The 68233-nt window shown below is 31.7% G+C and overlaps 12 protein-coding genes and 4 non-coding genes across 19 annotated transcripts in view; 10 read left to right on the top strand and 6 right to left on the bottom strand.

Moving 5' to 3' along the window:
* Positions 1–8155: 8155 nt before the first annotated feature.
* LOC130496122 (peroxidase 30-like) lies at positions 8156–10173 on the top strand. Its single transcript, XM_056987925.1, has 4 exons — positions 8156–8448; positions 8695–8883; positions 8961–9123; positions 9546–10173. Exons 1-4 carry the CDS (start codon positions 8227–8229, stop codon positions 9959–9961), a joined length of 990 nt encoding a protein of 329 aa, XP_056843905.1. The 5' UTR covers positions 8156–8226; the 3' UTR covers positions 9962–10173.
* A 470-nt stretch (positions 10174–10643) lies between these two features.
* On the bottom strand, positions 10644–12474 carry LOC108811117 (UDP-glycosyltransferase 71B7-like). The gene has a single exon (XM_018583170.2). It carries the CDS (start codon positions 12333–12335, stop codon positions 10845–10847), a length of 1491 nt encoding a protein of 496 aa, XP_018438672.2. The 5' UTR covers positions 12336–12474; the 3' UTR covers positions 10644–10844.
* Positions 12475–16672: 4198 nt separating this feature from the next.
* Positions 16673–16775, top strand: LOC130497284 (small nucleolar RNA Z157/R69/R10). The gene has a single exon (XR_008936286.1). It is a non-coding gene; the product is annotated as a small nucleolar RNA Z157/R69/R10 (small nucleolar RNA).
* A 63-nt stretch (positions 16776–16838) lies between these two features.
* Positions 16839–16926, top strand: LOC130497292 (small nucleolar RNA R11/Z151). Its single transcript, XR_008936294.1, has one exon. It is a non-coding gene; the product is annotated as a small nucleolar RNA R11/Z151 (small nucleolar RNA).
* Positions 16927–16968: 42 nt separating this feature from the next.
* LOC130497293 (small nucleolar RNA Z152/R70/R12) lies at positions 16969–17079 on the top strand. Its single transcript, XR_008936295.1, has one exon. It is a non-coding gene; the product is annotated as a small nucleolar RNA Z152/R70/R12 (small nucleolar RNA).
* Positions 17080–17117: 38 nt separating this feature from the next.
* On the top strand, positions 17118–17249 carry LOC130497312 (small nucleolar RNA snoR80). The gene has a single exon (XR_008936311.1). It is a non-coding gene; the product is annotated as a small nucleolar RNA snoR80 (small nucleolar RNA).
* A 5745-nt stretch (positions 17250–22994) lies between these two features.
* On the top strand, positions 22995–26476 carry LOC108805665 (zinc finger CCCH domain-containing protein 40). Of its 3 annotated transcripts, none has more exons than XM_018577599.2 (12): positions 22995–23097; positions 23211–23427; positions 24375–24485; positions 24604–24637; positions 24727–24853; positions 24935–24991; positions 25072–25169; positions 25270–25341; positions 25432–25658; positions 25725–25921; positions 26024–26161; positions 26253–26476. In XM_018577599.2, exons 2-12 carry the CDS (start codon positions 23289–23291, stop codon positions 26316–26318), a joined length of 1266 nt encoding a protein of 421 aa, XP_018433101.1. In that variant the 5' UTR covers positions 22995–23097; positions 23211–23288; the 3' UTR covers positions 26319–26476. The 3 variants fall into 3 exon arrangements, with proteins under 3 accessions (XP_018433101.1, XP_018433102.1, XP_018433103.1); XM_018577600.2 differs by lacking the exon at positions 22995–23097 and adding an exon at positions 23628–24233 and having other exon boundaries at positions 23287–23427; XM_018577601.2 differs by lacking the exons at positions 22995–23097; positions 23211–23427 and adding an exon at positions 23437–24190.
* A 1796-nt stretch (positions 26477–28272) lies between these two features.
* On the bottom strand, positions 28273–30631 carry LOC108806318 (peroxisome biogenesis protein 22). Its single transcript, XM_018578398.2, has 8 exons — positions 30404–30631; positions 29970–30167; positions 29831–29878; positions 29604–29660; positions 29416–29517; positions 28996–29061; positions 28791–28892; positions 28273–28696 (listed from the first exon to the last, which is right to left on the bottom strand). Exons 1-8 carry the CDS (start codon positions 30512–30514, stop codon positions 28592–28594), a joined length of 789 nt encoding a protein of 262 aa, XP_018433900.2. The 5' UTR covers positions 30515–30631; the 3' UTR covers positions 28273–28591.
* A 2334-nt stretch (positions 30632–32965) lies between these two features.
* LOC108810610 (zinc finger protein CONSTANS-LIKE 12) lies at positions 32966–34673 on the top strand. The gene is made up of 4 exons (XM_056988324.1): positions 32966–33493; positions 33582–33806; positions 33890–34173; positions 34259–34673. The coding sequence occupies exons 1-4, from the start codon at positions 32972–32974 to the stop codon at positions 34386–34388; spliced, it is 1161 nt and encodes a 386-aa protein (XP_056844304.1). The 5' UTR covers positions 32966–32971; the 3' UTR covers positions 34389–34673.
* Positions 34674–35548: 875 nt separating this feature from the next.
* Positions 35549–36875, bottom strand: LOC108809476 (B-box domain protein 31). The gene has a single exon (XM_018581614.2). The coding sequence runs from the start codon at positions 36782–36784 to the stop codon at positions 36416–36418; it is 369 nt and encodes a 122-aa protein (XP_018437116.1). The 5' UTR covers positions 36785–36875; the 3' UTR covers positions 35549–36415.
* A 4900-nt stretch (positions 36876–41775) lies between these two features.
* LOC108810848 (cysteine-rich repeat secretory protein 18-like) lies at positions 41776–43044 on the top strand. The gene is made up of 2 exons (XM_018582924.2): positions 41776–42259; positions 42555–43044. Exons 1-2 carry the CDS (start codon positions 41912–41914, stop codon positions 43014–43016), a joined length of 810 nt encoding a protein of 269 aa, XP_018438426.1. The 5' UTR covers positions 41776–41911; the 3' UTR covers positions 43017–43044.
* A 1213-nt stretch (positions 43045–44257) lies between these two features.
* LOC108809888 (putative cysteine-rich repeat secretory protein 17) lies at positions 44258–45426 on the top strand. Its single transcript, XM_018582026.2, has 2 exons — positions 44258–44717; positions 44823–45426. The coding sequence occupies exons 1-2, from the start codon at positions 44376–44378 to the stop codon at positions 45282–45284; spliced, it is 804 nt and encodes a 267-aa protein (XP_018437528.1). The 5' UTR covers positions 44258–44375; the 3' UTR covers positions 45285–45426.
* A 12762-nt stretch (positions 45427–58188) lies between these two features.
* Positions 58189–59184, bottom strand: LOC108807340 (leucine-rich repeat extensin-like protein 5). Its single transcript, XM_018579617.2, has one exon. It carries the CDS (start codon positions 58985–58987, stop codon positions 58460–58462), a length of 528 nt encoding a protein of 175 aa, XP_018435119.1. The 5' UTR covers positions 58988–59184; the 3' UTR covers positions 58189–58459.
* Positions 59185–62099: 2915 nt separating this feature from the next.
* LOC108807730 (uncharacterized) lies at positions 62100–63428 on the bottom strand. 2 transcript variants are annotated; one of them, XM_056988397.1, is made up of 5 exons: positions 63392–63428; positions 63136–63285; positions 62709–62993; positions 62469–62635; positions 62100–62307 (listed from the first exon to the last, which is right to left on the bottom strand). In XM_056988397.1, the coding sequence occupies exons 3-5, from the start codon at positions 62765–62767 to the stop codon at positions 62150–62152; spliced, it is 384 nt and encodes a 127-aa protein (XP_056844377.1). In that variant the 5' UTR covers positions 62768–62993; positions 63136–63285; positions 63392–63428; the 3' UTR covers positions 62100–62149. The 2 variants fall into 2 exon arrangements, with proteins under 2 accessions (XP_056844377.1, XP_056844376.1); XM_056988396.1 differs by having other exon boundaries at positions 63136–63395.
* A 1528-nt stretch (positions 63429–64956) lies between these two features.
* LOC108813514 (BTB/POZ domain-containing protein At3g22104-like) lies at positions 64957–67711 on the top strand. The gene is made up of 3 exons (XM_018586091.2): positions 64957–65394; positions 66197–67291; positions 67359–67711. The coding sequence occupies exons 1-3, from the start codon at positions 65332–65334 to the stop codon at positions 67692–67694; spliced, it is 1494 nt and encodes a 497-aa protein (XP_018441593.2). The 5' UTR covers positions 64957–65331; the 3' UTR covers positions 67695–67711.
* Positions 67712–67742: 31 nt separating this feature from the next.
* LOC108813515 (proteasome subunit alpha type-4-A) overlaps positions 67743–68233 on the bottom strand; it is a 978-nt gene continuing 487 nt past the window's right edge. The window contains 1 exon segment of the mRNA XM_056990000.1: positions 67743–68233. This exon segment is cut by the window's right edge and continues 21 nt beyond it. Within this exon segment, the coding sequence (XP_056845980.1) occupies positions 67888–68233 (346 nt within the window). The 3' untranslated portion in view covers positions 67743–67887.

The raw sequence follows: 68233 nt of genomic DNA on the forward strand, positions 1-68233 counted from the left end.
ATATTATATATATATATATATTTAGTATGTAAGTTATTGTTATTGTTTTAAATTGAACAACAATTTTTTGTTTGTTTACATAGTTAGGTTAAATGTGAAATATTATTTTCTTAACTTGAGGTAGTTCAGTTCATCCTCTTATATTTGTACGTATATTTTGTAAAATTTTGTATATCTGATATATGTTGTTTCAGAAAATAAGAAAAATATATTAAATATAAGTTGTATTAATAAACATAACTTGTAATATTTTAAATATTAATGCACACTTATGAATATATAAAATAATTAAATCATAATAATTAGCTGATTTGATTCTACATATTTTGATTAGTTTGGTTATTCATATTTTGGTATATTGGATGAATACTTTTGAAATGAATTACAATTGTTTTATTAAAATTTGTGACTAAAATAAGAATAACCTTGTTAGTTAGATTTTTCTAAGTTTATTCTTAGATTGATTAGTTTATTTTGGAAGGTTGTGTATAATTTGATATATGTTACTTTTGTTAAAACTAAAAGATTGAAATGTTGAAAAATTAATCAGATAGTTACACCAAAAACTCTTAAGTTTTCTCCCCATCAATTTACATATATTCAGTTGATAATCAAGCAATATTAATAAGTTTAATTTTCATTCTCACATTATTTGAAGTGTTTATTTTGTTTTAAGTTATTATTTATATAACTTTATTAAAAATGATATTATAAGATCAATTTTGTTACTAAAAATTATAATCGTCAAAAATATTTTCATCGTAAAAATATTATTTTATCTTGTTTGTGAGCCTCAAGTTTTTAAATATGTATGTGGGTTGAAAATAGTCACAAACTATAATACTATTGTTTTATGAAGATGGATATTAATAATCAGTTTATGTTGACAAAAAATCAGTTTATGTTGTTTAAAATTATTCTTAATATTTTCAAGAAATATTTATAATAAACATAATATTTTGAATAAAGATATCTATATTATTTTATTTAATTAATTTATTTTGAAAAATTATATTTTAAAAATTTATATATATATATATATATTCCATTTTATGTTTTTAACTAAGATAAAAATAATTTATATGTAGAACCTATATGATTTTTTTACCTTTATTACTTATGTGTTTTGTAAAAAATAAATAATTATAAAAATCTAATTAATGTTTTATTAATAAAGAAATAACAATAATATATAATAAAATTAATATTTAAAGTAAGAATATTATTATCTTTTATAAAAAGATTTCTAAAAAAATATATATTTAATCTTTTGTGAAGCTGCGTTATATATACTAAAGTTTATATATTTTCCTTTTTTATTTATCTTGTTTTGGGAAAATTTAGAAAAATATTTAACATTATTTTATATATAAAATTGATATATTTATATTTTTAAAATATTTCCACTTTTATTTATGTGTTTTTGCAAGAAGAATAATTAAATTAAAAAATTTAACTAAGATTAATATTACTAATGCAATCATATAGAATATTTTGAATTCATTAAGGTTATCTATGTAATTAACAGTCATGAGAACATTATAGAAAGCTATAGTAATTTAACGTGAAAGTGACACAAAGTGACACATATTAAACTGATTTTTCAAATAACATTACTGAGAACTATAGTAATTCAATTGGCTAATGTCTGAAAAGTTATTTAAAAAGGTAGAAGTTCGAATCTTATAGACCTAGTTACCAAAAAAACAATTTGTTAAACTTATAAAGCTTCTAATTTTAATTATTCTAGTCGAAATGTTTTACAACTGGGTCTGGATATAAAAAATGAGTATGACATGTTTTAGAGTAAGCCTAATGAAACATTCGCCTCAAGTTTCCAATTTTTTTTAAAATATATATATATAAACATAAACCCCTAAATTTGTAAAAAAAAATATAGCTCTCCAAATTATTAAATTCGTAAAGACTCCAAAATTTCAGGACGAGCTCTGAAAACGAGTACCTATATTTACAAGTATTTTAAGACCTAACTAGATACTGACCCGCCCTAAGAGGGAGGGAGCCGGGAATATGTTTTGTTTTGTATGTTTTTTTAAATTTAATTTATAAATTTGTGTTTTGTTATTATATATGTATTTTTGTATCAGATCTGTGTTTTTATTTTTAATCTTACTTGTGTAATTTTTCTCAAAATGATTAGGCTTCTGATTTTGATAATTGTATTGAAATTATTATGTTACATAACTTTATGTTATTAATTTATTATTGAACAAAATTTTACAAAGAAATTGAAAAATCCCTAAAGATAAAATAATAGTTCAAATAAAAAGAGCATTATAAGCATCTTCAAAGGTAAGATACAAAATTCCATTAACAGTTCGTAAATCTGTGTAGCTGGTCGATATTTTTTTCTTGTTTAAAAAAAAAATGTAGATAAAATAATTCGCTCGTATTGGAGTTATTTTCCTGGTTACTCATTGTGTTCTCTTTGTTCTTACTATTAATTTTCATCCACTCTTGACATTGCGAAGTTTGATTTGTCTTCTTTGTTGAAACATTACCAAAATTATCATCTTTATGTGTAGCTTCTTTGTCACCTTTTTCATATTTTTTTCTCCATCTACAGCAAATATGATTAAAGAGCGGGTCGAAAGTGACCCGAAATACACGAACTGGAGTTGAAAACTCAAAAATACCTGAAAACTCAAAAATATCCAAAGAACCTATAAATACCCGAAAATTTATCCAAAATCAGACCCATAAACCGAGAAGGTAGCCATAATTCTATCTGAATATTACCAAATTATATTTTTGGAAAATTTATTTCCAGAAACCTGAAATACACCTGAAATCCGAATCCAAAACTTAAAAAAAAATATAATCGAAAATTAAAAAATTACCCAAATATACCTAATATATACAATAAGTTCGAGTACTTTGGGAATCTGATCGGATCTCAGGTAGGATCCGGATTTGAACCGAGACTTACGGGTCCAAAGAAAAAAGACCGAGTATGTACTTTAACATGGACCCGGACCCGAACCTGTATTTTTAGATTGGTTCGGGTTCGGGACTTGTTGTCCGGGTTAAATACCCAGACCTAATCTAGATCTTGATCCATGCTTGAAACACAGATATAGTGTGATTTGTATTTTTTTGTTTTTTAGGTATATATGTCTGAATTTGATTACTATTTTATTATTAACTTTCCAATCATAAATTTTTGAATACAAATTGAAAATTTATTTTAAAATATAAATATACTTAATTTTTTAGTTTGTCAAAAATATATTGCAATAGAAACTATAAATAATATATATATAAATATATATATACAGTTATGCTAAACTATACCACATACCATAAAACCCATGATAATTTATATAAGAATGGTTAATATCATGTTTTTAGTAAAGTAGTCTAAACGGCCCAACCATACAATCCCAATGGCCATAATTAAGTTGCTTTATATATATACGAATTATAAAAATGAAAATCCTCCACTTGCATTTTATTTTCGGTAAGTTACTTTATGGAATAAATGATTTTGTAATTTACATCTTAGCTAAATATTAGGACGTGCGAATCCGAGAATTAAGGGAAGAGGAGAGGTTACAACATATGGTTTATTTTTAGTTAGATAACATGAAAAATAATTATTGGATTCAACATGATATCAACGGATCATGCTGGAGAGTTAATAGAATAGATTTGGCGATGAGGTATATTCCATACGCCATACATTTATATTCGATTATTAGGAATTTGAAACTTATTTGTGTAAATCGAAGGGAAAAATGTGAGTGGGATTTGGTGATTATCGTCGGTATCTTTCCTTTTCATGGTTCCTTCTTTATTTGGCCAGTTGTATTCTTCCTTCAATCAAAGTGAAAAAGTGTCTTTTCTGGAAATTTATAATATCACACTGTTTGAAATGTTCCGATTTGATCGTTTTGCTTCTTACAGCTCACATATAACTTGGCAAGAGTAGTTTCACGGTTTGCAGAGAGAGAGAGAGAGAGAGAGAGAGAGAGAGAGAGAGAGAGAGAGAGAGAGAGAGAGAGAGAGAGAGAGAGAGAGAGAGAGAGAGAGAGAGAGAGAGAGATCTCGAATTTACCCCGGCGTAAGTGCATGGCCCATGGCAGCAAGAAAAATAAGGAAAAAAAAAAGAGAATTATAGAACAACAGAAGCAAATAGAGCATTTGCACATTTTTGATAATCTAAGAACATGATCTATATATAGACACATAGATCCATGGCAGCAAGAAAAAGCAATTTATAGTATCACATGATTAAGTTGTATTAGATTTTCTTGTCAAAATATATATTTTCAAAAATAAAAATTACAAAGAAAAAAATACCATAAAAGTGATTTTTTTTACTAAAAGAACAAACAAAGAAAAAAACTTCAAAAATATTTTCATTAAAGAGGTAGAAGACTTTCCACTCTTAATTTATAGATTTATAAATATAAATAACTAATAAAGATAAAAATAACTATTTTTGTTTTCGAAATTTTGTTTTTTAGTTCAAACTTTTTTGTTTTTTCAAAAAAATGATTTTCTGAATTTTATTTTGAAATCTTAAAAAAATATCAAACTATTTTTAAAATTATTAGTTTAATTTTTTTTTAAACCATACCTTTCAAATATAAAGGATAATTGATGAAATAACAAAAAAAATTCTAGAAAGAGAGTAGAGAGAGCTATGACATAAGATGCAATTACCCCAAATATAAATTCAAATCTAAATTAATTAATTTTAGTAAAACATTTCTTCTGTTGTTTTGATTTTTATGCACTATATTTATGATAAAAAATTTACTGCTATCTTAAAAATAATTTAAACTAAAAAATCATATATGTCATTTATGTCGTGGATAATTTGTTTCGTTTGTCAAAAAATTGTTTTGTTTGTCAGCATCGTGGATATTATCCAATTCTGTAAACTTTTACAAAAAAAAAAAAATCCAATTCTGTAATACAAAATGGACAGTTTGGGAATAAAAGTACTGGTCAGAATTGTTTTCATGCACATATCAGAGTACATATCGGTTATATGATTTTTAACGGAGTATACCATTTTAAAGAATTACTAGATCTTGACCCGTGCGACCGCACAGATTATTTATTTTATATTTTTAGTTTTCTGTTTGTATTAAATGATATATTTGTAATATTTAATCATAAATTTAGATCGAAAACTATTTTTTGCAGTTATAAAAAATTAAAATTAAAATTTTAATAAAATATTCTTATATAAATTCAATTATCATAATTAAAATAGTATAGGTGTGTATCATAATGCTTTCGAATTCCAAATGTTTGGAATTTCTATTAATATAAATTTGTTAAGAAAATAATCTCACTCTGTATTTAATTTTAAATTTTAATTTTTGTGTGTGCTAAATGTTATATTTGTAAATGTAATCATATTAAATTAAGTAATTTAATAATTTTGCGATTAACGTAAAATGTATCACCGACATTGGAAATCATCTAAACAAATCTAATATTTATATGTATGTGTAAGATATATAGCAAACAAAGTTTTTGAATTATAAGTATGATGCATTAGTTAAAAAATTTGTAAGAAAAAAATAATTTTTAGACTTTTAACAAATTTGTGACATATAAAAATTAAGATTAAAATTTGTAAGAAAATGAAATGTAATATAATATATATTTGATCTAACTGCTAATTATTATAAATAGGCTTACGTGTTCAATAATTTTCAGATTGAATTTTGACAATTAGTTTTATAATTACTGTAGACTGATGAGAAAGTCAATGGAAAATAATTTTTCGAAAATAAATAAGGTGATTCTGTTTCTATATCTTGTAGTAGGGGTAGGCGTTCGGATGTCCATTCGGGTTTGATTGAGGTCTCTTTGGGTTTTAGGTTTTCGAGGTGAAAAGTCTTAATCTCATTCGGATATTTATAATTTTGGTTCACGTTCTGGTTATGATAACTCATTTAAATTGTTAAAAAAACTAAAATTCTTAAAATATAAAGTAAAAATATATATATAAAAAATAAATTTGAATAATGTATGCCAAAAACTTAAACTTAGCATAAAAATTGGTTTGGTTCGAATATTAAAAGATAGTGATTGCACAATAATTTTCCTACCATATGCGATTTTTATTATCATTAAATGTGGTAAATTTAGAATTAGGAAATGTATTTATTAAAATGAAAAGACAGCAATTAATAAAACTATAAATAATTTCGAAATTGATTTAATAGAGAAGGAAAATTAAATTTTATATTTGGACAACACATTAACTCAACTGAAAAAGACAAACATTAAAATAGGTAACTTAATTTATATTTAGACATCACATTAATTCAACTGAAAAAGATAAACATTAAAATAGGTAACCTAATTTATATTAGGACATCACATTAACTCAACTGAAAAGATAAACATTAAAATAGGTAACTTATTTAATTTTAAGTGGTATAGTAGTGTAAATAACTTTGAAAACTTAGAGTTAATTTATATGGGTACTTTTCTTTTAATAATATAGATAATCAGTTTAATAAGTGGTGTAAAAAGGATCTATATAATTTTTAAAATTGTGCAATTTAAGGCGTTAAAAGGCTACAGCCTACATGTGATTAAAATAATTAAAGGCCTTGATATGTCTCAGTTCTATGATTACATTAATTTATAACTGAAAGTATGTTATTCGGTAATTAATACTGTTTACTAGTATTAATTTTTGCCAACAACTACTTACTAGTATTAAAACCCTGAATTTTTTTTTGAATGAAAAAAAACCCGAATTTAATTGTTGTAAGAAAAACCGAATTTAATTAAACAAGAGTTACTTATCAAAAGAAAAAAAATTAAACAAGAGTTTTATCCAGTCCGCTAGGGATTAATAATTTTTTTGTGCACAGGGATTGATAATTTAATTCAAATTAGTTGAGCTATTTAAAAAAAAAATATTGTGCAACCTTATTTGAATTGAAGGTCGTCGTGCAGAAACTGCTATTCGCCTATTCCTTTACTTCCTTAATTTACTCGCCAATGTTGGGATCTATCAACCACTATATTTTATTTCCAGCAAATTTTGGTGACAAAGAGTAAAAGTGTCTAAATTAGCAACTATGATTAAATCGTACCGAGATATATGACTAGAACCACCATAAATTAGCTTTGTTTTGTTTTACATTTGGGGTGGGGTGATTGGTTGAGTTGTATGACTAGAACCACCAAAAAAGTAACGCTACAGCAAAAAAAAATAAAAAAAATGGCTTTAAAAGTTTTGTTTTCTAAAGCTCTATTTTTTTAGCTGTAGCAAGTTTTAAAACTATATCTCTTAAAGCTAAATCAAAATAATATACAAACTAAAGTCTAAAGTAAATTTTTTACAGTTACAACTCAACCAATCACCCACATTATCATATGCGTTTGTAACTAATATTTTAAAATAATACGTGTAACATAAATTTATGTTTCTCCTATGCAGTTTAACTGAAATTCATTTGACTGACTTCTTTTATTTCTATATTAAGTCTAGATAGACAACTAAACATTCATAATATTTTTCTTTTGAAAGATGTAAACTACTTTAGCGTTCTCTTATAAAAGGGGACGGAACACATAACTATATGTATATGATACCTTGTTGCGTGCATCTAAAAAGTAATTAACGTCTTTTTATAAAGACATAGTTTCATAAGTAGTTTTATGTAATAGCCTTCTTTAAAATAAAAATGCTCTATTCAATTAATTATTTAAACCTGCTCTCTCTCTCTCTCCCAGCAAATTTTACCCTTTTGCTTTTCTCAAATACAAATAAACAATACATATCTATGGTTCTTTACTTCATTTAGTTGGTCTTAATAATTAACATTCAATTACAGCTAGTCATGGAACATTTAAGCGTATTACTACAACATAGGGGTTTTATTCGAGTGTCACTTTACGTTTTTGGTTTTATTTGTTTTTAATAAATAGTTAGTATAAATAGTTTTATTTAAAACTTATGTTTTATTCGTTTATTCTGTGTGTTTTACGTGATATGAGTTTATATTTATACAAGGGAATATAATATGTTTGTATTTAGTTTTTTCATAAATTCTTTTTGGTTAGTTCCGGTTTACTTGAATTATATGTTTACTTTTTACCATATTGATCACTCCTATTATAAATAGACCCACTCCATTATTGCTCTATGTCTTGTCCTCTCTTCAGTGAAACAAAACTAAAAAAAAGAAAATTGAGAAACAAGATCGAGGAAAGTATCTAATGAAGACGACGAATCGCTTCAATGTCATTGTTGCGGTTGCAGCGACTGTTCTTATGGGAATGTTTGAGTCATCCGATGCTCAGCTTCAAATGAATTTCTACGCCAAAAGCTGTCCAAACGCTGAGAAAATAATTTCAGATCATATTAAAAAGCATATCCATAATGGTCCTTCTCTTGCAGCTCCTCTCATCAGAATGCATTTCCATGATTGCTTCGTCAGGGTATTTTTAATATGTCTTCATTTATTTTAGATATGTTCGTACTTTATGTACATATATAAACTAATATCACACACACATCTACTTCAATAGCTTACCAATAATGATGAGATAACCTAGTAGATGTATTATATATTAAATAAATTAATTTGGTAATTAGATAGTGGTAAATTTCAGCTAGCTTAAAATATTCGATTATACTTAATTTTATGAACACTGACATTGATTTTGAACGAAACTATAATGAAGGGATGCGACGGATCAGTGTTGATAAATTCAACATCTGGAAACGCAGAGAGAGATGCACCACCAAATCTAACACTCAGAGGATTCGGTTTCGTGGAGAGGATTAAAAGTCTTCTTGAAGCAGAGTGTCCTAAGACTGTTTCATGCGCTGATATCATCGCTTTGACCGCTCGAGACTCAGTTGTTGCTACCGTAAGTAAACAAAGTGAAAAATGTCAGCTAACTTTGCAAAAAAAAAAATGAAATGTTCCTTTGAATACTTTCTACAGGGAGGTCCTTGGTGGAGAGTTCCAACCGGAAGAAGAGACGGTAGGATCTCAAATTTGGCTGAGGCTTCGAACAACATTCCCGGACCGACGAGTAACTTCACAACGTTACAACAACGTTTCGCTAACCAAGGACTTAATCTCAAAGACCTTGTTCTACTCTCGGGTAAGTTTCAATAACATGTAGCCCCGACACTTACCGTTATCAGTGTAATAAAAAATGTTCTAACCGGCTTTTTAGTCTAACTGAATGCTATTGCCTAAAAAAGTAGTATGATATTACAATAATAAATAATGGTATCTAATAATAAAATGATATTAATATATATTTAATAAATATATATATATATATATTTGAAATATTTGTTTTTTTAAAGAATGAAATATTTGTTATAACTATAGATACTTGTGCTATTTAGTTAAACGTTTTATCTAACAATTTAGACTTTTGATTAAAAGTTTAAGTGCTACGTTTGAATCAGCGTCCGTGCCTAGCACTTTTTTGAACATTGGTTATTATCGTCTTGATATCCAATATGGACATCCTTGAAATTGGTTTAAATTTTGGTTTATTGTTTTTGTTTTCAGGGGCTCACACGATTGGCGTCTCGCATTGTTCTTCCATGAGTGAACGTCTCTACAACTTCTCGACGACAGTGAAACAAGATCCATCTCTGGACAGCGAGTACGCAGCGAACATAAAGGCCAACAAATGTAAGAGCCTCACCGACAACACCACCATCCTTGAGATGGACCCCGGTAGCAGTAGAAGCTTCGATCTCAGTTACTACAGGCTTGTCTTGAAGAGGAGAGGTCTCTTTCAGTCTGATTCTGCTTTGACAAAGAACTCAGCCACGTTGAAGATGGTCAACGATTTGGTCAACGGTTCTGAAAAGAAGTTCTACAAGGCTTTCGCCAAGTCAATGGAGAAGATGGGGAGAGTTAAAGTGAAGACGGGCTCAGCCGGTGTGATCAGGACTCGTTGTTCCGTTGCCGGAAGTTAGTTAGCCTGATTGGAAAAATGATGTAATGTTCTGTTTTTTTTTTTAATTGTGCATTGTTGTGTTTTGAGTCTTGGGGGTAAAGCCGTAAAGGTGTTGTTAATTTGATTTTAATCTTATTCCATTTGCCATTTGGGTTTATGTACCCAAAAATATATGTTTGTGGTTCTATTAAAATATGAATCATAATAAGATTTACAATAATTGCAATTGAAGGTATATGTGTATCTCTTATGAGTTAGAAATTATATTCTTACGACTTAAAAGATTACATTTTAAATCTCGCATAAAATTTACATTGTTTTTCAATAGAATGCGAACTTTATCTAAACTCCAATCCTTTTACATAAGTGCGAACGTTTTAGAGTTTAAGTATTTTAGAAACATAGTAGGTTCATCTTTTTAAAAAATAGAGTGGAATGACAATTGTAAATTTGAATAGTATATTTGATCTCATCCGCTCGAGTGGACACGTATACATTGCAAAAATAAGTTTCACTATCATCTTTGGCTCTTTGCTATATAAAGATATAGTTGGTGAAGCTCCATGTCTTCTTTGATCTCGTTCCCTCCATATAATAAAATACCTCACTAGGAAGATAGTGAGTTTATCTTGCATAAGAAGATTATTTCCCAACCAATTTACTGGTACAACGGTTTTGTGTACAAAATCTTCTTAACACGGTGAACTTAAACTGTTTCACATAATAAGTAAAATAAGAGACTTCCAATGTGAAGGTTATCAGCAAAGATTATAGTTTCTTGTTACATCACTGACAACATCCCAATATATCTCCACTTCAAAGTAGTACGTACTAGTACGTACTGTTACGATCACATTGACAAATATTGTGATTTAACTTTATTATTTGAGCCTATATAAATTTTAAGAGAATGATAGTGCGACATTCTTCGCAACGTCTTGGATGAAGTTTTGCAGAGCAATACGCGACGATCCACCATCCATTAAAGCTGCATGACATTTCTCGCTCATCTCCTTCACTCTCTCCCTCACATCACTATCCTGCTCCATCAAACACCTCACTGCTCTCTCAATCTCCTCCGCCGTCACCAAGTCCACCGCCGCCACACCACCCAAATGATCGCCTCTCCAATACCTTTTAATCTCCACAGCCACTCCAAGCTCCTCCACCATCTCAAAAGCGTTGAACTTCTGCTCTGCGTATAACGGCCACGCAGCTGTCGGGACACCGAACCAAAGACTCTCTAGCAACGAGTTCCACCCGCAGTGAGTGACAAAACCTCCTATCGCTGGATTCGCGAGAATAGCCACCTGTGGAGCCCATCCTATCACTCTCCCTCTCTCTTGCGTCCGTTCCAAGAACCCTTTGGGGAGAACATCCTCAAGATTCTTGAACTCTTCAGGATGTTCATTTATTATATTGGGAGAAGAGCGACGTAGAGACCATAAGAAACCGTGCCCACTTCGTTCAAGTGCCGTTGCGATCTCTTTTACTTGTTCCTCACTGAAGCCTCCCATGCTCCCGAAGCATAGAAACACTACTGACCTAGCCGGTCGCTCGTCCAGCCACTGTATAATCTCCACTTGTGTCTCGTCCACTTGGTGGTCAAGATGCAAAAATGGTCCAACCGAATAAGTTTGAGGAATGATAGTATTAGTAATAGTATTAGTGTTACCAACGCTCCATAGATATTCCAACACGTGAGGTTCCAGCTCAGCGAAGGTATTTACGAGAATACCCTTCATCTCTTTGAATCTTCTTGAGTGGTTCAGAAAGATGGGGAGCCACAGTTCCGATGCAAGGGCGTGAGGAAGACATTTCACCGGATAAGGACGAGTCAAACCGGGGACGACTAACTCGGCTTCCGAGTCTTCGAAGTCACTTTCTTTAACATGGTAGTTATCACCATCGTATAGTTGCTGAACGTGAAACCCTAGCGCGAGTACCCCGGCGTTTGACGTGTAGAAAAGATAACTCGGGAGTTGAAACTCGTTCGCCACGTCGATCAACGAAGTACAGAACATGTCGAGGACGAAGCCAGCTATCTTTGGTGAGTTTGGTAGTGTCGAGTAGTGGTCGAAGAGCATGGAAACGGCGCGTCTCACAGTTGGGATGTGGTTCTCGATATGAATGTCAAGGGTCGTAGGCTCAGGCTCGGATGTTGGTTGGTCTTCTTCGGAGGAGATCACTTCGTAGCGGAGGCGGTCGTTGGATGCGGCGGAGAGAGCTTCCACGTAAGGGGAAGCAGCGGCTGCGCTTCCGGAGAGGAAAGGAAGGATGAGAACGGAGATAGTGAGGTGGTTTTCTTGCTCGACTAGTAGCTTCGCCATCTCCACTGTTGATCTGAGGTGGCTAATGCTAGGATACGGTATGAAGACAAGCTCGAACTTCATGTTTTTTTTTTTCTTCTTCTGCTCCTCTGTTTGTGTTTCTTTTTGTCTATGTGTTGTGTTCTATAGATTTACGAGATTTGATTAATAGGAAGCTTTACCAATCGCATCAAGTTTTTAGTTCTTTTTGAATTATTAACAAGCTCTGGTCAACCGATGTGTCCGTTTTCTAGCCTGTGTTTTTCTTTTGTTCTCGACAATAAAAACAAACTAAATTAATATCCTGACATGTTTGTTATCTTGGTGAAGACTTTTCGTATGGCATGTGCAACATTAATAACTATATCTGTTTAATCAAATAGTATTTGAAACAAATAATTTTATTTATAAATTAATGTATTTTGTAATGAATATTAAGTTGAAAGTAAATATAAATTATATTGGAATTTCAAAAGGAATTTTTCGAGACATATTTTAAGATACATACAATGGATCTCGGTTATACGATTCAAAGATTTTAAAACATACTAGATTATGACCCGCTCGACTGAGCGGGTATCATTTTTTTTATCTTTGTTTTTACTAAATGTTATACATGATCGCCAATGTGTATTAATATAAAATTTTGATAAATAACAATGTGTACTAATGTGTTTAAATAAGCAATGTGTTTAATTACTAAATTTGATTTTTAAATTTTATGATAACGTAAAGTAGATTTTTTATGTATTATTTAAAATATATAGTGCTATATATTTTGTATTTTTAACATTTATCATACAAAACTTACATTGGGGTATTATTTCTATGAAAATATGTGTAACATAATATATTTATATATTATATAAACATATGCACACCCGCACGGGTTTTATTTTTGAAATGTATTCTATATTGTTTAGTTTTATGTAATATCGAGTTTGTATAATTCAATTTTGTGTTTAAAGAACAATATCAAAACTGTCTTTCGTATGTAAAAATAACATTCTACAAGCGCGAGTTGTGTCTTTTTATTGTAACACAAAATTTTGTATAAAACTTATATTTTTTGTATATTACGAAATTTAATTTTTTAAAATAATTATTACGTAATTTCAAAGTGAATTTTATCTCTGAGATCTAATATATTTTGTGTGTAATGGTTCAAAGCATTTTCGATATATATTATATTTCAGTTTGGTTTGTTTTTAGTATTATTGTATAAGTATAATACTATACAATATTACTATATTCTATACAATATATGAAGCTATGTGTTATTTGTTTTAGAAAGTAGATTAGGCCTAACGTAGTTATAAGAATAGTCATATCTTTATGTATGTGTCTATGACTTATCTACCTAATGTTATTCGTACTAATAAAATTAATATGGCCAATGAAAATATACTGATCAATTTAAAATGAATTGTATAGGGTAATTATAGAACGATTAATATTTTTAGTATATATCTTATTTAAATCGACATGTAATAAATGTAAAAATCATATATGGAATATGGACAAAAAGAAAAAATGTATTTAAGGAAATACATCAATGCAAAGTTAAACTATGGTACGTATTATATATAAAGAATGAGACATTTAATTTAAATATATGAGGTCCACCTTTAAAAATCCACCTAGAAGAAGTTGTAATGTTCCTGTTTTAATAAGATAGATATGCGAAGAAAGTATACCAAATATGTAATAGAAGAATGTTTATTGTATCATCCTCTATATATTTATAGAGAAACATTTAAAAAGTTTTTTTTTTAATGTTGGATGATTATTATACTATTACAAATCGAAAAATATTACAAACGATTTTATAGTCGACAATTCTACATGAGACTTATGAAGATTCTCATCTGACTACATCATCTGAACCATCATATAGATCAAAGCTTGACCGGTATTCTTTGCGCCATACTGTAGATCTTTTGTAAGTATTTTCTCTCTTCATTTGCATAATTCCGCTTTCTCGGTGACTCGAAACCTAGACATTCTGGTGTAGAAACATTAGAAAACCTTTAGTCAAACCACTGGACCAAAGTGGTTTCCACAAAACATTTAAAAATTATAATCTGTAATTTGTTACTAATTAAAAAAATATCCTGCTGAGTTGTCAAGTAATTAGAATACTAATTTTACTTACGTGACGGTTTGAGAATCAATTGAAAATTTTGTTCCAAAACTAAATTACAATGAAATGTTATTTTATATAATATGTCCATTATAAACCATTCATTTATCAAATTGAAATTTATTATTTTTTCTTTAAATAAAACCTACAGAATTATCTAATGTGATTAAAATATATATGGTAATTAATGAGTTTAAATAATATTTTTTTTAACAATCTGTTTATTTTTATCATTTTTGTTTAATTCTTTATTATTAAAATAAATTATAAAATTACATTATTTATAATAAAAATTTAGATTATTTTGTATATGTTTATTTTGAATAGTATTTGAAATAAATAATTTTAATTATTTAAATATTTACTTTCAAATATTAATATATATTTTGAATATTTTAGGACAATTTCAAAATATTTTAAATATTTTGGATAGTTTTTGGATATTAAATCTAAAACTAACTAACATATTCAAGTATTTAAATCTGATTAGGATATGTTTGGATATCCAAAATATTTCGGTTTGAATTGAATTCGATTATGGTTCTTTAGATACTAAAATTCTGGAGCCCATCTGAATATTTAACTAATTTTTTTTAGATTTGCTATTACTTTTTTAGATTAGATCTGGTTCAGTTTTTCATGTTTGGATTTTTTACTCAGCTTTAGAATAAATGAAGAAACTAGAATTTTGTAATTATCCTTTTGGTAATTTCTTAACTTTTTAAATATATGTTATTATTTTATATTTGCATAAAGAAGTTATGATGGGTTTAGTATATTTGATTGTCATATTGTTTGTTGTTTTTGATCAAAATAATAATGATATATGGACATGATATATTGTTAAAATCATTTAGAAATAAACACATATATTGAAAACAAATAATAAGGCACATTAAAAATGTAATTAAATAGAAAATTGTAAATAAAATAACATAAATAGAAGTCATTATATAGCTATATGTATTTATATATTGTAAACAAAATCAATACAATTTAAAAATATATAAATACAATGGGCCACTCTAAATACAAAGAAATAAATACTTGTTTCCAACAAAATAAATAAATACTCACACCAATTGTTTTTAACTAACTTTCATAAAAAAGTTGTTTTTAACCAAACAATTTTGTTGCATTTCCTACACAACTATTTGATACCTTATAGTAGGGGTGGGCGTTCGGGTATCCGTTCGGGTTCGGGTCGGGTATTTCGGATTTTGGGTATCTCGGTATAGGAGTATAATACCCGTTCGGGTATTTCTGAACTTCGGATCGGGTTCGGGTATTTTTAGTTCGGGTTCGGTTATTTTGGATCGGATTCAGATATTTAGATTTTAAAAGAAATAAAAATAAAATTTTCTTTTTAAAGTTTTTTATATTTAGAAATATAGATTTTACTTAACTGATTTTTTTTTCTTTTTATAGATTGAATAATTAATAGATTTGGAGATAACATTTCCAAAATAAAAATATTAATTTGGCTATTGTTTTTAAAATTTGGATGTAACTTTGGTTAATACATGAAATAAAAAGTTTAACATGCATTTTAAATGAATATCAAATTATTTTCTCCATAATTATATATATATATATATATATATTATATGATTTTAAAGTATGTCTAACATCAATATAAATATTTTAAATAAAATGAGAGATGTAAACTAGAAATATAAGGGTAAGTATACACATGTTCGGTTATTTTCGGATATCCATTCGGGTTCGGGTATTACCCGTTCGGGTTCGGATATCCAATCTCTCCTAACTTAATACTCGTTCGGGTATTTTACTACTTCGGTTCAGATTTTGGTTCGGGTTTTTCGGGTCGGGTTCGGGTGCCACTTTGGATATCGGATAAAGTGCCCACCCCTACCTTATAGCAAATCCAACGATGAGCCTTTACAAAAACGTATAAGGGCAGAATCCTATAGTATGTGAACGACGATGATTGGGTTTGATAATAAAAAGTGGCTGTATGGACTGTGATTGGACTTAGTAATAAAAGGCTAGATTCTAGTTATTGGGCTATCTTGAATGACAAAACCTTCAATGAAAACCAAGGGGAATGTTGTAGCCGCAACGCAATAAAGAAAAACCTAATTTCAGAAGGTCACATCCACATACGTCAGTATATATAGGTTTCGTCTTCTTACGCAAATTCAAAACTACACAAGAGCTGCTTCTCTCTGTCTTTTCTTTATGCTTTGGTTTTACAATAAACACTAGGTACGTTTTATGTTATTGATTCTTTTTCGTTGATTGGTGGGGCCTAAAAGAGGATATGGTGATGAAACGAATAATTTCGTGGACTAGAGTTTCAGATCTGGGCTCTTCACCCAGTAATTGAAGATACAACCCTTGGCTGTCTGAGTATCTCTCTTTACGCTCACCACCTCAATCATAGCTTTTGAACGTTACTTTTTTCCTTCTTTATTTATATATAGCCGATGAGGATAAAAACAATTATCTTAGCGGATTTCAGTGAGGTTTTAAAATCAATGATCTGAATTGTTACACACACTGAGGCTACTTTTTGATAACTAATTTGAAAGATAAAACATTAGTTGTTTTGATGCGATGATGATAAAACCGCACGGAGGTGCATGAAGGGCAGTGGACAAAACATAATATGTTTTGCCGTGAGCTCTCTTAATAAAACGACTTCTCCTTCCACTGAGCATTATTAGTTTCTGATGTAGGAATTTGTAAAGGCGTCTTTTACCAATTCTGAGGGATAAAATCTGTTCCTTTAGGTATAATGGCATTGACGCAAGATTGATTAAGTTGTGGTATATCCTGATCATCTTACTTTTTTCCTGTGTTATTTGATCCTGGAAATGCCTCATACATTGATTCATTTACTTTTAAAATTCCTTGTCTAAGGAATCTTCAACCTGTGTAAGAAGAAACATGCGAGTTTAATTACTATATATTAATTTACTAATTAGCATTACGAAATTTGACTATACAGCTATCGCAATATACACCTATTCTTTGGCTTGATGAGTCGAAATCATTGAAGGGAGCAGTGATGTAATAAACTATGAATCACTTGAATCTAATATGTAATGCTAAATAACATCTGAACAATTAATATAATTAAATTTCTAATTTCAAAATTTATAAACTATTCGATCAGAAACAGTTATGATATTATCAATCATAAGTCTATGATGTGCATCATCCTTAGTGCATCTCCAATGTATTACTCCAAATATTACTTCCAAATTGTACAACTACAAAATAGAGTGATGTTTTACTTCAATGTATACTCTATTTTTTACTCCAAAAATACTTAATAATTGTTAATAATATTTTTACCAAAAAATGTTAATAATATCTTAAAAGGTACAAGAAATCATAAAAGTAGAATAAAACATAATTTATAAATTGGTTCAATAATGAGCATTGGAATATTTTTTCTACAAATGATCAACTGATGCATTTCGTAATGAAAAATGAGTTTCTTTATCTTTGATATTCCTAAATCGAGCAAGAAAATTTCGAAATCGGATTTTTTCATCTTTTGCAGTTAGTTTCGATCTCTAGAGGTAGAGCTTCTCTTGCAAGTTGCAACTTTTAATTGGTGCATCGAGTTCACGCTCATCCTCAATTATCATGTTGTGTAAAATTATACATTTAGTTATAATGTCATGTAACATATTTTTTTTTCAAAAACGAAAAGGTCATTTCACAATAGCGAAGCACGAATGTCAAGTTTTTTTTTGACGGCAAACGGCTATTGTATTACTCAAACTTGAGGTGGTCTGGTTAAACAAACCGGAATAGAACAACCAATAAAATGTAACTTCCTATGGAAGGATATAGCTGTCTTAGCTAAAATGTCTGAGATCTGATTACGCGATCTTGGAATATAAAAAATCTTGAAATCCGGGAAGCATATGAGCAATGTCTCTATCCTCTCTAGTTCCGTAGCAAAACTTGGCCAAGCATGAGGTTCCTTGATCATAGCAATAAATTCTTTGCAGTTTGTTCTAAAGTTCCGACATGTTGAATGCTGAAGTATATTCTCCATCGCCCATCGCAGTGCTTTCACTTTTGAGTGCATCATTTTAAAATATTAAATAATGAAATATCTTATCTTTTATGTTATTGCATCATTTTATAAATAAATAAAAGTTCAACTCCAAAATGGAGTAATGTGTAAGATTATTCTATAAATGGAGTAACCCTAGTCATTACTCTATTTCGGAGTGGGTTTGGAGAGGATTTTACTCCGAAATGATATTTGAAATAAAAAAATAGAATATGGTTGGAGATGCCCTAAAGCGTCAGTCAGTTTAATGCATACCAGCTTAATGGCTCTTCAACACCCAGCGCAACTGTGCCCTCTTCTTTGTTCTTAACAATCCACCAATCCACGCTAGGAGAGGTGATCCTTTTCCAAATATGAACCCACAAAATTTTATTTGTATTATTATTATTATTATTTCTTTTGCTAAAATTATTAGAAATCAAGAATGAAAGGCTCAGATAATTTTATTTGTATTATTTATTGGATAAAATTTTATCAGAGTCATAATTATTTTCAATAAATATAAGTATATCTTATTGTTTGTTTTTAATTTTCATTACTAACAAATGTATAAACTAATACTAGATTGGATAAAATTTTATCAGAGCTGATTTATTTTTCAAAAATATATTGGTATTTGTTTTCATGCCAATATTAGGTCTGGGCAAAAAACCCGAATCTGAAGAACCGAACCAATTCCAATCCAAAAAAATAGTACCAAATCCGAATCAAAACTGATTTAATATCTTAATTATTCAAAATTTAGTATCTAGAAAACCAATACCCAATCCAGTCCAAACCGAAAATGTATCAAAAATAGATTTATATACTTATTTATTTTTTTAAATTTAATGTATAGAAAAGTATCCAGTATATAATACTTTTAGGAGGAGTTAGTGGGAGTAGTATTTTTATAGAGTTGATTGATTTTAAAAATCAAGAGATTTGTTAAATTTGTAAAGACTTCTAAAGAGTTTTTCATATTTTAAAAGTTTATGAAAATAATCTAGTTTAAGGATTTTAAGAATCTGAAGGACATATGCAAGATTCTTGAAATCTATATCAGATAAGATCATCTATATTTTTTCTGTTGCTTCTAAACAATACAAACAAACTGAATTATAATAATGAAAATATAGATTTATAATGCCTAAAATCAAGAAATATCTAACACAAAAATAGTTTTAAATAAAAGAATTTACAACCAATCAGTTTATTCTCTAACAAATTGGTTTCTATCTAGATATTCTAACCATATACAAAAATAACATCTATCCTATTAACTGAAATCATAAAAAAAAAATATAAGGGGTTGTATTGAATCTGAAGTTTGAGTTGATCTGATTTTTATTGAGTTTCTAGATGATTGCTGTAGAATCTGAAAATTTGATGTATTTTTTAAAAACAATTCTAGAATCTCATTTAAAATTATGAGATTTGGATTTTAATTTTTATACTTAAGAAACCCCTCTCAAACACTCTAAAAACAATTGAAGCACTCTAAAATTTTTGACTTAAATTTTGTTCAGTAACAGTGAATTTTATAGTGTTTTATGAAATGATAAGTTCAATAACACTAGATTTTAAAGTATTTTTAAAAATCTATGTTTGATTGACAGTGAATTTGTCATACTAATACAAATCACCTCAAATGCTAATTGAATACACCCCCGAGTTAATTTTATCTAGATAGAACCATATGTCCATGAACTCATTAGGAAAGAAATCTTTGCTAATAATGTCGGTTGGTTACAAGTAAAGAAGTTGGAGTGCACGATGATTCTCGTAATCCTCTCAATGATGGTAGATGCTAGAACATCTATGATGGTTTCTAGATGACATTGCTCTCAATATCCATTTTGGTAACATGACAGATATTTTTATTGGATCTGGTTTCAGACTTCCTTCTTCATTCTCTAGACTCCTAATAGGTTTTCCTGAACAGGTCAAGTGGATTTGGTAGAAGCCCACTGATGGCCAGATTTGTATAGACTGAAATATTACTCTACCAATGTTAGGGCCGAGCTCGTTGTCATATGCATGATGGCATGTATCCTTCTTAGTCCGGCGTTGTTTCTTTCTATGTAATTCTATAATGATCCAGAATCGGTGAAGTTTCTCGGATATTTTCTCTTATGTTTTAAGTTGAAGTCGCAAGGACTGTTGTCCTCTACTCGTACTCTGTTATTCGGCAAATTGGTGGTTTAAGAGCGGTATGTGTCTGTGGTCGCTGAGAAGTTATTTTTGGGATTCTGAGGATTGGTAGGAGGGTCTCGAGGTTGTGGTTCGTGCAGCCTATCGGCCAAATTGTTCTGAGTGTGAACCGGCAAGAGTATATTATATTGGCCCTTTGAGTGTTGAGAAGATTGTCTGTCTTGTGAAACTTGTATTTTTGGTGGTTATTGTAAGTTTTCTTAATAATTTTGGTTTAAATAATAAAATATGAGAAATGTGAGACAATTTATTAAGTTTACAAAATTTATGTATATGTGTGAAGTTTTTAGACAACTGTTTGATGAGTTGGTAACATGAAAAAAATGAAATCCTACTTTATATATATATTGATATGGTATTATTAATTGGATAAAATTTGTCATGTCTGAGTCATAAAAAATAGTACATATAGGAATATCTTATTCTTTGTTTTTAATTTCCATTACAAAATAGTTAATATGACTTAAAATATATACTTATTTAAGAAATAAATCTAAAAAAATACATTAGCATTTATTATTGGATAGTTTAAAAATGATATAGTCGAGAAGCTTTGTTCTAGTATATAAGATACAATCTAATGATTAAAACATCTTTGTCTGCATCTATCTTCAGTTCATTCTTATGGCTCCTCCAACAGATATATATCACATAAGCTATTTCAAAAATCAATGTGGCTTTTGCAAGAAAAAGATACATGAAAAGACTGATGATATCTACATGTACAAGTATGTATTTTTCATTCTTGTTAATGGTTTTATAGCAATTGAATTAAATATTTTGTTGTTGTATCATAAATATACAGTGACACTCCTTTCTGTATCGAAAAATGTCGGGAAAAACAGATGAGGATCGATGAAGAAAAGAGAAGACAAGAAAAGATAAATTAAAAAAGAAAAAGTTGAAAGTGGACTTGTGGTAATGTTGGCACAATTTCATATAGCAGCATCCTCTAATTATTATTTATATATTAAAACATTTTCCAAAACGCAGATAGTATTCTTGTTACTAATTAGTTTCGGGCACGGTTTTGATAATTTGATTTTCAACACAATAAAACACAAATGTTATTTTATGTGCATGAAAGCCTTTGTTCAGTAACATATGCTCCGTTTATGACATTTATATCGGTTGCTTCATTTAATTTTTTTAACGAATTGTAAACCAATTATTGTATCTCCTCAAACATTCATATATCATACATAATGTAAGATACAAAAATTAGTAATTCAACCGGCCATTAATTTTTCTAATAAAAAGCAGACATTATAATTCACATGAGATAACATTTATAAGATGATGAATCTGATAAGCTTACATGTCAATCATTCGTATAAAATATTTTGTCAAATAACTTGGAGTAATATCTATAATATTTTATGTATTAAAACATTTTGTAGCAATAGTGTTTAAATAAATCACATAAACCTAAATATTATGATTAGAGAATACATAATACCAAAATATTTACAATTTAATCATAAACTTTTGGAATACAAACATAGATATTTTAAAATATATGAAAACAATCTATGCGGATGCTAAGATCAAGATCGAGTAGTACAACTAAACCACATAAACCTATTAAATAAAATTAACTACAGCACGAATAAAATAGATCCATATATTATTAAAATAATATCTATATCTGAAATTTCTCAATAAATATTCTCTTGAATCCTCATTTCTTACATAAATACAAAAAAAATCCTTACTTAAAAAAATAAAAAATTCAATCATTATTAACAAGGTTTCTTCTTTTGAAATCTAATTGATGCATTTTATATTTGATCTATTTTCTACTTTTTATAGAATATAACATTCTTTTATAAACTTAATAAGAAATATTTTTTTCTATTATAGATGAATACATTAAAGGGATTTTCATTTAAATGTTAAAACTCTTTTATTTTGAGAAAACATATAAATAGCTTAGAGATGATCTAATGTAGTTTAAAATTACGTTTCTAATTAACTAGTTTGTCAACGGAACCGAAAAAGTAAAAATGTTTAGAATAATATTTTTAATAGAAATTTATATTATTAATTAATGGAAATTTAGATCGTGACAATATATTCATGTATAATTAGTGCTATACAATATAGTTTTGAGAAAGAAATAGCTTGTAAATTAAAGTTATAAGATTCAGTATATATTTAGATACACATATATAATATGAATGTTGGCAAAAATTACTAAATAATAATTGAATTAATATGGACAAAATCTCTCTAATGATTTAAGGTTGTTTAAATATTATTTGTGAATTTTGCCTTTTGATTTCTTTCTTAATCAAATATGTATTTGCATTTCTGTTAGAAGGGCAAAATAGTAATCTGGAGCTGCTCTAACAATATATACACACATATACCATCCCTAAAGACTTTTAATTTCGCCGAGTCTTCTCCCTTCGTCCGACTTGTCTTCTCCGTTCGTAGAATCGCCTTTGGTAGGTTTTCGATTCCTCTCAGGCTCTCTCGTATTACGTTCCTCCTTTTTATATGGATTCCAATGACATTTCTCTGAGGCGAATTGCTTCTGTTGATGTTTATCTTGTTATAGGAACGAGAGACGGTGATGCTATTTGTGGAGGTTTCTTGAATTTTTAGTTCCGTTCGTTCGGTTTGTATTTTGTTTTTGATGATGTCTGGGCCATCTTTGTATAAGACGAAGCTTTGTATTCTGTATGAGAAGAATGGTCACTGTTCGAAGCCTAATTGCACTTTCGCCCATGGAGCTGCTGAGCTCCGTCTTCCTGGTGAATCTTCTTCCTTCAGAGGTAAGGAATCTTGTTTCTGCCTTTTTTTTTCCATAAAGGCTATTTGATTCCATTATGAGTAACTTACTCCTGCAGTTTTTGTGGTATGAGTATTAGACTTTTCTTTGGTCTTGCTTATAATTTATCAATTTGTTTTACTGACTAGTTTTTTTTTGTTTACTGCGGAATCATTATGGATAATATGGCTGTCCCATTTGCAGAAAGATAGCAAGCTTTTTAGTATTATAGGAGTGGATTCTGCTGGTCTTTCTTGCTCAATTTTACATTGGTTTTCTTTATTGATCTTGAAAGCACATTTCTTTTTGAAGATAATCATCAATCAGTCAGTTATGGATTTTTTTTTGGGGGGTATTTATTCTTCCACAACCATGGTTCTCAGACTTCAAGAATCAATCAGTGATTGTTATTAGGACTTCTGCCAGTTGTGTTTTTGGGGATTCCTTGTTCTTGGCTTCTTTGATTCTGAGGTGTACAGACTACAGAGCTTGATATTCCCATGATTCTTATGTATATTCTATCGTCTCACAAGCAGTTTCTGGGACCAACAAGTATGCATTGTCTCTAGGAATTGATTTTCAAATTTTGGTGGATTGTGGTTTTCTTATTGAATGGCTCTCTTCAAGATCTCTCGTCCAACATGATGTTGAAGCATTGTCCTTTTTCTGTGTAATTGAATGTATCTTCAAGATTGGTTGTTATTTATCGATGGGAGACAATGACTTTCACTTATTTAGTACCCATTTGTGGCTTTCTCCCACTCCTGGTAAGAAGAGGACATTTTCTTTGTGGTCTCTTTGAGCTGGCAAGTAAGCATCATAGCGTTTTTCTTTCTTCTTGGTGTTACTCGTAGTTTTATCCAGGCGTTGTTGACTGGCATGATTCTGATTCGGAGTTCACATCCTAATACAAGTTGTGCTTTACTAGAAAGTCTGTTTCGTTTACTGCAGGCAGACGTCACAATCTTGATGGTGACTTAAGAGATAAACTTGGTAGACACTTTTCTCCAGAGCGGAGACCTTCTTTGGACAGAAGTGGAAGGAGAGTACAAAGATTTAGTGGTAACATCTGCAGCTTTGGTTCTGTTGATTGTTAGTTAGGCACAATCACAAAACTCTATCAAATTCTTGTTATAGATTTCTTTCTTCTGATTATTACCGATGGGATTCAAATTTGCAGGACATGAAAATCCCAGGGCCTTTGAGAAGCGAAGGTATGCCTTCTGCTTTGCTAGGCTCTTCTATGGTGATTTGATGGTTTCTCCATGCTTTAAACTGTGCTTTATATCTTTTATTATCACAGAGATGTAGACTACAGGGAGAACCGCAGATATGATGAACGAAGTGATTATGCTGGAAGTAGGATTGAAGTCAGGGAAAGAGATGAACGAAATAAGTTTCTGGGATATAATAATGTTCTGGAAGAGCAGGTTTGAAACTTTGATGGACATTGTTCTCTTTTTATTCAGATGCTGTTATTAATCTAACCTTTCCTCTGGGAATATATGTAGTTAAAAGATGTAGAGCAAGATGTTAAGATGTTAACTGATGAAAAATTACGGTTGGAGGTAAACTTATCCATTCCATAGTTAAATCTTATTGCATTTGAACTTGACATATATGATTGGCACACTACTTTTGTATAAAGGCTGCTGTTGAAAGGAAGGCACGGGATGCAGACAGTCTTACTTCTAAGATCCAGGAGCTTAGGACCCAGTTGGATAGAGAGAAAGAGGAATGTAAGAGGTAATGGGTATACTCCTTCCTAGTAATGTAATTTAGCAAATTCTAGATTAGGTCTTCTGCTGACGAGTGTTGTACAATCAAATCTATTTGTATGTCACAGGATAACTTCAAGCACGAAGAAATTTGTGAAAGAATATAATCGTTTCTTGCGGGCACAAGATGATGTAAAGAGGCAGGGCACTATCCCCTTTTGTCTGATTACTTAAAAAGTATCCAATGCAAAGATTTCATTCAGTAAACGATGCTTTGACAAAATCTGTAGGTCAGAAGCTCGTCTTCAGAAGTTAGGAACCCAACTTAGTACGTATCTTCTTGGAAACGAAGGCAACGACATGGAAACAGACATCGAGATTGAGAGCGATGAAGAGAAAAATGGTCGGAATCTGAGAAGTGCTTCTGATTTACAAAATGAGCTGCAGAATACTTCTTCAGTGTCCAGGAAAAGGCATTATGTGGAACAGTATACTACCAAAGAATCTGTTCAAGATGGTAAACTAATCTGTACTTATATGTCTTTACCGAAAAACAGCTGTTAAGTTTATCCATCTGTTTCAGCCTTGATAGGAAGACGTGAAGAAGATAAGGTGGAGAATGGGAGGAGTCCTTCTCGTTGGAATAGGATTCCTTCGATATCATTTTCTGAAGAGGAAAGTAGAGCGCGGAACGAGGAAGACACGATGAACAAGTCCTCATCGAAGGAAGACACTAGGAAAAGAAGAAGGCTCTCTTCTGGCACCTCATCTAGCAATAAGGTAATACATCTCTTTTTCACTTTCTTCTTTTAACTGTGGGGACAACACGACATTGGGGGATCAAGTTGACTGGTTCTTAAAAGTTTGGTTACGGTGCTGCAGGTAATGTCGTCAACAAGCATGGCAGCTCGGGTATCTGATGAAGTGGCAGAGTTTGATGAAGAAAATACTCGAGAAGCCAATGGCTCTCCTCTCATATCTCTTCCTCCACCCCCACCTTTCAGAAATGCTCATTTTCATGTAAGCATCACCAAGAAAAAAAATATAATTGTTTGGTGACAGAGTGATCCTCACTTTGTGCTATGAATAATGTTGTGTCGTGTGTATCCAGGGAGACGAGGAGACAAAAGTCGATGTGATTGAACGGAGGAAAGCCGATGATGTTGATTCCGTCTGATCTTAATCTGAATTCATAACCTCTTAGACAGAAAGTTCTGTTCTTTAAGTAATATATGCTAGGGAAGCTTTTGCATTTTGTTCTGTGCAGTACTTAAAACAAAGACTAGAATGGGTACATGATGATCTTTAAATATATTTAATCTCCAGGAGAACTAAGGCTTAGATATCAAAACGAAAAACATTACAAGCTTATTAGGAGATGGATGAATCTTCCAGACATTTAGAGCAGTTCAGGTGAAACCGTAATCTGCATGTAATGATTGTCTCTCTTTGTATGGAAGCTCCTCGTCTATAATATATGAACTGAAAAAAAAAAATAAGCTACTGTTTGCATAAAGCATTCAATTACAAATGGTAAGAGAGAAGACAAGATGAGGGAGGGTACCTCTTCGTTCTTGCTGATAAGTCGAGTCGTAACGCAATTATAACTGCTTTCCGTCTCTGTCCTGCAAAAATACCACAAGAAAAAGAAACCACATGGAGGAATCTATAAGGGGCCATGCCCCAGGAGATAGTAGAAACATTGCAACTGCAAATCCTTTGAGGTGTGTAACACATACAAGATTGTAAAAAAAGATACCTCATCTCTTTTGAGGCTTTTGCATCAGGGAAACGAGAATGGTTCATACAGCTCTGCAGGGCTTGGTTTTAACTTTTAAATGGCGAGAGCCACAGTCGCCATGGCACTAGGCGACCTTTGGCGAGCTCCAAAACGCCTCACCACCTTGTGGCCAAGCGAGGTATGTCTGTGAGAACGCTTTTGCTCGCCTTACCTACATACAATGTGTCGACCAAGGCGTTGCCTTGTGGTTGGAAACAACCTAAACTGGTTTGACATATTTTGGTACCTAAACCAATATGGTTACGTAAAAGAGGCAATATCAGGTACAATACTCTATATATACTCAAAATATACTTTACATATTCTCTAAATATACTCTGAACCCTAATCGATCTAAAAAAAAGTAGCCCCCCAGTCCTTGTACTATATAATAGGTACACAGCCTTTATAGTTTCTTCACGCTTTCTCCTCAACTCTATACACAGCATAAGCTTTCTTTTCTTGTTTGTTTCGTCTGGTTTTCATCATAGTTCTTTAATTAAACAAATATCTCTTTAACATAATAGGTTCATAGTTAAAGTCTTTTGTTTTTTTTAAGTCTCTTGTTTTTTTTTTCATGTACAATCCATTCATCTTTTGCCTAGTTTGCGTGCCTAGCTTAGCACATCATATGTTTATCAGGTACTTTTTTAGATCACATGTTTTATGAAGTATTTCTTAAGATCACGTATCATGGCATCACTGTCATGGTGTTAATTGTTTAAGTTTATAATAACCTACCATCATGTTTATCAAGTACTTGTTTAGCTTTTCTTCTCTGTTTTTTGGTTTACATGTTTAAGTACATTTTCTGTTTTCTCATTGAAATTTCATCATGTCTGAGATTGGAGGATCATCCCAAGGAGACGCAACACAAGGATCATCTCAGCCTAGAGCATCTCAGATTGATCCAGGAAGAAGTATGGAGCGCGTGTCTCAAATAACATCAACAAATGGAAGTGTATCTTCTCCATGAAAGAAATTAATGGAGATATCTCATGTCTGAAACACCACTTGGTATAACACATATCTCCTGTTATTTGAGACACGCGTCCCATACTTCCTTCCTGGATCAATTAGAGTTTCCTCTCAATTTTGTTTCTCTATTAGTCTACCTGGAGATGATTTAAGTGGACAAGACAAGTAAAGTGAATCAACAGAGAGAAGACAACTTTAGAAAAGCACAAGTCAGATCACCTTGTTGGATGAATGTTGGATACCAACAAGAATCTAATTTATTTTGTCGTCGGTTCCGTAAAAAAATATGGTGATTTTATATCCTGGTGTTGCTTAGTTGGACTTTGGGTTCTTGAGGCTGTTGGTTATAGCAATGATCTTCTTAGACTTGATCTCTTATGAATGAAATTCAGTGATAAAAAGGTTTACAACTTCACATTACAAGATCGGTCTGATGCGACGAAGTCAAGACATCAATTTAGACAAGACAAAGGTCCTTCGTTTCTTCCCTGAATACTCTGCTAAGTTGCTGATACATATATTACAGTACCCACTTGGATACTCCCCATATAGGAACTCACGCACTACTCTCTTACTCCATAAACATCAAACTTCTAAATTCTGAGACAATGCTAAAAGTTGCAAGTTCAGTCAGACATGACCATTTACGCATCTGCGCTGCTTTGCTGAATATTATTGAGATTGTGATGGTATCAAGCACATCCAAAGAACTCTTCTATTGATTGTGAGGTGAACACGTTCGGAGCCGTTCGCTCTGGTTTCGCTGCAGAAACGTGCAGCTGAAACTTTATGAACCTCTGCAAATAGTACAAAACAAACATAAGAGAGAAAATTCAGTTTAACTAAACTGTGGATAATTAATGCAAGTGAAACAAAGGAAATGGCATTTACAGCTAGTTGTGTGCTGATTTCTGGATTTGTATCAATATGCCAGTCAGGTTCTAGTTGCCTTACAAATGAAGTTCTTCCGATCTCTGTACTACAAAACAGCACCTGCAAATTTTTCGTATCACAATTATTGAAAGTCTTCACATTGTCGAAAGATAGGATACCAGTTCGTCTTGTTTGCTTTGATAAGACTGATTTGAGTGTGTACCTTGTCTTTGACCAAACCACCAGATGTGAAAATGCCTGCAGTCTCTAGTGCCTGTAGAACTTTGGCCTGCATATTGGTGCTCAAAATCTGAGTTTCAAAGAATCACTGATAATAAACATGCTTGCTTAGTCAACAGCAAAACAAGTCTCAACTATTAAATTGCACCAATGAACTAGGCCTCTTCATCTAATAATGTAAAAATACATGTGCTTACGAACGCTTCTTATCAAACATTATCTAATCTAGAAATTCTACATGTTATGACGACCCACTGCTCGAGCTCTTAAGCTATTCATGTTTAATGACGAGAGTCAGAACTAATCAGCTGTGCGATGCTAAAGGCCAAGTACGGACAGGAAGGCCAAGAAAAGAACATGAATGCCAGGGAAGAATAAATGGAAGAGAAGTTGTTGCTCTCACTTCGCTCTCATCGTCAAGAACTCTTTCCATGAGATACAAATCACAACACTTTGTAATCTCTAGGAGAACTTCCACAACGGATGACCTCACTGTTGCTTGTTTCTGCATTCAAAAGTTTGCTTGAGTCAGGTTACAAATGCAAAAATAATATTTAGAATGAATTATCAAAAAGGAAGTATGTTTACTACTTGAAGTTCTTCAGGACTTGATTCCTCAAGAATGACACCAAGAAGACGGCATGTTACCTACAAAATGCACATTAGACAAGAAGTGAAGGCTCAAGACAATAATGCTTTCAATACAGGACTCAGTTTCTGATTAACACAAAGCTAGCAAACGATTCAATATGGTCAAAGAGTTTAACTGAGAAAACACATTACAACATTATCTCAAACAATTGCAGAGATGTAATTACCTTCCTTCCTTCACTAAGTCTCTGCCTAACTATCTGCCCCAATGTAGGCTGCCAAAAAAAAAAAAAAAAGAAACTTGATTTAATAACAGAAGGGAGTCTCTATAACTAAATAATTAGTACAAGAGAAATAGAATGTCACTTTTCCAGGCTGAAAAAACTGATCAACAACATCCTCATGAGGCGAAGAAGAAACATCAGGAGAAGGAGCAGTAGAGGTTTCATGATCTGATTGCAACCTGCGTTTTGGTCTCCTTCTTTCAGGTTGTCTTCTTATTGCCCTCCATGTGAATATCACAGCGATTGCAAGCCCCGCTATGGCACCAATCGATCTTGAATCCTAATTTACAAACAAACCCCACCAATAAGTACCAATTCTCACAAAGTTTGGATCTTTCTTAGCTTAGCTTTGATCTGAATCAATTCAACTGAAGAATAACTACTTCCCTAGAGTTGGGCATTAATCAAGTTACAATCTTTGAAGCTCAATTCGAATCAAAAGCTTACGACTTTCAGATCCAATTACAGAGAACTGTGTAAGGGCTAACGTAAAATGGAGAGAAAGAGAGAGAGAACCAGATTGCGAATAGGTGTAGAGAAGAGACCAGACATCTTGAAAGCCACGTAACCGCTTAATCGTTTGATTAGTCGACCGATCTCTTCTGTAGGTGATGACGATTCAGCCATAACTCAAAACCGTCGTCGTTTTAACACAGAACAACAATCAGGAGGTGGTTCTTAGCTTCAAGCTTTCGCCACCGGTCGGTCTCAACTCAAGCCAAGAGCTCTTACTTTTCCCCAGAACAAATACTCCAATCCCTTTGATACTACTAACACGTGTCTATGTTCACACGTGGCCGTGGATAAGCGTGTGAGACCACGGTTTAATCTGTGGGGTGCGATGGATGCGATCTCGAAAGGCTATATATTTTTATTTTTGTACAATCTGAGTTTTAGATGTTTTCTTACATGATAAACACAGTACAATTCCAAGCGTGAGAAAGACTAGGAGGCGTGATTTGTTTTCGTTTTGGTGTTGTTTGTTAGTTCAGCTATCGCGGAGTATGATTTTACATGTGAAAAGAAGGAAACAGATAGATGAATTTGTTGAACAAAAACCACATGAGGAACATGTTGGGAAAAAAAAATATTTTTGTTCAAAAAATTATAGTTATTCAAATTTTAGACCATAATCCTGGTCTAGTATACATAGATGAGCGATATTGATTAAATTTTATCACTTAAATTTAAAGTAAATTCTTTAAAAATTGAAATTTTAAGATTTAACAGTCAGATTTTGATAAACTTTTTCCGCCGATCAAACGTGTATAGTTAAGACAGAAAAACTCGTATGTTATACGTGTAAAGGTGACAAAAACAATTCAGCCAAGAGACTTTTAGGGATGGAGTGTCACCGTTTTATAGCAGCTCTTTTTTCGAGGTGAAAAGAATAACTCTCCAAAGCTCTATAACTCATTATAACTCCAACTCCATTTTGTTAACTCAGTGTTGCTCACACCTTCCTCCAACCCAAGCGTAGAACTCGCTGTTGTAGTGCCTGTAAATTTGAAAACATTTTTATTTAAAAAAAAAACTTTTGTGGCATCGAAATCAAGAACTTGATTACATTAGTTATAAAGTATATTTCATTTTCTAAATTGATTAACAAAGACAATTATAGTTTTATACTGCATGATATATGTATATGAGAAATTCAAGAAAGGCTTACTCGTCTTCTAGTATATCGTGGACGCAAAAGTGACAAGGATCCCATGAACATTCAATGAGACAACCAAAGAACTAGGATGCTTATTATGAGCCAACCGGTCTATGTACGCATGCAGACCCGGTCTTACGCCGTGAAACGCCTCCAAACTCTTAGCTAACCACTCGTTTCGTGCGACGAGCTTCTCCATCACGTGGGAGACTATAGTCAGCATCTCGGAGTGGCGGCTTCCCTTTCTTGTTCCACGACCGAGTCCGGTTCATCGTCTCAGGCTGAGGCTAGCATAGTGTGTTTTCTTTCTCTCCTATAAATGGGAGATGTTGTGTCGTTCATTTTGGTTATATCTTAGCTTGTAGGTGGGTGGTGGAGATCGGATGAGTCTTATTACCCTTACGCGGAGATGTTATTATGTTTCGTTTGACTTTTGAGCAGATTGTGAAGTGGATATGACATGTGTCATTTTGTAAGTAGAGAGGGTTCCGATATTTTTTTTGTTGTATTTTCAGCGAATAAATCAGTTATCAAACAACTTTTTCCACGTACTTTGGCATATTCCAATAATATCTCGATGCAAATACTAAATTTAGTATCGTTAGATTCTTTCCAATGTGAGAAAAGAACGTACACGTTAACTCTGTACGATGCATGCCATGGGGATTTTCACGTCAGATTTTTGTGGGACCGCGTTTTCACTAGTTATAAAACACAGCAAAGCAACCTTTAACCTCTCTTAAGTTTTTGTTTTCACTTCTTCTTCTACCTGATTACGCCACGTGGAATTTAACTCGGAGTTTTTAACCACGTGGGCAAACGTTTTCACACGGTATAAAAGCAGCGCAACCCTACATCTATCACTCTTTTCTTTTCCCCTTTCTACGTGATTTACACCACTGTAAAAACTCTCTCTTTCGTTCTTAACTTTCACTCGATTCAAAAGAAAATATTTTGTTTTAGCTTGTAATATGTTTTTATCGATACTCTGTAAATCCTCTATCAACAAGTTTTGAATTTCTCTACTCAACGTGAAGGCTGTGAATCGCACTAATACGTAAGTGTTTCTTCCTCTATTTAAGCTTTCAAAGACAGTTTGATATGTGTTTTCTTATTCGAAACGTAACAAATTACAACAATTTGTCCCGATTTTTAATCTAATATATTTCATCACAAAACCCATCATGCATCCAAATTGCTACGATCTGAAATTCCAAAATCAACATTTTTCTTTTTTTTTTGTACCCAAAATCATAATTTTCTTCTGAGATAGCTCTAAAATGTTCACGAATCTCTGTTTTGCAGGATCTTACTAGTGTTTCTTGATCGAAGTAATAACAAAAAGCGTGACATTAAATTTGATTAGAAATCTCACATATTCGAATTTTTTTTATAAACTATTTTTTTGTTCTATCATATCTCAAAATATGGAGCCGAAATGTGATTATTGTGCAACCACACAAGCAATAATTTACTGCAAATACGATTTGGCTAAACTATGCCTAAACTGCGACGTCCATGTACACTCTCCGAATCCTCTGTCTCGCAGACACATGCGTTCTCTGATCTGCGATAAATGCTTCTCACAGCCTGGCATTATCCAATGTCTCGACCATAAGGTTTCATATTGCCAAGGATGCCAATGGCATGTAAGCAACTGCTCTGCTTTAGGACATAGACTTCAAAGGCTAGATCCATTCTCCGGTTGTCCTTCTCGGACGGAATTTTCAAGAATGTGGTCTTCAATTCTTGAATCTTCTGTTTCCAGTTCAGTTAAACCGTCCATTGGTTCTTTGCCCTTGGTTGATCCCAACAATGACATGTTCAACATGTCAAAAATCAACGAGTTAGACGATTTGATTGGTTCCTCTTATTCAGTAATGTCACAAAACAACACTTACATTCAGAATCTCAGTGATCAATCATCTTTCTTTTCTGGGGATTCTAAGGTACTGTTGATAAATTGAGGACCTAACCAAACATGTTTCTTAAGTTTTTGGGTGAACTATGTCATTCTCACTTGTGCGTGTTTGTCAGGGATGTCCTGATTTGCTTTTAAAACTTGAAGAAGGGGAAGAAGATCTATGTGAGGGACTTAACTTGGACAATGCGCCGTTAAACTTTGATGTTGGAGATGATATCATCTGCTGCTCGCCACAAGAACACATAGAATCTGATCATACGTTGCCAAATGGTCTCTTTGTTTACAAGAACATCATATCTGTTACCGACTCAAACTTTACTACTGACAACCCTTTAGAGGTCGGTCACTTTTGCTTCTTTTTTGTTTCTTTTTATGCCAATCTAAATATAATTACAATAAACTCAGCATAATCTCTTTTCAGGCAACGTCAACAGGACAGAAAGATTGCAAAAGTTATCAACAGTCAGGTCCGTTGCAAATGAACATCAACATTGGACTTCCTCTTCCTACATCCCCGATCTTGTTCGGACAGATCAATCCGAACATCAAAGGTCATGAAAGCCCTGTAGTGGATTACCAGGATTGTGGTATGTCTACAGGGTTTATAATGAGTGATTCGCCATGGGAATCAAATCTTGACGTTGGGTCTCCACAAGCACGGAATGAAGCCAAGTTGAGATACAAAGAGAAGAAACTCAAGCGCACGTGAGTTATTTATTTTTTAATTTTCTTTACAAAACAGAGCTTTACCAAAAAAACAATAATTCAAGATTAATTGTTTGAATTGTAGTTTTGGGAAACAGATTCGATATGCATCTCGCAAAGCGAGAGCTGACACGAGAAAAAGAGTGAAAGGAAGATTCGTGAAAGCTGGCGACAATTATGACTATGATCCATCATCACCAACCACGAATCAATGAGTTTTCTTTTCCCTAAAACAATGTATGTCTTCTTCTCACGATGATGACGATATATGAGTACTCTTATACGTGGTAAAATAGTGTCTTGTCGGAAAAGTAAGCCAAACTCTTTAATTTTTTGCCTACAGTTTTTTTTTTCTTGAATCGAGGAAGTTAACATGTTGCGGCATGGGAACGTTGGAGAACTGCACGAAGAATGCTGAGACGAATTGGGTGGAAAGCCAAAATGGGTGAAAATATAGTACTTTTGCTTAGTTTTTACAGAAACTCTTTTTTTTATGTTTACCAATAATTTTCTAGTTTTTTTTTTGATAAATAAAGTACTCTGTCCTTCTCCATAGGTTATTTGTTACAGAGGACGCGGTTAACGTGTCTTAGGATGATTATTAAAGAGACTAGTTCTTCTTTTTGTGCAAGTTGTAATAAAAACTGTGGAGTCTTTTGAATTTTGCCCATGAAATTTTTTTGGACCAAAGAACAGACAAGTCATATTCGTTAGTCTTCGTGACTTCGGATGACTTCCCCCAAGTGGTCAGGTAGTACACCACTTGATAAACTATTAAGCTCTCGGATAGAAACTAGTTCTTGATTGCATCATCTTTGTCTTACAGATTATGTTTCCTAGATTTACTTCATTTTGAGTTAGCTTGAACGACACTAACAATTAGCATGGCACGAAGAAAATGTATTTACTCGTAGGTGTTAACTATAAAGCCTTTTTCCCCTAAAAATAGAGTTATCAAGTCTCAGCCTCTAAATATAGGAGATTTAGCAACCAGTTGCTGTCCATGGCCCAAGAATTGCGAATTTCGGTCTAGAACTTCTTGGAAAAAAATGAATGTTTTACTTGCGAAAAGTTTACTAGTATTTCTTATATATAATTAAGGAAAATTGTAACGCCCCGACCGCCCACGGCTAATGAGTCACCCACGCCCGTTCTCTCGACCCGTGGGCCCCATTCCATCCGACGGTCGGTCGTTAATTTTCCAGGGCTCGAAATCATTGTTTACTGACCCTGCAATCACCACCCGACCTTTTCCCGTGCTTTGGCATCACTCACACGCTATCGCAAATCACTTCCCGATAGGTCACCCATCCTTCCACTACTCCAACTCAAGCACGTTTAACTCTGGAGTTCTTTCAGGATGTGCTCCGGAAAAGGTAAGTCAACTTTGGTGACATAGATAGCCAAATCAATTCTCTTAAGCCTTTTCACATATCACAATTCGGGATGTTACAATTCACCCTCTCTCAAAAGACGCAACGTCCTCGCCCCACGACAAGTCTCAAGACGCCTCTCAGGTCAGAACTGAGACGGCTAACCAGCTCTGATACCACTTGTAACGCTCCGACCGCCCACGGCTAATGAACCACCCACGCCCGCTCTTTCGACCCGTGGGCCCCATTCCATCTGACGGTCGGTCGTTAATTTTCCAAGGCTCGAAATTATTGTTTACTGACCCTGCAATCACCACCCGACATTTTCCCGTGCTTTGGCCTCACTCACACGCTATCACAAATCACTTCCCGATAGGTCACCCATCCTTCCACTACTCCAGCTCAAGCACGCTTAACTCTGGAGTTTTGTTAGGATGTGCTCCGGAAAAAGTAAGTCAACTTTGATGACATAGGTAGCCAAATCAATTCTCTTAAGCCTTTTCACCTATCACAACTCGGGATGTTACAAAAATGATAAGTATAAAAAGTATGAAAGACAAAAACGCAGATAAACCAACAAACAAACTCTTTATTCTCTTTGTACCAGAGGAGGCTCCACAGTTCGATTGGTTCTTTGCTTGAACTTTGAGTCTGGTAATTTTATTTCTGATTTGAAGAAAAAAATTCTTCTTCCTTTCCTATTAGTTGCAGATTTTTTCTTTTTGCTATTTTTAGACAATACACATTTCATAATATTCTAATTACGAGCTTCATAAATTAAATTCCCAGTTTTTTTCTTAATAGAAAAATGCATAAAACCCTAGGAATTAATTAATATCTTACACCAAAAAAAGAAAAAAAAAACTAAATCAGAGAAATACAAACGGAACCTCGTCATCGTTACTATCTTGTTCACTCCGTGTCGTATCTTCCACGGCTGCTACTCCTGCCGTCGCCAACGGTAATACAAGGTGGTAGTTGTCTCCGACGAGGCACTTGCGTGTGAGCTTCTGACATGCAGTGCATAACACACGCCTCACATGTCTCCAAGCAAGAAAATTAGCTCCATGAACCCACCGGTCGCACTTCCTACAGAGGAAAGCCGAGTCCGCCTCACAAAACACGGAGGCATCACTGCCGCAAAGCTCACACCTAACCGGAACACTTGGTCTCGTGCAGAGACTCCGGCAACCTCCGTGGACGCTTCTGTTCTCTTCTTCATTCACGCCTCTACACATTTTCTCTTTCTCTATTTATTCTCTCTCTTTCTTTGTTGGGATGATGTTTTTACGAAATTAAGATTTGTAAGTTGGAGAAACGTTAGACATTTTTATATAGGAATATTTTGTTTGTTAAAAGCAAATGAAAGGATTTTTTAATTAATAATTAATAGTGTGGTGTTGTGTTTTATACACGTGGATGAACATTGCCCTATTATTTGACGTAAATGCCCTTAAGAGGGTGAAATCGTCAATGGTGTGTAATTTTTTTTCCTCCAAGCGATGTTTCGTGAGTGCATGACCTTTCATTCAAAAACAAAAACTCTATAGTACTGAAAAGAAAAAAAAAACTCAATAGTCCTGACTCTTTGTTTACAACGCCAACCACATCATCATTTCTTTAAGGGGTGAGATATGATGCTAATTGTATATTGTGTCTGTAATCTGGAACATGATTACGATGTACGATGAAACCAAATCAATCAAGATTTCATATTTTTTTAATAGAAACACCGAAAGTTATTACAAAATTGTAATCATGAAAGATTGTGAGTTTCATTGTATAGAGACTAGCGAGAAATATCATTTATCAAAAATTATATCAGCGAATAAAAATCCGATATATATATATATATAAGGTGTGGCATGAAATGGATGCTTATTTATATATATATATATAGATTTATTTTCTAACTCAGATTTGTGACAGAAATTATCTAAAAAGAGTAAGAGGTAGAAAAGTATATCATACTAACAAGTAATTAGTGGAGGAAAGTAGGGGTAAGCATAAGAAATGGCTAGAATTTTAGGGTGAGATCAACATCTTTGTTAATAGTGTCTTTGGCCCATTGTGTGGTGGTTAATCAGTCAACTTTTATTTAATTATATAAGCTTACTATCACAACAAGCAAAGATGATATGGCTCACATTTAAAGGTTTTTTGGTTTATTTTCCTTTTAGCATCTATATATGTTTTGTTTTTAATGAAAGCTACCCCACGAATTACAAACAATATCAGTTATTTTATAAGGTTTGACTATTAAAATTTAGAAGTGCGATACATTGCGTGTGATTGCTTACTAATCGGAAAGCATCATTAATTACCTTACAATATTCGATTTTAGCTAGCACTGCATTATTAATGAATGGAGTTTGTAAGTTTGTAACTTGGTAATTTATATTAGTATTGTTGTTGTGTTGTAACATGGAGTCAAATGTAGACCTGTGTGTATCTAAATCTGATTATAGATGACAGAAATAAAAAAAGTTCAAAATCAGGCTAGAAAAGCGTTGCAACCATAAAAAAGCTTTGAATGTGAACCATACAACTGAAGTACCTATGTTACTTCTTATCAGTTATGTAACAAGTAGGTTGGACACATAGCGTATATCTGGAATTTTAAGGATATCCGTGATCTGATTCGTCTCGTACGAATAATCAATTTTTCGATTCGATCTGATCCGTAATGTTTCGGATATTTGGTGTTACGGATATACAGAAAAATCAATATAATTTATCGGATATCCAACTCGATCCGTTGATCCGGTAAAAATAATTATTATTTTCAAATAAATTAAAAGAAAAGAATTTTTTTTAATATAAATAATAATATTTCATTACAAACTAGATTAAAACAATGTATTTTTAAAAATTTAATGACCAAATAATTAATTTAGTGAATAAAATAATTAAAAATCTATATGGAGATATTAAATTATATATAATTATATATATATATATATATATATATATATATATGCACATGTACATTACGGATCAGATTGGATATTTATTTATTAAAAATGAGTATTTGCGATATGTTCCTTATTTGACGGATATTGAATTTTAGTATTTATTTCGATTTGTAAAATTACGAATATCTGGATTTTTCAGAATGAATCGAAACGAATAGCAGATCGAATCAAATTTTACAGATACTTTGCCCACCCATGGTAACAAAATTACAACTGATTATTATACATTTTAAAAAAGCAAATACTTACTACAATTCTTAAGACATGGTAATATATAATCCAATTGGACGAAATAAATTACTTATTTTGAATATTCTCGTTTGAATCCCTTTTTATTTCTGGTAAAGTTGTGATACTTTGATACCGTTTTCGTCATTAGCAACATGCATTCTTGCGTTGGTATAAAAAATATGCATTATTGCAAATATATGTTTTTACTTCTTTTTCATTACAGCACAAGATTCACTATCATCTGACAACACCGTCACTTATAAAAATACAAAGTCTATAATAAGTAACTTACACTAGGGCTTATTTGCGAGATATCTAAGTTTGACAAGTTAATTAGGTGCAGAGCATTGATTTTGACCGAATTAAGAAACTAACAATTGTGCTTACTTTCCTCCGGTTATAACCCTACGACAAACAAGTAGACGGTGAAAGAGAAAAGGTAAATCCACGTAAATCCAAATAAATATGGTTTGTATTTACCGTGCACTGTACAGATTTGAGGGAAGAAAATTAACCACGTCACACCCATTCCTAACCGCATACGGTCTACTGTTTTGGCCGCATATGAAGTGACCAAGCTTCTCCATATATTTAATACTATAACATCTGATATACTAAAGTACAACCCTCTGAAAAATTAGAAGAATGAAAAGATTTTATAATTGAGGATGCTTCTCACCTTATAACATACTATTCTATGGTATGTGGTATACTATGGTCATCGTGTTAGTTGGTGTAATCTGTGGAAATAGATAACTATACTCTAATATGGGTAACTATACCCTAATATGGATATGTCAATCCAAATCCAGCCTATAATTACCGGAAAACGCTTGTAGAAGTATACAAGCGCATCACCAACTTATATACTATTATGTCATAGTGTATAATATTCTATGGTAGGTGGTATAATATGGTCAACGAGTTAGTTGGTGTAATCTGAGGAAATGGATAACTATACCCTAATATGGGTAACTATACCCTAATATAGATATGTCAACCCAAATCCAGCCTATAATTACCGAAAAACGCTTTTAGAAGTGTACAAGCTCATCACCATCTTATATAATATTCTGTCATAGTGTATAGTGTAGTTATCGAGTTAGTTGTAGTAATCTGGGATTATATGGTTAACTATTCTCTAATATGGATATGTAAACCCAAATTCAGCTTATAATTACCTTGACTATTTAAACAAACATTCACCTGAAAACAGTCTGAAGAAGTTTATAGGTTGTACTTTAGTATTGGTTTAAACAAACATTCATCTGATATACACCAGTTTAAACAAACAACAAAATTGACTGTCATATAGGTTGTAAACCCCAACAAATTTCAGTCGTATAAAGAAGTAGATGCGAGCTTACTTGATAACGGCGACGAGTAGCCCGTTGTAATGTGTAAATCCGCTTTTAACTAAATCTGGGTTTGACACCACTGTACGGAACTGCAAGAAGCGATGGAAGAAATTTTTGGTGAAGAACAGAGAATGGGATCCGACGAGTTTTGATAACGGTAGACGGAGATGATGAAGTTGTGTGAAGAAGACGATACTATTCACCGTATCCAAGAAAAAAGTAAGATAAAATAATGTATTTAATTGGGTGAAAATCAAACGACCACGAAGTAAAATGAACAGTCGCCTTTTCTCCTTTTTTAAATAAAACATCAGACGGTTTTCCGGTCAGTTGAGAGGGACAATATGACAATAATCTATAATGTAGATTATTGTGCACAATATATTCATCGGAATTAAGGCTTTTAGTTAGTGGTTGAAATATAATTTGTTTGAAGGGTGTAGAGTCTAATTTCCCTTTACACTAGGCTGTTTTTTTTTGAAAATTAACCTAAGACATTTTATCTTAATATAGCTAGTCATCTCTCATGTGTTAAGGTAAATGTGATAATTTTCAAGATTATGAGTTCATCGGATCAAGAAAATATTATGGATGTCAAAACTTATTCATCTACGAAATTTAAGAAAAGGGTTGGTGGTATCGACTGATCGAAAATACGCGCACTTATTAGACCGATTGAATTAATAGGGTCACGAAGAATATTTCTATAGTTTAGTGATTGATACGTTATGGAAGGAAAAGAGAAGTTGTTGTCCACAAGTTGAGTCAGTGTTGATGCTTAAGTCCACTTGTGTGGATCCTGTTAATTCAAAGTTTTTCTTTCTTTTCTTTTCTCATTCTGTCCTCAGATTTTTCTGTCTGTTGTTTATTGTTGCCTGTTGGTACGAGTCCTTGGCCGTCCAATCTTTCCAAAAAGTATGTGACCATTATTTTTTTGGAGTTTAATTATTACGATATCTATCTTATTAAATTTATTATATAGTTGGTACGTAGAGCATACACATTTAGACGCGTAACCACTGATCTAGATGGTACATAGAATATATTTTTTAATAGTTTCAATCGACGTTGAAGAGAAATGTCCGAAGTTACCTCGGACGGTGATATGATGTCTTTTTCTGAAGCATGCATTTTAATTTTTACTGTGGTCAAGCAGTAAAAGAAAAAGGTTTAGAACGTCACCACATTTAATATTTGATCCACCTGTCATATACAACTTAATCACGTTTTCTTAGTTATTTTACAGGATTTTAAGCTACTGTTTTTCTGACACATTTGAATATCTAAAAAATGATCTATCCGTAGAATATATTTTTCACCGAAAATTATGTATGTGTCTTGTAGATCCAAGTTTAACATTTTTTGGTAAAAAAAATTATAATATATTGCATGTATTGTAAATTTTATAATATAATAAAACAACCTTTAAAACAGTGATAAAAATTAAAAATTTAAATTGAAAATTCATCTTTTATCATGTAGTCGATAAAAGAAAAAAAAAGTAATCTCGTAATTATACAAAATATGTTACGATTCCTTCGTTCAGGTTAGCAGTGGCACCACAAAAATCGTGTGATTGTAAGAGTTAGAAATAAGTCGCACCTTTTTTCGCCGCAAATACTTAGTCTTTAGCTCTCCACTCCTCTGTTTTTATAATCAGGCAACCAAAAACTTTACATATATATAAGAAGTCACCTTTTATTCAATATTCCGTCCGAGTCTTCTACACAGACATCACAGTCTTAACGCTTATTCACAGAGAAACACGTATCAAAGAAAAGCAAAAAAGTATCGATAACAAATGTATATTTTACCGTCTGTATCAAAACGCCTCGTTTTGGTCCCTGTCTTGGCTGTGATGGCCATGCAAATTCTCTTTGTACGCACTGTTTCGTCAGTGAACATGACAAATACATATCTACACCACAAATGCTTTGTCGATCAAGGTAAATACGAGCCGGGAAGTGAGTATGAGGAAAACCTAAACTTTATCATCGATCCAATCCCTGTAACGAGTGAGAGTTTTGAAAGAGGTACCAAAATGGAAATGATTGGTGAAGGTCCTGATTTAATATCCCTCACCCTTCAGTGCCGCGGCGATACCAGTGGGCCTAGATGCCGTTCTTGCTATGCTACTGCCCTTTCCGCGGTAAACTCACTTCACTATCTATTATTGATTTAGTTGTCACATATATGGTCAGTCCTGAGATCTTTAGGGCTATAGACAATTTGTAAAAATATTTAATAAATATTTTTGCAGTAATTTTGTGGGTCCTATATTCATGTATACATAATAATGTCATAAGTTTGAAAGCCATACATAGGCCAATGTTGAAAACCGGTCACATATTTACGAGCACACATATACGTATCAGATTGGTTAGATCCGTGCGTGCAATGTTGTTATTGATTATGGCATCAATATTGCAAAATGTATATGATAGCTTCACAGAAGATGTCCGGGTTACAAAGGACGAATGATATGGTACGACCAATGCATTCTGGAGATATCTACGATTGATTCTTTAGATGAGATCGACTACAACAACAATTTATGTATGTCGAATGAAAAGAAAATGATGGCCCATTATTATTCCAACTCGAATTGGCTGGATCTCATCCATAATCTGACAACTAAAGCCATTCGTCAAGGCAATTCAAAAGGGATGTACTACGCAGCGGGGGAGACGAGGCTCGGAATTGATAACATATATGCAATGGTGCAGTGTTCTTTTTACTTGTCGTCAAAGGATTGCGAGAAGTGTCTGAGACATAATATCAGACATTATCAAGATTGCTTGTTTAATAGACAAGGAGCGAGAGTTTTAGGTAAAAGTTGTAGCTTTAGGTATGAATTTTACCCTTTCCTTCTTGAGAAGAGCCGTCCTAAATATTTGAAAATTTAGAAAGTAGTTTGTAACAAGGTGTTTTCTTTTCATAAACTTTAAATATTGTTTTGTATTTAAATATTTGAATTTATTATTTTGTGTAGACAAAATGTATGATGTAATTAAATAAAATCTATATTCCTTGTAAAAATTATCTTCTATAAATATTTTGCGTAATGTTTTGTTTATTAAACAACAAAAACTATTATACAAAGAGGTTTGTTTATTAAACGACTAAAAACTAGTATACGTTTCGATTTCTACTTACTATTTTCAATATATTTGAAGGTGTTTTAATTGATTTTTTCTCTGGTTCACCGACCAATATTATTCTCTTATTTTATATTCATTATTTAAAAAAATTTGCAAATTATACTATATTTTTAAAATAAAAATATAAAAATAATAGTGATTGTCAAAAATTTTTTTTGAAAAAATATTTATTTTTAAGATTTAGTGTTTATAATTTATAATTTAGAATATATCTATGTGTGTTTATCCAAGGTTTAGGGATTTCCAAGAGTTTAGGTTTAGGATTAGAGTTTAGGGTTTAGTGTTTTGTTGACAACATTAATTTTTTTTTAAATTCGATTTTTTCATCTACTATTTTTTTACTTTTAAATTTTATTTTGAAAACATAATATAATTTGGAAAATTATTTTGTTTTATTTTTTAAAAAAATATTGGATCTGAAATGACAAATTTATATTGATTGGTGAACTTTTAGATTTCTTATGGGGTGAGCCTAAGAATAACTCAAAAAGCAGTTTTTTAGTAGGGTCTAAATAATATAACTGAAGGTGGTAGGAAAACTACTATATAAATAATTCAATAAATTATACATTTGATTGGTGTATATATAAAAGTAATTTTGCATTTTATAATTTCAAAATGTTATTCAACAATATTTCTTTCCGTTGATTTTGGTTGCCTCTGTTTAGCGAGACACTCTTGTATAAATAATTTTTGTTTTATCACAATGCACATGCGACGTTGATAGTAGTAGACAATATTTTTTTTTTTTTGAGAAAAGGCATTCAAACAATATTTATTGTGTATATGGTGATGAAACTGAAAGCTGGTATCTTATCATAGTCGATTAAAGTGAAAATTCCTTCATTCGAGTGGCACCATGCAAATCGTGTGATTGTAAGAGGTAGAACTCAGTCACACCTTTTTTGCCGCGAATACTAAATCTTAATTAGCTCCCCACTCCTCTATTGTATTAATCAGCTAACCGAAAACTTCTTGTATATATAAGAAATCACCTTTCATTCAGTATCCATATCCCTCTCTTCTACACAAATATCACAGTCTTATAACGCTTATTTTACTGAGCAACAAGCATTAAAGAAGAGCAAAAAAGTATCCACAACAATGTATATGTCACCGTCTGTATCAAAACGCCTCCTTTTGGTCCCTATCTTGGCTGTGGTGGCCATACAACTTCTATTTGTATGCGCTGCTTCGTCAGTGAACATGACAAATACGTATCTACACCACAAATGCTTTGTCAGTCAAGGGAAATACAAACCGGGAAGTCAGTATGAGAAAAACCTAAAACGTATCAGGAATGAAATCTCTCCTGAAAGTTTTAAAAGAGGTTACAACTCTACGCACCTTGGTGCAGGTCCCGATTTCATAATCATGTTCCTTCAATGCCGCGGAGACACCCACGGGCCCAAATGCCGTTCTTGCTATGCTAACGCCCAACCCGAGGTGACTCACTTTACTAATATTGATATGTATCAGTTTTGGTTACACCCCGTGCAAGCAATGTTGTTATTGATTATGGCATCATATATTTTAAAATTTATATGACAGTTTTTTAAGAGATGCCCAAGATATAAAGGTGGAATAATATGGTACGACCAATGTTCTTTATATTTTTCTACGATCGATTCTATAGGGATGATCGATTACGACAACAATTTCTGTATGTCCAATAAAAAGAAAGTAGACGACTATCTATATAACCATTTAAAACCGCGGTATTTCATCGACGATTTGATACAAAATACCACTCGTGAAGCTAACCCGAAAGCGCCGTACTACACGGTGGAGGAGAAGAAGGTGGCGAATGTAACGATATATGGAATGGCTGAGTGCTCCTTCGACATGTCGCAAAGAAACTGTAGGAAGTGTTTAGAACGAAATAATTTCTATTTTAGAAGATGTTTTCATAATAAAATAGGAGCCAGAGTTTTGGGTAAAAGCTGTAGTTTTAGGTACGAGCTTTATCCTTTCATTTCCCCTGAGGCCGGTCCTAAATATTTGAAGTCTTAAAAAGCAATTTATAGAAAAAGTATGCGGATCTTTTCTTTTATGAAAGTTTTAAATTTTATTTTGTATTGATATCTTTGTATTTATTATTTTATTTAGACAAAAGTGTATGATGTAGTTTAAATAAATCTATACTCCTCGTACAGATTATCTTGCAATTTTAAATTTTCTTGCAATTGTTTTTCTGTATACTTTTAAAATTATTTTAAGATTGCTTTTTTTCTCTTATGATAAATCTTACCAACTATCCAGTCGGTTTTGATAGAAATGCATTACAGAGTGTACTATCGTGAAAGCGTCCATACTGCATCATCTGAATTTAAATACCTTTCGATTAATGTAAAGAGATGATCTAATAGTCTATTATGTTATATCATGTTAACCAGTTGGGTCAAAACCCAAATTTGTACCGATCAAACAGCAATAATTTAATTTTCAAAAGAAATCGAGTTCATGACTAACATGGATACACCCTGACCCTGAATGAATACTATAACCGTTTTGGTTATTTTGAAATTATCATAAGAAACAATTGAAGAAGACTTTTTTTTTTGTGCAAACGGGCTTTTGATATTGATTAGGAATTGTTTATGGCCCATAAGGCCTGCTTAGCCACAAGGTCGGCCCTGTCATTGTTTAGCCTAGGAATGAAATTGAAACTAATCGACTTGAATGAAAAAGCAGAGTGGTAGATGTCTTGAAGTATTCCAAAAGTCTCCGTCTTCATCTCTTTCCTGTTGATAATATTGATGAGAGTTTGAGAGTCTGAGAAGAGTGAGATTTCTTCGATCTTGCAAGAGAGGGCAAAGTTTATGGCTGATCGAACAGCCAAGGCTTCTGCCATAAGGGGCGACGACACATGCAATGCTGTCGTTGAGTTTTGTGTTGTTGAGACCCGATCATCAATCACCCAACCAAGTCCTGCTGCACCAGTCGAGGCGTTCCAGGCGGCGTCTGTGTACACCGCTGTCCCTCCGAGGCGTCTAGGGTTTGGTTCGGTTCTGATCAAAGGTTTCGGGATTGGGTTTTTTGGCGGAGGTTGAGCCAGCTTCCATTCTCGACCGTCTGAGATGGCTTTGAGAATTGTCTCCTCCGGTGTGAAACCCTTTTTTGAAAGATCAGCTGGTTTCTAGAGATTCACAGGCACCAGATTATCGAAGCTGCTAGGGTTCTTTCATCTAATCCTATCGGGGGAAGTGAGGGGAGTTTCCTTGTTAGCTCCCATCCTTCTTGCGCCGAGATGAATCCAATGGTCTGATTGGGGATGCAATATTAAAAAACATGCACTAATTTGTTTTGACTATGCTACTACACTCTTCTTCTGTCCAATATCCCATACACCGTTCAGAAATCCAAGTCTTATGAAAGTGTGTATATAACTTTTTTTTTTGAGCAAGTGTGTATATAACTATATATTAATATATCGAAGGTTTTCTTGACATTCTGACATACTTATTTTCCGATGGGTTTGGTCATCTTTCTATAATATGCAACCATTATGACTTCTCTCCTCTTCGCGCTGATCCTTTTTACTAGTAAACTTTTCTCATTAATCTAGTTACAAAACAGTTTATTTATTTTTATTTTATCTAGAAACATACAAACCATAACATCTATAGCAAACAAGAAACTATATACTCCCTCTGTTTTATAATAAATATCACTTTTACCTGAAAATTAATTGTAAATTATATTGATTTTATAAATAATTTTATTTTTCAGATACTATTGATCAAATAAGCGTAATTAATAACAACTTTCATATATTTCTAAAATTTTTTTAATCTGTGTAAAAAATGTTAAAATAACATTTATTTAGAAACTGAACTATAATATTATCATATCGTACCTAGTGGCATATTTACTGGGTGCACAAAGTTTATAAATTGGATGGATGAGTGTATTCCTAATAATTTTATTTCATTTTGCCGTATAAAATGAACTGAAAAATTAGTGATGCACCCATAATCTTCTACTACGTGGCTTTGCTCCCGAGTGTACCAATATGGAAATGGATCCTATCCAAGCTATCATGATTTACCAAAATGCCAATAAATCTTGTAATTATTAAAAATGAGCATTTCCTTCGTTTCATTTTCCACTACAAATCGTCTGGAGTTACACCTTTGAAATTTTACATTTTCTCGGCCTACTTTTTGCTGAAATTTGGTGTGTGTTTTTGTTAATTAATTTTAGCCTTTAGCATGGATTTAAGCATCTTTATCAATTGAATGGTTATTTTGGACTTTTGAGAGCTAATAAATCATTTGAAAGCCCAAAAACATATAAAAGATGTCAAACAAAGAGAAAGAATTTTAAAGAGTTTCGTGGTCAATTACAACAGACTATACTAAGTTACTAACCACTAGCCCCCAGTTAATGAGTAAAGAAAGTGTTGCACAATGGTTTTCAGAGCATTTCTTATGTAAAACTCATTTGCTATTAATATAAAGTAACTCTAAAGTTTTACTACAATTCTGTTACATTTTAAATAAAAGTATAACAATGAAAAAGAAAATTGAGTACTCTATTTTTTATTCCATATAGAGCAAAAAATAAATTATGATTAGAGGAGATTTCTCTACAGACTTCATCTGGAATTATAAACAGTAAAAAATATTATAAAAATAAAATTTCCAAAAGAAAAATATTTTAGAAAAAATTGGAACTACAAACAGTAAAAAGTAATGCAAAAACAAGAATTAAATTATCTTATGACCTTTGGATGTTTAAAACATGATTACAATATAGCATTTATTAAAAGTGATTTATCATGCATTCTTTGTTTTACAGTAAGATTATTAGATTTGTTTCAATATACTTATAAATTATTATAATTATTACTTACTACTGTAATTAAATTTTGTAAACTATCAAAATTATATTTCAAAAGGATGAATTAATTTAATAACAATTAGCTAAACATGATTCAGATCATTATAAGAAGATATACAACAAAAATGATGTTAAAAGTCCAAGAAATGTTTTTGGCAAAAGTTATGGAAGAAAAATATTTATACTAATAAAATTGACTTAAAACTCTTTTTATGAAACCATTTCAGTACACCATATTTCAAATTGTAACACGTGGCAGGCAAATGTAGAGCTTTTTTTTTTTGCGTTCGAGTATATGTGAGCTTCTGATTATTCATTGGGTAATTGTATAGAAATTTGCATTTTTAATATATGTGCAAAATCTTTAAATTTTTAAAACCCAATTAAAATGATACGGAGAGAATATAATATAATAATAATATAAATGGCCCACAGAGTGTCCTTGGTCCCTTGATTTTTCACCTTGGTTGAGTTTTTAGATAACTTTAAGAAAATAGTGAATTAGTTTGTGAATATTTTCTTTGACATGAAACTAGGTTCAGTATGAAATATTAAAAGATTTGGTTGTTTTCTCGGTGGTCATGATCAATGTTCGCTTCTAATTGGTAGCAGCCTTTCTGTTTTGTTACGGCATCTCCTGGTCTTGGTGGTCACGGTGGCGTGTACTTCATCTAACGTGGCGGTTTTAGGGTTGTTCAGGTGAGTTTTCCGATGTTATTTCTACTACTTTTGTTCTCTGTTCGATTTATATTTGGACCGGATCGGTCCAATTGTTTTGGGTTGGATTGTTGGGGTCTGTTTCTTTTTTATTTATCTGTAAACCAAAAAAATACCTTAACAAGAAGACCTTTTAAAAAAATAATATATATACAAATAGTGTACTTTAGTTTCGTGAATCACTTTCTCAGTTTTCTTATAAAATTAGTTTGATTTATTTAGTTTTTTCATTTTTTTCACATAGAACTTATTTTCCCTTTATATTCTTAAATTATTATTATCTAATCAATTTCTTGATATTTTATCGTTTTGAGCATTAAAAAACTTTAGTATAATCCTTTTGGTTGAATTCTTTTTGCCTATCTAATTTCATCCTTTGTTTTAAATATTTATAGTACATTATATTTCTAAATATTAGTTTAAGTATATTTTTAATTGTTTTATATGTATACTAAACATTTAAATAAAATAATATAATTTCATATAATTTTATTTTACAAGATTGTGTTGTTGCATATAACCTTTATAAATTGATTTCTACGATAAACAGTATCCTCAAATTTCTCTAAAAAGTTTTTTTTTGTAGGATAAGCACCTATTTCTGCTTCTCAACTCAAACTTTTTTTTTTTCACAAAACCCTTTATTCATTTGTTCATATATTAGGTATCATCTATTATAGATATTTGTATAAAATATATCACCTTCTTTAAGTTAAATTATAAAAAGAACTATAAAAAGTATAAATAATTTATGGTTTATTTAATCTATTATAATTACATTTATAAAACTATGTCTTTGAAATAATATAATTTATATTTATATGTTAATATTTAAATTATAATATATTTTAATATTCTTACAATTATTAATTTCTGTATAAATAGAAAATTTGTATATCCTATAATATATATACAAATTTATATTTTTGTTTATAAATTATTTATTATTCTATTAATTTTATGTAGAGTTTGAACTATAAAATTTAAATTTCACACAGTTTTATATATTTAGTGCTTTTACTTTAAAATTTTATATCTTTCAATTTATTTATAAATTGTTATAGTAAAAATAAAAGTACACTATTTATATTAAATAAAGTATTGAAATATTTATTTTATTGAAGTATACATTTTAGATGGCGTAAAATTGTATATACTGTAAAATTTATATGTCAATAATATCGAGACTTGACATCTTATTTATTTATAGATTTATTAATTTTAAAAAGTTTTTTTTTTAGTTTATTTATGTATTTAGAATTACAAAATAATAGAAATGGTTGAATTTATCGTATACATTAATTAAAGTTATAAAATTCAAATTTCATATTAGTTGGTGCATATGAAATATTTTTAATAAAATTAAATGTTCTTTTGATATAATTTATAAAATATTAGAAAATATATAAGTGATAAGAAAATATAAAGATAATTTTATTATGAATATAAAGTAAACAATTCAATTGTTTGTTTGTACTTACACTATATATAAATTATTAATTTATGATTTGAATCAGACCATATATTATTTTATTGATTTGTAATATTTTGAACTGATTTTATTAAAATCAAAATTTTTATTAGTTTATTATGTTTATTAATCTATCAGAAAGAGTTAGGATTTTGTAAAGATAAAGTGGTAAAAGGTTAGAATTTTTGTTGTTATAAAATTAACATTTCAGCAAAAAAGGTGGTAAAAATTAGTCGGACAAATTACATGGGATTCTTAATCCACGATACCCACCTTTTGTCGTCTGTTTTCACAGTTACACACCTTTAAATTATTTCAATGAAAATAAAGTGATGTCAACAATATAATTATACTAGGTGATCACCCGCACCCTGTGCGGGGCGAACGGACCAAAAGAAATTATAAATTTTAATTATAGATATTAAAAACATAAAAATGACATATGGTATAATTAGCATAAGTAATGTTGATATACAGATTAATGTAAGAAAAACCAATTTGGAATTAGAAGTTTATTGAATTTTTCAATCAACAAAAAATTTATTGAAGTATCCGGATAATGATAATTTTATTATGGTTGACAAACGTAATTGTCTTATTATCGAAGTTAAATCGTTATATTTCATTAAAATCATATTGATTTTGAAGTACATAAAAGTTGTAAGAAGAATATAAATAAATTGAAGTAAATTTAGTGGGTTTATTAGAACTCAAAATTGTAAAAGAGACCCTTATCGAACCTTAATATCCATTATGACTCAAAATACGTATGAGTTTCTTTTGATTTATCTTTTATTTATAAAGAGTTTTTTTACTAAAAATCTTGATGAGACATGAGATCATGGGCTACGGTTCGGATGTTGGATTCGATCTCTTTTCTCATCAGCTGATATATTTAGATATTGCCACAAAGTAATGTTGTAAATCCCTAATTGTTCTTTGATTTCTAGACAGTTATATAAAGTATTATATGTATAGAGCGGAAATTAAGGAAGTCCACATTAAAAATGATGTTTTTCTTAAATTTAATCGGAAATAATTATATGAATTTCCAAATTTAATGTCTGTAACCATTTATGATAATTTAGTAAAAACATTTATTGCACAAAACTAAGAGATTGGAAGAAATTTAATACGAAATTCTTTTTTGAAATGTATTTTATAATATTTCAAGACTGCTCAAAAAAATTTATATACAAAATTTTGATTTTACAATATAAAACAGTTTATATTATCTCAAAATAAATGTCATGTATCCCATAAAATACAAAAAATATTAATAAAAATAAAAGTCACATACCAAAGTTTTATAATCATAGTTTCCAGTCCCTAAAGAATGTTATGAATCATAAAGAAATTAAATATTATAAAAATATGAATCGTATATATATAGTCAAAACTCTATCAGTTGTGACTAATATATAAACTATCCTATTAATTTCGTTTAGGATTATAATTTTAGATTTCAAGATAATAATAGAAAATATTATAAACATATGGCGAAAACTAAGGAATTACACATTAAAAATGGTTTGTTCTTTAAATTTAGTCGAAAAGAATTATATAAATTTACAAACTAAATGTCTATCACCATTTATGATAATTTTGTAATCAACAGTATTATTGCAAAATTTAAGGGAATGCAAAAAAATTAATATGGAATTCCTTTTTGAATGTAAGCTCATAATGTTTTATATACGACTTTGATTTTACAATATAAAGCAGTTTGTATTGTCCAATCCCAAAATAAATATCATGTATCTCATAAACTAAAAAAATATTATTCAAAATAAAAGTCGTGTACTAAATATTTATAGAAGAACATAATTATGATTCTTGTATATTTTCTAATCTCTTAAAAAATGTCATGTATCATTTATTAATCGTAAAGAAGTTAAATATTATAATAATATGAATTGTATATATAGTCAAAACTCTATCAGTTGTGACTATATATATTAGACTATCCTATTAATTTTGTATATGATTATAATCAGAGATTTTCAGATAATCATAGAAAGTATTATATGTATATAGCATAAATTAAGGAAGTCCACATTAAAGATTGATATTTGCCTTAAATTTAATCGAAAAGAATTATATAAATTTCCATTTTCAATATATATGTCATCATTTATGATAATTTTGTAATCAAAAAGTATTTTTGCAAAAAATTAGGGATTGCAATAAATTTAATATAGAATTCCTTTTTGAATGTATTTTATAATTTTTAAGATTGCTCATAAATTTTTATATACGACATTTTGATATTATAATATAAAACAATTTATATTGTCTATCTCAAAATAAATGTCATGTATCCCATAAAATACAAAAAAATATTCATCAAAATAAATGTCATGTACTAAAGTTTTATAGAAAAAGTATGAATTATTTATATTTTCCAGTCCCTGAAAAATATCATTTATTATTTAGAGTCGTAAAGAAATATAATATTATAAAAATATAAATCATATATATAGTCAAAATCCTATTAATTGTGACTATATATATCATTTACTATCATATTAGTTTCGTAGAACATTATAAAAACCCTACCGGATTTGATATTATCGTCCATATCAATGCACATAACCAATTAATATCAATTAATATGACTAAAACATTATGTTAAGCTACTATTAATTCACAATGGCAAAAAATTTAATAAGTCTAGTAAGAAGAGGATTTTTACACAAAGAGGTTGAGAAGGAATATGGTGTTGCCACATAGGAAATGACATTCTTGTTAATAACACATGAACATAAGGCTAGTCTCTAAAAGTGCTTCTATTTTAATATATAAGGGATTAAAATAGAGAATCCAATTATTGCTGCCATAAAAAAACAAAACGTAGACATTATAATAATAAATTATGAAAAGTAGAACTTAAAAAAAAAGTTTCGCAGAAAATCAATCAATAACAACAACTGATGTGAAAAGTATCTTCAAAACTCTCCGTTTGCAATCCTATAAAGAACATAACAAAGAATATAAACTTATCAAATTACAAAGAATTATAAATGGGAAGTAATTAAGTGAAATATATTACCTCTTTCTGAAAGCATCAATTTCTAGAACATCATTAGGCTCAAATGTTAGTCAAATTCTTGAATCGACCTTATCATGATAAAAAAATTTTAAAAAAATATACAGATAATATTATCTCAACCGGTTTTAAAAAATATAATAAATTACCTTTTCCCCAATTAATTTGCCGAAACTGTAAAACAAAAAGTACGTTAACATTTGTCGAATTCCATAAATTTTAGAAAACATGAGTAAGTGTTCCATAAGCAACACACTTAATGACGACATTACTGTAAGTTTTGAAAAAAATGAATTAAATCAGTAATCAATCGCATATTTTTTTTTTAATTTTGAAAATTTATTAGGTTACTATCATGTATCACAATCAATCCTTATATTTTCATCTAAAATTGGTAAGAATATAATAGACTACCATAATTGAAATACCGAATATAGTTGATTGATAAAAATTACTTTACTGTGAAAGCTTGTCATAATGTTGCTGTTGTTATTGTGATCATTTTCAGCATGTGATTTACGTTTCTACATCAGTCTAGCTCTAAAATAGGAAAGAATACAATATAGACTAAACATAATTGAAATCTCATATATGATTGATTGACTCAAATTTTATGACTAATATTTGACTTGACACCAAGATTTACTTCATTAAGTTTATTTTTGATTCACGTAAATATAATTCATTGACTCAAACATAATTGAAATCCCGAAAAGTGGCTGACGATTATAAATGTTAATAATTTACGAATATTATTTTAGTTTTGAAGTTATCTTTGTAATCATGGTTCTGAAAACATTATACATTGACTTAACATTTTATAAAATAGTGTAAACTCAAACTCTCAACGATTAGAGTACTCAAAATATTGTATATAATATAAACAATAAATTTCACGTTTCGGAAATCGATCCAAAGTTTCCATTGTCTTAAAACATTTTTTGAAAGAAACAGAAAAGACACCCACAACTAATTCATTTTGTTTTATTGATCTCGAGTATCCAATTTTTTTTTAAAAATGGTTAAATAATAACCGAAGAATATAATTACTGACAATATTGATATTTTCCTGATTTAGCAACTCATTAAATTTCATTGTTTGTCTTTAGTGAATATGCATAAAATGAAACATATACTATATATTAATTGTAATGGCATGATATGTAATTAGCCTAGATTGAAGAGGGTTTTTTCAAAAAAGTTGTGAGGTGAATTGTGGTTGTGACACCTAAGAAATAGCACACTTGTAAATCCCACATGAGATAAAGGTTTATTGTCAAATGGTCTCCTCAAATAATAAGAAGGGGATTTGATACTTCATGAACAAAAAAAATTGAATTACCAATCAGAATATGAGGATTATGCGATCCATCTAGAATATTTTTGAAAGGCACAAAACAAAAGACATCCATTTTTGTTGGGTATGAACGAAATGTGAGAAAGAGTGTTTATAAGAAAACATAAGACATAATTTACTCACCTGGCTTTCCTTTTATAACAAATTTGACAAAGAATTTTTTTAATTATGGTAACATCAAATAATTGTTAATGACGAAATGATGGATGTTAATTTTTTTTATAAATATGGTAACCTCAAAAATGAAACATTAAAAGAAATATCACTAATCATATCAATCATGCTTTGCGATATTTCATATTCAGGAAAATCAAGAAACATAAATCAATAATAATGTACGATCTGATTATGGACTTAACATAAACCAATCATAACCGAGATTTCATATCCAAAAATGACATTTATTGTATCATTTAATCCCTCTAAATTATGCCTTCATTGTATTATAACAAAATACAAAAGTAAAAAAATTAATTTTCACGAAATGATGGATGAGTATGAAAATATGAGCATTATATTAACAATATATATATTCTAGGATCAAATATATATATATATGTATGTAATATAAATATATAAGTTCTAGGATCAAATGTATATATATATATATGTTCTTGGATCGAATATTTTATAAACATAAAAAAATTTAATATATATATGTTCTTGGATGGAAGTTATAATGCTGATACTAACATAATATATATATATATATATATATATACATAAAAAATGATGGATGTTACATTATTTCTTATAAATATGGTAACCTCAAATATGAAACATTAAAATTAAAATCGCTAATCATATCAATCATGCTTTATCATATCAATCAAGAAACATAAATCAATAATAATGTACGATCTGATTACGGACTTAACATAAATCAATCATAACCAAAACGTTCATATTCAATAATGACATTTATTGTATCATTTAATTCCTCTACATTATGCCTTCATTGTATTGTAACAATACAAAAGTATAAAAATTAGTTTTTTTCACGAAATGATGGATGTGTATGAAAATATGAGCATTATTTATATATATATATATATATATATATGTTCTTGGATCAAAAATATAAATATATATGTTCTAGGATCAAATATATATATATATATATGTTCTTGGATCGAATATTTTATAAACATACAAAAGTTTAATATATATATATGTTCTTGGATAGAAGTTATAATGCTGATACTAACATAAAATTTATATATATACATAAAAAGCATTGGGTATAATATATATATACATAAAAAAGCATTGGGTATAATATAAAAGTTATAATACGTAAAACATTTTCTGCGAGCAAGAATTTATAAACATAAAAAAGTTTAATATAAGAGAAAATATGTTCGACATTAACTATATGCACATCACGTATAGCACATCAAAAGCATTGATTATAACATATGTGCACTACAATGGCATGAGATGTAAATGTTCTAGGCAAGGATGGGCTTTTGAAAAATTGGTGTGAGATGAAATGTGGAGATGCCACATAGGAAATGGCACACATGTAATAAACACATGGGCAAAAGGTTATTTTCATAAGTGGTCTCCTCAAATAATAGTAAGGGGATCGGTCACCAGCAGAAAAGATAGAAGAGAGATTTGAGACAATGATACTTAAGGGCTTTAGTTAACTTGTAAGTTAAGTAGCTTTAGTTAACTTGTAAGTTAAGTAGCTTTAGTTAACTTGTAAGTTAACTACCACAAATAAATACTATTCTTTTTTTTTATCGATTTGTACAGTTTCTTCATGACTCTGTAAACTAAACTAGTAACTCTGCATCCATGTGTAGGATAAATGACGTTTGTTTCCTAACACATCATGCTATACTATCGGCTTTAAAGTTTTGTATGCGCGGTACATGAATGATCTCTGAGCTGTGAAAGTTTTCTTGCAAGATCGCTAGATCTTCCAGATAAGTTGCAAAAGCAAGCCATTTTTTTGGTTCTGACACCATTTTTATCAATTGAAACCAGTCTGTTGTAAACGTGATCTGAAACTGACGTAAATTTCGTATGCACTTCATTACCCAAAGTAATGCTTTCATTACTGAGTGAAGGGAGAAAAGAGAAGCCCTGACATTTCGTGTTCCCATTAAACCAGCAAAATCTTCAAGGGTACTATACCATCCATGACCTGGAAACACCTCATTATCTTTCCATGACCCATCTATAAAACACCACCGTCCTGCAATAGACGGTATACTCGACTGATATTGGATTCTCGCCGGTTTAAGGTAAATTTGTGCCTCCGCCCAAAGCTTTGATTCTATTTCCGCAAGTTTAAGAGTGTCTCTAAGGTTCCAATCCAAATTACTGAAAACCTTATTGTTTATTCCCTTCCAAATATAACATAAGATTCATGCAAACCCATTATGGGTAAAACTCTCGAAAACAAGGAGTCCGTATTTGTAAAAATGGATTCAGTAGGAAAGATGCTTGGATTAGATGGAATATGAGATAGTGTTCAAACCTAACGCGCTGGAAATCATTCAAAAAACACATGGTTAATTGATTCCTTTGAAGCGCCACATCTATCACAATATAAATTCCCTGTCAGCCCTCTGATTCTTCTTCACGGATATGCATTCTGACACTATTTTCCATACAAAACGTTTAATCTTTGGTGGACAGTGAATTTTTTAGCAATGCGCCTTAAGTAAGTTAACTGTGGGTTCAAATATTGTTAGAGGTTGTTCTTTATCTTGATAAACTCTCTCCACTTGATACCTAGATTTTACCGAATATTTTCCGTCCTGCGTAAAGTGCTGTCCATCTTTATCCACTCTATTGAATTTACTCTATGGTATATTTTCTATAACTTTTACGTCCTTGGGATCCATTAAAACTCGGATTGCCTGTGAGTTCCAGATTCGCAAATCTGAATCAAAAAGTTGATCAACTGTAAGATCGGGATAACTTGTAACATGATTTTTATTAGCTGATTTTTATTTGCTGGTCTCGAGTGAGTGGTTAGGAACGATTGATCATTTCATACAGATATGATTGATTTTATCTCCACTTTTTTAATTAGTCCTTTGGTAACCAAAGATTTAGCTGAAATAATACTTCGCCAATCGTATGACGGTGAATATGATCAAATCGGTTTTAGGGATGAAATATTGTTAGAGGTTGTTCCTTATCTTTGGTGGACAGTGAATTTTTTAGCAATGCGCCTTAAGTAAGTTAATTGTGGGTCCAAATATTGTTAGAGGTTGTTCCTTATCTCTATAAACTCTCTCTACTTGTTAGATGGATCATTTCAATCGCTCCAATCGATTGAACTGAAATAATATTTTGCCAATCGTATGACGGTAAATATGATCGAATCGGTTTTAGGGATGAAACATTACTGAAATACTATTCTTTATATTTGATTTTAGTTACTGTTTTAGGTTTATGTATATGAATTAAGAAAATATTTATTTTCACATATTTCAAAACAAAAACATGACAATAATTTCAATCAATAAAAAAATTATTTTGAGAGGAAAATTTAACTTTACAACAACTAGATCGAAACAAAATTAAAATTTATTTGTTGTCATAAAACCTATGATAAAGATGTTTTGACAACTCACACTCCACGAAGACCATTGGAATGAGTATGGACATGAAGTTTCACCTTGATTTTAAGATCAGAACATTTGATCTAATTAATCAAAACAAAAAAAAACAAACAAACGAATCAAGTTCAAGAACTGGAATTTACAAAATGTATGGTCTCTACTTTAGTCGTTCACCAGCTTCGCATGCACTGGTGGGGGATTATTCACTACGGAGCTCGGCGGATTTAGCGGCGGTGATGCCGATTCTTCGGCCGGAGGTGGCGGCGCGATTGTCGACTGCGATGCAGGTGGAGGAGGTGCGGCGGTTGTATCTGAATCCGGCGGAGGAGGTGAAAACTGCGGCGGAGGATTCAGACTAGACGGAGGCGGAGGCGAATTCTGGTTTACGATCGGCGCCGGCGGAGTTGGGGAGGTGATTGGAAGAGATGGGTTTGGGGATGATGAGCCGGGCGGGGCAGGTGGGGAAGATCCGAGCTCAGGCGGGTTCGGGTTTGGGGTAGGATTAGGAAACGGAGTTATGAAAGGGGAGGCGGAGGAAGAGGAAGGATCGGTGGGAGATGAGCAATAGTCGCCGGAGCAGTGGTGTGAGTGACGACGGAGGATGCCCAAGCCTACGACGAGACCAATGACGCCGACAACGGTGACGATGAAAATAAAAATCTTGGTGGCTTTTCCGACATAGCAGAGCATTGTCTGAGAGTGAATCAGATTAGATTGGATTCGGATCTTTCTTTATTTTCACAGCGACTTTTATTTTAGTTCTTTTTCTTTTTGGTTGAAGAGAGTTTTTTCTTTTTTCTTTTTAACTTATGAGTTGAAACGAGAGAGATAATGAAAACATACGATGGTGGGAATAAACGCTGGCTAGGGATGGCCACGTGAAAGCCAACATTGGGACGTCAATTATTAAATTGTTTGTTTTCTTGTCTATATAACCAATTTTGAAACTGTAAAGTTTAGTCTTTTTTTTTTTTTTTTTTTTTTTGTCACGACTGTAAAGTTTAGTCTAAAAAAGAGAACCCGTAGAGTTTAGTGAACCTTTTTGATCTGTGCACAATAGCTTAAATAAAAAATAGCATTAATACGGGGCAGAGAGTAGCATGTGCGAGAGTTATTGGTATGGGACGGAATTGTTGTTTCTCTAGCATATGTGTATCAGCTCCCGGTGCCTTAAGCACTATCTAGCATTCTTGTGTTTTTTATTTTTATTTTGGTAATCAGCATTCTTGTGACTTGATCTTAACTACTATAGTATTTGTCTTGCCGTTGAAACAGAATCAGGGTTTTGAAACTCTGCATACATCATATGGACAATTTACATTTAGTCTGCAAAACAACTGTAACGTAAACGATTTTCCAGATGGCCATGAGTAAAAGTTCATATAAGTTTCACTTATACGAATCTGCATACATGATACATCATAACTTATAGCAATCAGACTCCAAATGCCATTAGTTAAACGCTTGGTCAATTATTAATTTAACTTTTTCAATAACATTTGTTTATATATGTATGATAATAACCAAGTTGTCTTGGCCTAGTGGTAAAGGGGCTCCGGCTGGAGTTTCCGCCCTGGGTTCGATTCCGCTTGGCCACCGGGGCTAGCGTTAAATCGCAAGAATACGTGGGTTGCCGTCGGCCTCAGGGGGATTAGTCTTGGGCCTAGAAAGCCTTTGGATCACCCCCTGGTTAAAAAAAAAAAAAAAAAAAAATAGTATGATAATTGTAATTTAGTGAAATTCATTAAAATAAAAAATCTACAATCTAAAATGATTTGGAAGGACTTGAAGAGTTTTGGTATATTTTGTGAGTTATGAAAACTGCTATGTTTTTACCAAATATAATTTAGAATTTTATCTGATTTCTTGAGATTTCATTTTTTATATCAAAACGTCACCAAAACACGTTAAGATCACAATGCTCTGCTTGAAGTAAAGTTTCGCTTGAATCTCAGCTTTCTTCTTGAAATATTCATTTTGGTTTCTTATTTGAGTTATTCATATCAACTACTAGTGGGTTATTGTATTTCATCTCAGATATTTTTTTTTGTTGTTCTTTTGAATTTAAAGTTAGCATTATTAAAAAAATATAAATTATAATAAAGTTATTGTCTAACTGTTTTCAGTATCAGTAAATTTAATTACTTGAATTTTAAACACTAAGTTCTAAAAATTATGTTTTGACTAATAAAGAAATTGTTATTTTTATTAAAAAAATTCAAAATTAAAATTGAGTAAACTTAAGGGTCATTTTGCTGTATATTCATAAGAGAGAGAAAATAAAGAATATAGCCATATTATAGTAAAAAAATATTTGATGGGACATTTTAACCACAAACTTGATCATATTCTCTTTGTAGATTCGTGTGTGAATGATAATGTCGAAATGACTAAATACATTCTACTATATATGTTAAATAAATAGTATAGAAAATTTAATTTATAGTAATAATATATTAACAAACATAAAACATCATTTTTTATTAACTGCAAAAGGAGAAAAAGGAAGAGCAAGACGAGGAGAGCGGAGGAGGAGGAAAAAAGGAATAAGGAGGAGAACGAATATGGAGGGAAAAAAAGGAGTGAGAGGAGAGGGAGCAGAATGAGAAAGGAGGCGTGTGAGGAGGAGGGAGAGAGGTGCGATGGAGGAAGAAGATGAAAGAAATAGAGTGAGGAGGAAGAAACAATGGAGAAAAAGAGTGTGATACGATCGGATACTATACTATATTTATAAACAGAATAGTGTTGGAGAAGAAAATTAAAATAAGAAAAATTGTAAATGTATGAAAAGTGTTGTAAGAAACAAATGTTAATTATAAATCTTCACAAACTAACTTTTTCACAATGAAAATACAGATTTATCAATAGATTTTTTTTTTTTGAACAAGGATTTTATTATAAATATGGACTATTCTTTAAAAGGAATATAGAATCGAACATTATACTTGTTAACAACATCTATTTACAGTTTTTGAAAAAAAAATTATGTCCATTTGAAAAAAAATTAAAATATAGCATATGTAAAAAAATATGTATGTTTTCTATTACTATATACTTAACTAAATCTAATTAATTGAAACCCTACAGATCAAATAAAATCAGAGGAGAAAGAAGAAAAGTGAAAAAAACAATTAACCAAGTTTTGTGATTGGTCAGGGACATAAAAGGTAATATTACACAAAATATACAGAATATTATTGCTATGCGTATTCTTTCAATTTATTTTCTACTATGTACATGACTTCAAATTTCCTTAAACTTAATCTGTATCATCCCACTTGCTTAGATTTTACAAGAAAAAGGCAGAAAGTCACAAGTCTATACATGGCCCGTTTGGCCCGAAGGCGAGTCCTCACTTGAAGTGAAGTTCCCCAACAAGAATCGAAATTGTTGAGTGGTTGCGGGTGAACATGCAATTAGACGTGTTCAATTTGGATTTCACTTTAATGTCAGATTATTTTGTTGTGTTCCAGTTTTTGGTCTGTAAGGAGTAAAACAGGATCATCACTAATCTAAATACTACTGGGACAAAGTTTTGTGAGAAGGAATAACAGGACGGAGATGTTTTTTTTTTCGTCCATTTCTAGCAAACCTTTGTATTGTTTTGTTGTGTTCTAATTCTAATCATTCGATCAATAGCGTTGAAAATTCTGCAATATATTCTGAATGTCAATCCCAACTGAATCAAAAAGAAATTTCGAAAATAAAGTCATGCAAAACAAAACAAAAATCCATTGCATAACGAAAACCCAACGTAAATGCACCTTTTTGTTTTTGTTTTTGTTTTTGCAAATTAATGAGACAGAAAGAGTAACAACAAATGGGTTTGGGGAAAGGGGGAAGTAGGAGAGCTTAGATAATGGGAGAGTAATTGGTCGCAGAGATAACTTCAAATTCAATCTCTACGCTCAAAGTGTCTTCTTCGTCCAAGTAAACCTCCTGGAGCTTAGCCATTGACACCACTTTGTCGTGACCAAAACCTGAGTTTGATTGATCGTGCCAGCAGATAACTGCAACAAAAAGAAAAGAATATCCATAAGTACGTATATTATCTAAATCAAAGGAGTAAATGAATATCAAAGTCTATAGATAGTTTTATCTCATCAATTGGTATAAAGTAACTTAAGAAAGCTATACATATATATAATAACAAGACAATAGGTTCACATACATTTCTCTGTGATGTGATTTGATCCACATGGGTCTAGAACTCGGAAATGACCACGCGTGTAAATCCTCTCATCTGGTAATAATCTTTCATTGTCGGCCAGATGCAGAAAAATGGAGATCCATTTGTCGTCTAATGTAGAGAAGCGCTTGCGATGAAGCGTTAGCAACCTAGAGAAGAATATTAAGCACGTGTTATATCATACACGTGGACACACACATAGGTAGATATTTATAAACTCACCATGTCTTTCCTCCCACTGAAAATGTCTTAGTCATGTAATAAAAATGTTCTCTCAACATCGTAAAATTCTTGATATTAAACAAGAATTTGGAAAAACAGAAATTCTCATTAAACGAGACGATTTCCCAGTTGGTAAGGGTTGAATCAATCGTCACATCAACTCCAAATTCGCAGTGATCTTCCTCAAATATTTATCCATTTTTAGGATCGTTGAATAACTCAAGTGGAAGTATTTGAGAAATCCCCATACCTTCTTCAGTGCATTAAAACGCTTCACTTGTGTATCTGTACGAGTGTGTGTTTGTACGTGAATTTTATTTTAGAAGTAACAAAATAAAGGTGGCATTATATATCAATACCATGGCTAAGTATATATGAATTATATGTTGTAAAAACTAGGTAGAGCAGTGGGCAACTGAAAACATACCTTGGATACAGAAGTATTTGTGTTTACTTTCTTGTTATAGACAAAGAAGGTGAGATATGCAAACACTTCGCTTGTGCTATCTGTTTCAACGTACATCGAAATATATCCACTCCCATTGTCCTTTTCCCTTTTGGATATATAATTAATCTCCTGGTATTTCAGAAACAAGATTATACAAGAGAGTATCATCAAAATAAACATATGTAAGCTTCACGATTAAGATAAATCACCAATACTGGAATAGTAAAATAAGTACCAATTGTAGCCATTTACTAAGAAACGACGGGTTTGGTGTGCGAGATTCTGGATTTTGAGGGAGTAAGAACCAGGAGGACGTTCTGTCCAGTAGGTTTGCGAAGTTGTTGACTCTGATGCGAAGGAACACAACGAAGATGTTTCTTCATCCGAAACTGTAACGACCATCCTTAATGATCAAGTCAACCAGAAACAGCCGAAAGATAATCGTTAAATACTCTATATAAAGTGTAAAGACTAGGAGTGTTCAACCAAATAAAAAGGAGAAGAAAACAAGTTCAAGGCAGTCTCGGATTTAGGGCTACATACAGTTGACAAACCTGAAGCAGTGAGAGCGAGACAAAGCCAGGAATCGAGACAAGTTAACCCTAACTCTAGTAGTATTAGTATATCTTCAGAGTGCAAATCTTCCTCCTCTCGAAGACTTGGGCCAAGTAATACACAATTCTCTTATAGTTAGGTTCAATTAGTTCGGCCTGAAACCCACAAAGAAACTTGCGTCAAGGGTGGCCTGTTTTTTTTCTTCGATTTTTTGTAAGGCCGGTATAGGCTTTTTTGTAAGGCCGGTATAGTTTTATAATTATATTTCTTAGGGAAAAAACGATTGTCATCTGTTAATACTTTTTTCAAAAAACTAGTGTAAATCGGTCCCGTAGGCGAATAAATAAAATAACAACATAATTTATCTAAATTTTTAATTTATTTTAAAATAAAATTAAACACTGTTAAAGTTCATAATTGTTTTATAACAATTTTATCCATCTATTTTAAAAATTAATTTTATAAATTATTAATTAATTTTATAAAATTTTAATTGATTTTAGAGCGATTCCACTAGAAAACGATGAGACCTTATTAAAATGTATGATTCGGTAGTTGGTTATATATCATACTATCATCTGAACTTGCCGATGACAATCTTTCAAAACTTCTTCATTGACAATTCACATTTGAAAAATGGGTTCCTAAATTGAATTTCCATGTTCAACAGAGAAAAATGCAAAACCTCAGACCAAAAGAAAGTTTAGTCAAAAGAAAGTTTAAAGAAGTAATTAACCTTCTTACAACTAAATAAAAGTTGTTTACAATAAAAAAAGTGCTAGTTAAGTATAATATTTTGTTGTTGTTGTTTTTACCAAAAAAAGTATATATTTCTTTTTTGTTGTTTTAGGCAGTGTTGTCTAAATACTACGTGTACGTTTAACATATAAGTTGGTGAGAGTGTTTTAAACTTTTTTTGCAAATACGTTTACTAATGATCGTCCCTACGATTCAATAATATACTTAAAATATGAAGGAACAAAATCAGAAGTCCATCCAATAACAAATTCAAGCAAAATGTAGGAGATGAAATGACAAGTCCCCTTAATTTTGGCAATAAACACAGACTTATATATAAAATATTTCTACAAAATTAACAATGACGAGTTGACATCTAATCACTAAATATTAAACATAGACCTAAATTACATGGGTTTCATCTCATCCTAAGGATGCATGGGTCCATACTCCATGGTCCAAAACCTCCTCATCTTAAAAATAATAGAGTGAGTACTGCGTAGAGGGACGTTTGTTTGGGACACGCCTTTGTTGCTTGGTCTCTTTTCCATCGTTATTTTTCAAGAACAAATAAAAACCCACTACTAATATTTGTGGGTGCTTCACCAATTGACTAAACAGACACCAAAAGAGAAAGAGAGAGTCTTACTCTGACTAATCAGAAAACCAACAAAAGTTTCTTGCTCTTTGTCTTCTTTCTCTTCTTAGCATAAAATCCACATCTTCTCTCTATTATTCCCCCCTCTGCTATCAGAGTTTCTTTTCTCTTTTCCTTTTGGAGAAAATAAACAAGAGAGAATCTTGCTACCGAGGTGGGTTCTGACTATAAGTTTCTTTTTATTTTTGGGTGTTGTTTCGTTTTTTCCTTCTCTGTTTTTGGCTATGGAAACTTGCTCTGATCTTCAAGTGGACATCAATGGAGAAGAAACTATCTTTCTCAATAAGGTAAAATAACTCTTACTTCGTTTCTCTTCTTCCTCTAATATCATAACAAGACTACACTAAAATGTCCACACTGTAACCATTTCTCAATGACAGTTTCACTTGTTCTTACCTGGGTCTATCCAATTTCCATATACTTAATTTTACTTAACTTGTAAAAGTAAGTTCATGTGAGTTCTGTAATTCCTGCATCATATTATGTGTGTGTGACTCTGCTACTCTCAGCATTTAATTTTCTATCACCGAGTTACCTTAAAATGAGTCTTTAAGTTCACAGTTTTTTCTGTCCTGTGTGAAGCCAATCAAAGTCAAGGAAATATATGTAACTGATGGTGTCTGAGTGTGTCATTAATCTTTGTTGTATAGTAATGAAGCAGATGTTTCCATCTCCATTTAATATTGCAATTTTTTTTGTTCTTACCTTTCCTCTGACTTTCTCTCATTCTGCAAATAGACAAAGTTTTGCCCATTAAGAGGAAGAGGTTAAGAAGTTGCTATCTTAATGCAATTAGCTTGGACACTATTCACTTCCCTTTTGTTCTCACTTTGTTTGACTTATGAGATTCACATGGCTGAAGAGACACATAGACCCTTTTCTAGTTGATATTTTATTCTCTCCTCTCTTTGTAATAAATGTTCATCATTTTGTTTTGTTTTTAACTTTATTCATAAACAGTAAAACTGGCTTTACAGTTTGAACTTTTTTTGCTTATGGGTCTTTCAAGATTCGCTTTACTAAGCTCTCTAATAATCATATGACTTATGAGTTTGGTTATTATTTTCTTTTTTTATGTTTTGCTTTCAGAAAATCATATGCAAGTATTCTGGAACGTTAAGGAAACTTCTTGGGACATCTACTAGTTCTTCCAATAGTAATCTCAAGGTGATATTTAATGATTTCCCTGGTGGAGCTGAGAGTTTTGAGCTTGTATCAAGATTCTGCTACAGCAACGGCCAATTCACTGTGGTACCTTCGAATGTAGTCTTGTTCCATTGTGCTGCTAAGCTTATGGAAGTCATTGAAGTCTTGGAACAAACAGAGAAGTGTATGCAAGAGATTCGGTCTTGGGCTTGGTCAGAGGTTCTTCTTGGTCTAAAACAATGTCAAGAACTTCAAACATCCTCTGACACTGATTCTTGGGCTGCGAAACTGATGGATGTGCTCGTGGAGAAGCTGTGTTTAGCCATTGAAGTGAGTCCCTCTAGTGCTGCTTCTGCTTGTTCACCTTCACCCGACAGCAGCGTGCTTCGTTTTTCTTGTGACAGTAAAAGCACAGAGAGTTTCAAGAACGGCTCTTCTCGGATACCATGGTGGTTCGATGAGGTTCTTGTTCTAAGTCCCGGTTTGGTTGCAACGCTCTTGAAGCTGATGATAGCACGGAAATTCGATAATCTTACCATAAGCAGGTTCTTGTTCTATTACCAGAAGGCCAAGTTCTGTTCAGCGCCTTCTAATGAGAAAAGAGAGATTCTTGAAACCACCATTGATACTCTTTACGTGTTGGATCGAAGCTGTGTTCCTTACAAGAGCCTGTTTAGTCTTTTGAGACTTGCTCTTGGATCAAACATAAACAAAAGCGTTATGAACAAACTGGAGCTTATGATCGGTCAGCAACTGGATCAAGCAACACTTGACAATCTTCTTGTTCCATCTCCATTGAAGTCTAGTCACTTGTACTACGTGAATCTTGTTCTTAGATTCGCAAAAGCTTTCTTCAGCGAAGCAAAGAGAGGATCACAAGTGAAGAAAGTGGCAAGCTTGGTTGATCAGTACATAGCTGAAGTAGCACCTGATCCTTGCTTGAAACCTTCAAAGTTTCTGTCTCTCCTCACTCTCATTCCTGATATAGCAAGAGAGTCTCATGAAGATATCTATCGTGCTATTGATATGTTTCTTGAGGTACATTTCAAGAATCATCACAAATTCAAAAATGTAAAGTAATGATCATTTTCTTTGACTCGTTCAGGCTCACGCTGGACTAACCAATGGTGAAAAACTAAGGTTGATAAGAACTATAAGCTACGAGAAGCTTTCAGCTGAATCAAGAGCACACGTTTCTCGTAACACAAAGTTTCAAGCGATTCAGACGGCAGATTTAAAACAACACAAGCAGCTCATACTCCGAGTGGAGAAGGTTGAGACCTCGGGAGACGATGAGAAGTTGAAAGAACAAATAGAAGGGATTCAGTGGAGGGTAATGAAGTTGGAGAGAGCATGTTTGAAGATGCAGAATCAGATGGAAGCTATCAAGAAGAGGACAAGCAGAGGAAGCAACAGATCACTTCCTAAGCTCTGTTCTTGATCAGGCTACAGTGATATTTGTACATTAATGATATAATTCAACCCAAAATACCTTCAAATAAAATTCTCATAACATTGTGAAATTCAAGTTTCATCGCCATAAAGTCTAATGTAAAACAGAGAACTAACAAGATAGATAAAAGGAGACACATCACCAAGCAGAGATCAAGACTCTCTGGCGATTAGTGTTGCGCTCAGGACGATTCAGCAGCGGGTTGAGTCACACCATGCTTCACCAACAGCTTAGTAAGCGAGTCAGGAGAGTGAACATGGTACTTAACACTCCCCGAAGGAGTCAGAAACACCTCAGCAAGCTCAAGCTTCTCAGACGTCAAGCTAGTGCTGTCCATCGTCTTGCTCAGAACCTTAAGCGCAAGCTCAACCGCCTCTTCTCTAGTCGCATCATCCTTGTAATCTTGCTTCAGAATAGACTGAGCCGCCTGGTTGTTAGCTCCCACAGCAGCAGCTTTCCAGCCACCGTAGTTCCCACTCGGGTCACTCATATACAGCTGAAACCCATGGTTCTTGTCCCACCCTGCA

The sequence above is a fragment of the Raphanus sativus genome, chromosome 6, assembly GCF_000801105.2.
Source record: "Raphanus sativus cultivar WK10039 chromosome 6, ASM80110v3, whole genome shotgun sequence".
NCBI classification, from domain to species: Eukaryota; Viridiplantae; Streptophyta; class Magnoliopsida; order Brassicales; family Brassicaceae; genus Raphanus; species Raphanus sativus.

What these genes read in the sequence shown, in the direction of transcription:
- LOC108809476 (XM_018581614.2), bottom strand. Translation starts at nt 36,784, where the DNA reads ATGTGTAGAGGCGTGAATGAAGAAGAGAACAGAAGCGTCCACGGAGGT.
- LOC108810610 (XM_056988324.1), top strand. Translation starts at nt 32,972, where the DNA reads ATGGAGCCGAAATGTGATTATTGTGCAACCACACAAGCAATAATTTAC. An exon ending in CTACTGACAACCCTTTAGAG is followed by an intron (nt 33,807 to 33,889) that starts GTCGGTCACTTT and finishes ATCTCTTTTCAG; the next exon opens with GCAACGTCAACAGGACAGAA. An exon ending in GAGAAGAAACTCAAGCGCAC is followed by an intron (nt 34,174 to 34,258) that starts GTGAGTTATTTA and finishes TTTGAATTGTAG; the next exon opens with TTTTGGGAAACAGATTCGAT.
- LOC108809888 (XM_018582026.2), top strand. Translation starts at nt 44,376, where the DNA reads ATGTATATGTCACCGTCTGTATCAAAACGCCTCCTTTTGGTCCCTATC. An exon ending in ATGCTAACGCCCAACCCGAG is followed by an intron (nt 44,718 to 44,822) that starts GTGACTCACTTT and finishes TTTATATGACAG; the next exon opens with TTTTTTAAGAGATGCCCAAG.
- LOC130496122 (XM_056987925.1), top strand. Translation starts at nt 8,227, where the DNA reads ATGAAGACGACGAATCGCTTCAATGTCATTGTTGCGGTTGCAGCGACT. An exon ending in TCCATGATTGCTTCGTCAGG is followed by an intron (nt 8,449 to 8,694) that starts GTATTTTTAATA and finishes ACTATAATGAAG; the next exon opens with GGATGCGACGGATCAGTGTT. An exon ending in GAGACTCAGTTGTTGCTACC is followed by an intron (nt 8,884 to 8,960) that starts GTAAGTAAACAA and finishes TACTTTCTACAG; the next exon opens with GGAGGTCCTTGGTGGAGAGT.
- LOC108810848 (XM_018582924.2), top strand. Translation starts at nt 41,912, where the DNA reads ATGTATATTTTACCGTCTGTATCAAAACGCCTCGTTTTGGTCCCTGTC. An exon ending in ATGCTACTGCCCTTTCCGCG is followed by an intron (nt 42,260 to 42,554) that starts GTAAACTCACTT and finishes TGTATATGATAG; the next exon opens with CTTCACAGAAGATGTCCGGG.
- LOC108811117 (XM_018583170.2), bottom strand. Translation starts at nt 12,335, where the DNA reads ATGAAGTTCGAGCTTGTCTTCATACCGTATCCTAGCATTAGCCACCTC.
- LOC108813514 (XM_018586091.2), top strand. Translation starts at nt 65,332, where the DNA reads ATGGAAACTTGCTCTGATCTTCAAGTGGACATCAATGGAGAAGAAACT. An exon ending in AAACTATCTTTCTCAATAAG is followed by an intron (nt 65,395 to 66,196) that starts GTAAAATAACTC and finishes TTTTGCTTTCAG; the next exon opens with AAAATCATATGCAAGTATTC. An exon ending in CTATTGATATGTTTCTTGAG is followed by an intron (nt 67,292 to 67,358) that starts GTACATTTCAAG and finishes TGACTCGTTCAG; the next exon opens with GCTCACGCTGGACTAACCAA.
- LOC108806318 (XM_018578398.2), bottom strand. Translation starts at nt 30,514, where the DNA reads ATGGCTGAATCGTCATCACCTACAGAAGAGATCGGTCGACTAATCAAA. An exon ending in AGTTTTTTCAGCCTGGAAAA is followed by an intron (nt 29,879 to 29,969) that starts GTGACATTCTAT and finishes TTTTTTTGGCAG; the next exon opens with CCTACATTGGGGCAGATAGT. An exon ending in GTGGTTTGGTCAAAGACAAG is followed by an intron (nt 28,893 to 28,995) that starts GTACACACTCAA and finishes AAAAATTTGCAG; the next exon opens with GTGCTGTTTTGTAGTACAGA.
- LOC108807340 (XM_018579617.2), bottom strand. Translation starts at nt 58,987, where the DNA reads ATGCTCTGCTATGTCGGAAAAGCCACCAAGATTTTTATTTTCATCGTC.
- LOC108807730 (XM_056988397.1), bottom strand. Translation starts at nt 62,767, where the DNA reads ATGTTGAGAGAACATTTTTATTACATGACTAAGACATTTTCAGTGGGA. An exon ending in TCAGTGGGAGGAAAGACATG is followed by an intron (nt 62,636 to 62,708) that starts GTGAGTTTATAA and finishes ATTCTTCTCTAG; the next exon opens with GTTGCTAACGCTTCATCGCA. An exon ending in AAATCACATCACAGAGAAAT is followed by an intron (nt 62,308 to 62,468) that starts GTATGTGAACCT and finishes TTTTTGTTGCAG; the next exon opens with TTATCTGCTGGCACGATCAA.
- LOC108805665 (XM_018577599.2), top strand. Translation starts at nt 23,289, where the DNA reads ATGATGTCTGGGCCATCTTTGTATAAGACGAAGCTTTGTATTCTGTAT. An exon ending in ATAATGTTCTGGAAGAGCAG is followed by an intron (nt 24,854 to 24,934) that starts GTTTGAAACTTT and finishes GAATATATGTAG; the next exon opens with TTAAAAGATGTAGAGCAAGA. An exon ending in GAGAAAGAGGAATGTAAGAG is followed by an intron (nt 25,170 to 25,269) that starts GTAATGGGTATA and finishes TGTATGTCACAG; the next exon opens with GATAACTTCAAGCACGAAGA.